This window comes from Phacochoerus africanus, chromosome X (genome assembly GCF_016906955.1).
Source record: "Phacochoerus africanus isolate WHEZ1 chromosome X, ROS_Pafr_v1, whole genome shotgun sequence".
NCBI classification, from domain to species: Eukaryota; Metazoa; Chordata; class Mammalia; order Artiodactyla; family Suidae; genus Phacochoerus; species Phacochoerus africanus.
In genome coordinates, this window is record NC_062560.1 from 69557997 (window position 1) to 69630085 (window position 72089).

The window sequence follows — 72089 nt, forward strand, 5'->3', positions numbered from 1 at the left end:
CACCACATAAACTAATTAGAAGAAGAAAAACAAGCAAAACCTTAAATTAACAGAAGGAAGGAAATCATAAAGATCAAAGAGGAAATCAATAAAATACAGATTAAAAAACAATAGACAAAATGAATCAAACCAAGAGCTCGTTCCTTGAAAATGTAAACAAAATAGACAAACCTCTGGCTAGACTCACCAAGAAGAGGAGAGAAAAAACCCAAATAAACAAAATAAGAAATGAAAAGAAGTCACAATGGATACTATAGAAATACAAAAAACCATAAGAGAATACTATCAACAACTTTATGCCAAAAAAAAAATGATGGCCAAAAAGAAGTGGATAACTTTCTAGAGACTTACAGCCTGCCAAAACTGAACCAAGAAGAAATAGACCAACTGAACAGACCGATCACTAGAAATGAAATTGAATATGTCATAAAAGAACACCTTACAAATAAAAGCCCAGGACCAGATGGCTTCACAGGCAAATTCTACCAAATATCCAAAGAGGATCTGGTACCCAACCTCTTTAAACTTTTTCAAAAGGTTGAAGAAGAAGGAACACTCCCAAAGATATTCTATGATGCCACCATCACAATAATTCGAAAACCAGAAAAAGATACCAACAAGAAAGAAAACTATAGGCCAAATATTTGATGAATATAGATGAAAATATCCTCAACGAAATTCTAGCCAACTGAATCCAACAACATATAAAAAAGATCAAGAGGAGAGATGATGGCAGAAGAGTAGGGGGACACGCTCACCCTCTCCCATAAACACAACAAAAAAAAAACACATGTACAGGATAAATGACTCGCACAGAACAGCAACCAATCACTGGCAGAAGAACCTAAACTCCAATAACGGCAAGAAGTTTGTGACATTACTAGGTAAAGCAAGAGAAAAGAGGAGAGTGAGAGAAGGTGAATCCGAGCTGGAAGAGCACTCCCAAAAGGGAACTGAGGAGGAGAAAGGGATCCCACACCCTGGAAAGTCACCTACTCGGGGGAAAGATCAAACGAACTGGAGGAATCTCCAGATGCAGAGAAGAGTGTAACAGTAAGTCGGAGTTCTGAAAAGCAGATCGAGAACTGAATGGACCATCTGAACTACGGGCATAGTCACCAAAATTTGAGATGCCTGGGTGGGGGCTGGGCACCAAGACCTAGGCTCTGGAGGTTAGTCCCTGGGAAAGGGCTGGGGGGGCAGGGCAGAGCAGAGACTGCTTGGGAGGTCTAGAAACCGGTCTGTCAAGTTTGACTGGGCAGAGACTGCCTGGGGGACTAGAAAACAAAGCTGTCACAGGGGAAGGGAGCAATACTCTAGGGGCAGGGAAGTGGAAAGCCACATCAGAGGGAACCTGGGAAAAGAGCCTTGCCTGTGCCTGTGCTGGGGAGAAGAGAGAAGAAGGGGTGGGTCCCCATAGAATACCCCCCATGCCACAGCAAGCTTACAGGCCCACTAGCTAGAAGAAAGCTGTGATTCCCACTGCACCCCCTCCCCCCACCCCCACCACCCCCATGCACTTGCCAGACCTGGGGCTGCCTGCCATCTGGGAGGGCTGGCCTCAACAATTGCCTGAAGCCTACCACCACAGGGGCTGTCCCTGCACAGGCCTGCTTACCCTTTGGAGGGGCTACACACCTGCAGAACAGCACCAAACACCACCAGCCCCCGAGAAAAGGCCTGCAGCCCAAAAAAGCTGGAACAAGCTTGGTCAGGCCGTGGAAAGATCTGCCTAATTTTCGGACAATCTTTCCGAGTTGGCCTGCCCTGGAGAAGAGCCTCTTGGGTTCAAAGCAGCCCAGGTAGCTGCTCCAGCTCTTGGGGGTGCTGCACTCCTGTGGAAAAACTGCAAAGGACTGCCAGCTCCTGGCAGGACCCCCTGCACCCCAGAATAGCTACAACAAGCCTGGCTGGGCCGTGAAAAGATCTGTGTAATTCTCGGACAATCCTTCTGAGTCAGGCTGCCCTTGGGAAGAGCCTCTTGGGTTTGCAGCAGCCTGGCTATCTGCTCCAGACATCGGGGGGTGCCGCACTCTCACGGAACAGATGCACAGGACCGCCAGTTCTCTGCAGGACCCCCTGCAGCCCAGAAAAACTATAACAAGCCTGGCCAGGCCATGAAAAGATCTGCCTAATTCTCAGACAGTCCTTCTGAGTCAGGCTGGCTTTGGGAAGAGCCTCATGGGTTTGCAGTGGCCCAGCTAGCCACTTCCAGCTCTCAGGGGGAGGCATACTCCTGTGGAACAATTGCACAGGACTGCCAGCTCCCAGCAGGAGGAAAAGAAAAAGAAAGTCTATTTAGCAAGCATTGCTGGGTAACCTGGACAGCTGCATGCAAAGCAATGAAGTTAGAACACACGCACACACCATGCACAAAAATACACTCCAAATGGCTGAAAGACTTAAATATACGACAGGACACCATCAAACTCCGAGAAGAGAACATAGGCAAAACACTCTCTGACATCAACCTCATGAATATTTTCTCAGGTCAGTCTCCCAAAGCAATAGAAATTAGAGCACAAATAAACCCATGGGACCTCATCAAACTGAAAAGCTTTTGCACAGCAAAGGAAACCCAAAAGAAAACGAAAAGACAACTTTCAGAATGGGAGAAAATAGTTTCAAATGATGCAAAAGACAAGGGCTTAATCTCTAGAATATATAAGCAACTTATACAACCCAACAGCAAAGAAAAAAAAAAAACAATCAATCAATGGAAAAATGGGCAAAAGACCTGAATAGACTGTTCTCCAAAGAAGATATACAGATGGCCAGCAAACACATGAAAAAATGCTCAACATCACTGATTATAAGAGAAATGCAAATCAAAACTACCATGAGATATCACCTCACACCAGTCAGAATGGCCATCATTAATACATCCACAAATAACAAGTGCTGGAGGGGGTGTGAAGAAAACGGAACCCTCCTGCACTGTTGGTGGGAATGTCAACTGGTACAGCCACTATGGGGAACAGTTTGGAGATACCTTAGACATCTATACATAGAACTTCCATATGACCCCACAATCCCACTCTTGGGCATCTATCCGGACAAAACTCTACTTAAAAGAGACACGTGCACCCGCATGTTCATTGCAGCACTATTCACAATAGCCAGGATGTGCAAACAACCCAAATGTCCATCAACAGAGGATTGGATTCGGAAGAGGTGGTATATATACACAATGGAATACTACTCAGCCATCAAAAAGAATGACATCATGCCTTTTGCAGCAACATGGATGGAACTAGAGAATCTCATACTGAGTGAAATGAGCCAGAAAGACAAAGACAAATACATATGATATCACTTATAACTGGAATCTAATATCCAGCACAAATGAACATCTCCTTAGAAAAGAAAATCATGGACTTGGAGAAGAGACTTGTGGCTGCCTGATGGGAGGGGGAGGGGGAGGGAGTGGGAGGGATCGGGAGCTTGGGCTTATCAGACACAACTTGGAATAGATTTACAAAGAGATCCTGCTGAGTAGCATTGAGAACTATGTCTAGATACTCATGTTGCAACAGCAGAAATGGTGGGGGAAAAAATGTAATGTATATATGTAAGGATAACATGATCCCCTTGCTATACAGTGGGAAAATAAAATAAAAAAAAGATCATAAACCATGATCAGCTAGGATTCATCCCTGCTTCACAAGGATGTTTTGACATACACAAATCAATCAACATCATACACCACATTAACAAAAGAAAAGTCAAAAATCATATGATCATCTCAATAGATGCAGCAAAAGCATTTGACAAAGTTCAACATCCCTTCATGATCAAGACCCTCACCAAAGTGGGTATAGAGGGAACATTCCTTAAATAATCAAATCCAATTATGACAAACCCACCGCAAACATAATACTCAATGGAGAAAAATTTTAAACCTCTCACTAAAATCTGGAACAAGACAGGGATTCTCACTCACCACTGCTATTCAACATAGTTTTGGAAGTCCTAGCCATAGTAATTAGACAAACAAAAGAAATAAAAGGCATCCAAATAGGAAGAGAAGAGATAAAACTGTCACTGTATGCTGATGACACGATACTATACATAGAAAACTCTATGGACTCAACCCAAAAACGACTTGAACTGATTAATAAATTCAGCAAAGTAGCAGGATATAAGGTTAACATTCAGAAATCAGTCGCATTTCTGTATACTAACAATGAAATATTAGAAAAGGAATACAAAAAGAAAATACCTTTTATAATTGCACCTCCCCAAAATAAAATACCTGGGAATACACCTGACAAAGGAAGTAAAAGACGTATATGCTGAGAACTATAAAACATTAATCAAGGAATTTAAAGGAGATGTAAAGAAATGGAAAGATATCTTGGGCTCCTGGGTTGGAAAAATTAATATTGCAACAATGGTCATACTTCCCAAAGCAATCTACAGATACAGCACAATCCATATCAAATTACCCATGACATTTCTCACAGAACTACAACAAACACTCCAAACATTTATATGGAACCACAAAAGACCCAGAATTGCCAAAGCAATCCAGAGAAACAAAAACCAAGCGGTAGACATAACTCTACCAGACTTCAAGCAATATTACAAAGCCACAGTCATCAAGACAGTGTGGTGCTGGTACCAAAACAGACATACAGACTTATGGAACAAAATAGAGAGACCAGAAATAAACCCTAACTCCTATGGTCAATTAATCTTTGACAAAGGTGGCAAGAATATAAAATGGGAAAAAGAACGTCTTTTCAGCAAGGATTGCTGGGAAAACTGGACAGCTGCATGTTACTAAAATAAACTCAAAATGGCTGAAAGACTTAAATATAAGACAAGACATCTCAAACTCCTGGAAGAGACCATAGGCAAAACATTCTCTGACATCATCTTCATGAATATTTTCTCAGGTCCTTCTCCCAAGGCAACAGGAATAAGGGCAAAAATAAACCAATAGGACTAATCAAACCACCAAGTTATTGCACAGCAAAAGAAACCAAAAAGAAAACAAAAAGACAACTTACAGAATGGGAGAAAATAGTTTCAAATGATGCAACTGACAAGGGCTTAATCACTAAAATATACAAACAACTTATTCAACTCAACAGAAAAAAAGCCAACAACCCAATGGAAAAATGGGCAGAAGACCTGAATAGACCATTCTCCAAGGAAGATACACAGATTACCAATAAGCACATGAAAAAATGCTCAATATCCCTGATTATTAGAGAAATGCAAATCAAAATTATCACGAGATACCACCTCACACCAGTAAGAATGGCCATCATTAATAAGTCCCCAAATAACAAATGCTGGAGAGGGTGTGGAGAAAAGGGAAACTTCCTGCACTGAACAGTCACCAAAAATTGAGATGCCTGGGTGGGGGCTGGGCACCGAGTCCTCGGCTCCAGAGGTTAGTCCCCGAGAATGGGCTGGGGGGGCAGGGCAGAGCGGAAACTGCTTGGGAGGTCTAGAAACCATTTGATGGGGCAGAGACTGCCTGGGGGACTAGAAAACAAAGCTGTCGCAGAGGAAGGGAGCAATACTCTAGGGGCGGGGAAGTGGAAAGCCACATCAGAGGGAACCTGGGAGAAGAGCCTGGTCTGCGCCCCTGCCGGGGAGGGGAGAGAAGAAGGGGTGGGTCCCCATAGAATAGCCTGCACACCACAGCAAGCTCACAGGCCCGCTAGCTAGCTGAAAGCTGTACTTCCCAGTGCATCCCCTCCCCCACCCCCACCACCCCCATGCTCTCGCCTATCCTGGGGCTGCCTGCCATCCAGGAGGGCTGGCTTCAACAATTGCCTGAAGCCTACCACCACAGGGGCTGTCCCTGCACAGGCCTGCTTGCCCTTTTGAGGGGCTACACTTCCGCAGAGCAGCACCAAACACCACCAGCCCCCAAGAAAAGGCCTGCAGCCCAGAAAAGCTAGAACAAGCCTAGCCAGGTCGTGAATAGATCTGCTTAATTCTCAGATGGTTTTTCTGAGTTGGGCTGCCCTGGGGAGGAACCTCTTGGATTTCCAGCGGCCCTGCTACCCACCCAAGCACCCAGGGGGTGCCAAGCTCTAGAGGATCAGCTGCATAGGACTGCCAGCTCCAGACAGGACCCCCTGCAGCCCAGAAAATCTGCAACAAGCTTTGCTGAGCTGGGAAAAGATCTCAAACAGTCTTTCTGAGTTGGGCTGCCCTGGGGAGGAGCATCTTGGATTTCCAGCGGCCCTGCTACCTGCCCAAGCCCCCAGGGGGTGCCAAGACCTAGTGGATCAGCTGCACAGGACTGCCAGCTCCAGGCCAGACCCCCTGCAGCCTAGAAAACCTGCAACAAGCTTGGCCGAGCTGGGAAAAGATCTCACACAGTCTTTCTGAGTCAGGCTGCCCTGGGAAGGAGCCTCTTGGTTTTCCAATGGCCCTGCTACACGCCCAAGCCCTCAGGGGGTGCTCCACTCCTGCAGAATAACTCCTGAGAACTACCAGCCCCCTGGAGGAGCTCTTGCAGCCAAGAAGAGCTGCAACAAGCTTGGCCAGACTGTGAAAAGATCTGCCTACATTCTCAGGCCGTCCTTCTGAGTTGGGCTGCCCTAGGGAAGAGCCTCGTAGGTTCTCAGTGACCCAGATAGCTGCTCCAGCCCCCAGGGACTGCTGCACTCCTGAGGAACAGCTGCCCAACACCAACAACCCCCTGCAAGAACCCCACAGCCTAAAAACACCACAGCAAGCTCTGCATGACCAAGTGAAATCTGCTACCATCGTGGTGTGGACCTCCCAGTCCTGTCTGCACTCAGCAAGCCCTCCTTTGCTTCAAAGAAACACTGTTAGCTCCATCAACACTCCAGAAAAGCCACACTGCCTCAAAAAAGACTGACCAACAATGCTAGCCCTCAGGAAATATTCCACAGCAGTGACAAAGCAAACACTGCCCGATAACGGAGAGTACAACTCCCTCAGGAGAAAGAAAACAACAAGCAAGATGAAGAAGCTGAGAAACTACCCCCAGTCAAACCAACAGGAGAACTCACCTAAAACAGTCAACAATGAAACAGATCTCTGCAGTCTGACAGACCTGGAGTTCAAAGAGAAAAAGTGAAAATACTGAAGGAATGAAGAGAAGATAGGAACAGTAATGCAGATACCCTCAGAAAGGAACTAGAAAATATAAGGAGGAGCCAAGAAAAACTAGAACATTCATTTGCAGAGATGCAAACTGAACTAAGGGCAGTAAAAACCAGAATGAATAATGCAGAAGAACGAATCAGTGATATGGAAGATAGAATAGTGGAAATCACTCAATCCGGTCAACAGACAGAAAACTGAATCCAAAAACTGGAAAGCAATATAAGAGACCTATGGGATAATATAAAGTGGGCCAATCTACGCATAATAGGAATTCCAGAAGGAGTAGAAAAAGATAAGGGGATGGAAAATATTTTTGAAGAATTATCAATGGAAACTTCCCAAATCTAAAGGATACTGGGTTCAAGATACAAGAAGCATAGAGGGCCCCAAACAAACTGAACCCAAATAGACCCACACCAAGACACATCATAATAAAAATGGCAAAAGTGAGTGATAAAGAGAGGATCCTAAAGGCAGCAAGAGAAAAGAAGAATGTTACCTACAAGGGAACCCCATAAGAATATCAGCTGATTTCTCTACAGAAACACTACAGGCCAGGAGGGAAGGGCAAGAGATATTTAAAGTGCTAAAAGGAAAAAATATGCAACCTAGAATACTCTATCCAGCAAGAATATCATTTAAAATAGAAGGGGAAATAAAAATTTTTTCCAACAAACAAAAACTTAAAGAATACTGCAACACAAAACCCAGGTTAAAGGAAATATTGAAAGGGCATCACTAAATCAAAAAGAAAAAACGGAACGGGAAGAAAAAAGAAAAGAAAAGACAAAAAAAAAGAAGAGGAAGAGCTAGGACTGAGGAAACCACAATCAGAGAGCAGTCACTCAAATAAGCCAGCATACAGATTTAATCATGAACAGGCTTCAAACAAAATAAAATTAAAAAGAAAAAATAAAAAAGAGTCTTCAAAACCATAAAATGTGGGCAAGGGATGTTAGGACGTAAATAACCCTTTTTGTTTGTTTGTTTGTATGTTTCTCTTCTTAATTTTAATAGAGTAATGAAGTGTTTGAACTTACAGGACCATCAGGCTAAAACACACAATTATGGGAAGGGGCTAGCATACTTAAAAAACAGGGCAACCACAAGCCAAAACCAAATATTGCATTCGCAAAAAATGGAAAAAAAAAAAAACACTCAAGCAGATAATAACTGGAGACCATCCAACCAAAAAAAAAAAAGGAAAGAAAAAAAGAAAGGAAGAATGGAGAACCATAGAATCAAATGAAACACAAAGTTCAAATGGCAATAAATAATCATGTATCAATTATCACCTTAAATGTCAATGGACTGAAGGCCCCAATCAAAAGACACAGAGGGGCTGAGTGGATAAAAAAGGCAAAAACCTTCAATATGCTGCCTACAAGAAACTCACCTTAGGACAAAAGATACATACATATAGATTGAAAGTGAAAGGGTGGGGAAAAATATTTCACGCCAATAGACAAGACAGAAAAGCAGGAGTCACAACGCTCATATCAGACAAAATAGACTTTAAAACAAAAGACATAAAGAAAGACAAAGAAGGACACTACTTAATGATTAAGGGATCCATCCAAGGAGAGGATGTTGCTATCGTCAACATATATGCCCCAAATACAGGAGCACCCAGATACATACAACAAATATTAACAGACATAAAGGGGGATATTGATGGGAATACAATCATAGTAGGAGCCCTTAATACCCCCCTCACATCAATGGACAGATCCTCTAGACAGAAAACCAATAAAGCAACAGAGAGCCTAAAGGAAACAATAGAAAAGTGAGACTTCATTGATATCTTCAGGACACTACATCCAAAAAAAGCAGAATACACATTCTTCTCAAATGGTCATGGAACATTCTCAGGAATCGACCACATATTGGGACACAAAGCTAACCTCAATAAATTTAGGAGCATAGAAATTATCTCAAGTCTCTTCTCTGACCACAATGCCATGAAATTAGAAATCAACCATGGGAAAAGGAAAGAGAAAATACCGACTGCATGGAGATTAAACAACATGCTACTCAAAAACCAATGGGTCAATGAGGAAATCAAGAAGGAAATTAAAAAATACCTTGAAACAAATGATAATGAAGACAGGACCTCTCAAAATCTATGGGATGCCACGAAAGCAGTGCTCAGTGGGAAATTTATAGCAATACAGGCCTTTCTCAAAAAAGAAGAAAGATCCCAAATGGACAACTTAACCCTCCACCTAAACGAACTAGAAAAAGAAGAACAAAAAAACCTAAAGTCAGCAGAAGGAAGGAAATTATAAAGATCAAAAAGAAATCAATAAAATAGAGACTCAAAAAACAATAGAGAAAATTAATAAAACCAAAAGCTGGTTCTTTGAAAAGGTAAACAAAATTGACAAACCCCCGGCCAGACTCACTAAAAAGAGGAAAGAAAGAACCCAAATAACCAAAATTATAAATGAAAAAGGAGAAATCACAGTGGATACAGCAGAAATACAAAAAACCATAAAAGAACACTATTAACAACTATATGCCAACAAATTTCACAATCTGGAAGAAATGGACAGTTTTCTAGAATCTTACAGCCTGCCAAAACTGAATCAAGTAGAAACAGACCAACTGTACAGACCAATCGCTAGAAATGAAATTGAAGAGGTCCTAAAATCACTCCCTACAAATAAAAATCCAGGACCAGATGGCTTCACAGGTGAATTTTACCAAACATATAAAGAGGAATTGGTGCCCATCCTCCTTAAACTCTTTCAAAAGGTTGAAGAAGAAGGAATTCTCCCAAAGACATTCTATGATGCCACCATCACCGTAATAACAAAACCAGACAGAGATACCACCAAAAAAGAAAACTATCGCCCAATATCATTGATGAATATAGATGCAAAAATTCTCAACAAAATCTTGGCCAACCGAATCCAACAACATATCAAAAAAATTATACACCATGACCAGGTTGGGTTCATCCCAGGTTCACAAGGATGGTTCAACATATGCAAATCAATCAGCATCAAAACAACAAAAGAAAAGTCAAAAATAATATGATCATCTCAATAGACACAGAAAAAGCATTTGACAAAGTCCAACATCCATTCATGATCAAGACCCTCGCCAAAGTGGGTATAGAGAGAACATTCCTGAATATAATCAAAGCCATTTATGAGAAACCCACAGCAAATATAATCCTCAATGGGGAAAAACTGAAAGCCTTCTCACTCCAATCTGGAACAAGACAGGGATGCCCACTCTCACCACTGCTCTTCAACATCGTTTTGGAAGTCCTAGCCACAGCAATTAGACAAACAAAAGAAATAAAAGGCATCCATATAGGAAGAGAAGAGATACAACTGTCACTGTATGCAGATGACATGATACTATACCTAGAAAACCCGAAGGACTCAAGCCAAAAACTACTTGAACTGATTAATAAATTCAGCAAAATAGCAGGATATAAGATGAACATTCAGAAGTCAGTTGCATTTCTGTACACCAGCAATGAAATATTGGAAAAGGAATACAAACATACGATACCTTTTAAAACTGCACCTCACAAAATCAAATACCTCGGAATACACCTGACCAAGGAGGTAAAGGACCTATATGCCGAGAACTATAAAACTTTAATCAAAGAAATCAAAGAAGATGTAAAGAAATGGAAAGATACTCCATGTTCATGCAGTGGAAAAATCAATATTGTAAAAATGGCCAGACTCCCCAAAGCAATCGACAGATTCAATGCAATCCCTATCAAATTACCCAGGACATTTTTCACAGAACTAGAACAAACAATCCAAACATTTAGATGGACCCACAAAAGACCCAGAATCGCCAAAGCAATCCTGAGAAACAAAAACCAAGCAGGAGGCATCACTCTCCCAGACTTCAAGAAATACTACAAAGCCACAGTCATCAAAACAGCGTGGTACTTGTATCAAAACAGACAGACAGACCAATGGAACAGAATAGAGAACCCGGAAATAAACCCTGACACCTATGGTCAATTAATCTTTGACAAGGGAGGCAAGACCATAAAATGGGAAAAAGACAGTCTATTCAGCAAGCATTGCTGGGAAACCTGGACAGCTGCATGCAAAGCAATGAAGTTAGAACACACGCACACACCATGCACAAAAATACACTCCAAATGGCTGAAAGACTTAAATATACGACAGGACACCATCAAACTCCGAGAAGAAAACATAGGCAAAACACTCTCTGACATCAACCTCATGAATATTTTCTCAGGTCAGTCTCCCAAGGCAACAGAAATTAGAGCACAAATAAACCCATGGGACCTCATCAAACTGAAAAGCTTTTGCACAGCAAAGGAAACCCAAAAGAAAACGAAAAGACAACTTTCAGAATGGGAGAAAATAGTTTCAAATGATGCAAAAGACAAGGGCTTAATCTCTAGAATATATAAGCAACTTATACAACCCAACAGCAAAGAAAAAAACAATCAATCAATGGAAAAATGGGCAAAAGACCTGAATAGACTGTTCTCCAAAGAAGATATACAGATGGCCAACAAACACATGAAAAAATGCTCAACATCGCTGATTATAAGAGAAATGCAAATCAAAACCACCATGAGATATCACCTCACATCAGTCAGAATGGCCATCATTAATACATCCACAAATAACAAGTGCTGGAGGGGGTGTGAAGAAAACGGAACCCTCCTGCACTGTTGGTGGGAATGTCAACTGGTACAGCCACTATGGGGAACAGTTTGGAGATACCTTAGACATCTATACATAGAACTTCCATATGACCCCACAATCCCACTCTTGGGCATCTATCCGGACAAAACTCTACTTAAAAGAGACACGTGCACCCGCATGTTCATTGCAGCACTATTCACAATAGCCAGGATATGCAAACAACCCAAATGTCCATCAACAGAGGATTGGATTCGGAAGAGGTGGTATATATACACAATGGAATACTACTCAGCCATAAGAAAGTATGACATAATGCCTTTTGCAGCAACATGAATGGAACTAGAGAATCTCATACTGAGTGAAATGAGCCAGAAAGACAAAGACAAATACATATGATATCACTTATAACTGGAATCTAATATCCAGCACAAATGAACATCTCCTTAGAAAAGAAAATCATGGACTTGGAGAAGAGACTTGTGGCTGCCTGATGGGAGGGGGAGGGGGAGGGAGTGGGAGGGATGGGGAGCTTGGGCTTATCAGACACAACTTGGAATAGATTTACAAAGAGATCCTGCTGAGTAGCATTGAGAACTATGTCTAGATACTCATGTTGCAACAGCAGAAATGGTGGGGGAAAAAATGTAATTGTAATGTATACATGTAAGGATAACCTGACCCCCTTGCTGTACAGTTGGAAAAAAAAAAGAAAAACAATTAATTAATTTCTCTTCTCTTGGCAACAGAAAGTAAGCTCTTTGGGGGCAACATTCATGCCCACTTTCCCTTTATTTTTAATGTAGTAAAATATACATAAACATAAAATATATAATTTAATAATATTTGTGTACAGTCTAGTGGCATGAAGTATATTTGCATTGTTGTGCAACCATCACCATCATCCATCATTAGAATTTTTTATTTTTCCCAAATTGAAAATTTTTATCTGTAATAGAGCAGGACCCTATAGGGCCTTCCTGGGACAGACCCCTCCCTCGGTGGTTCTCTGCTTTATTTCTTTTCTTAAGTACCTAGCTAACAGTATCTGATGTGCATTTTCTGAATTATTTTATAGGTAGAAAAACCCTGAAGTCCAAGTTTTCTTTTTTTTGGAAATATTAATTTGTGCCATTTATAGATTCCAGATATCTGATATAATATGGTATTTGTATTTCTTTTTCTGTCTTACTTCACTTAGTATGAGAGACTCTATTCCATCCATGTTGCTGCAAATAACATGATATTATTTTTTTATAGCTGAGTAGTATTCCATTGTGTATATATGCCACATCTTCCTAGTCAATTCATCTGTTGATGGACATTTAGGTTGTTTGCATATCTTGGCTATCGTGAATAATGATAGAGTAAACATACAGGTGCATGAATCTTTATCAATGAAAGTTTTGTTCAGATATATGCTTAGGAATGGGATTGCTTGGTCATATGTTAGTTCTACATTTAGTTTTTTGAGGTAACTTCATACTGTTTTCCATAGTCACTTTGCTGTACAGTAGAAATTGACATAACACTGTAAATCAACTATAATGGAAAAATACAAATCATAAAAAATAAATAAATAAAAGACAAAAATTTCAAAACCCCTAACAAAATGAATGAAATTAACCTCTTGATGACCACAAGCACTTAGCCCCCTCGCCTTCTGGAACCTGATGATTGATAATATTGATCTTTCTAACACCATCATGCTACCTCACCATCAACCAATCAGGAGCCAATCACATATGTTGCAACTACCCTGCACCATCTTGCTTTTAAAAATGCCTCCCTGCTAGGAGAGATAATAATCTCTCCTAGCTAGAAACTTCTGAAATTTGAATTCAAACCTCATTTGCTTCTCTGCTGGAGCAGACTCATTCTGATAGCAAAATAGTTGTCATTGCTACAAAAGCATCCAAGTTTTTAAATGTCTACTTCCTCCTGAAGTTACTCAGTTTGAAGTGATTTAAATCACTATACTCATCCTCTTCTGAACAACTACCAAACCTACATCTTTAGTATTGATGAAAATAATTATTTTATTCTTCACATCCTCCACCTCACACTACATTCAGCTCATGAAGTGCATCAGTGATCCTCTCCCAAGCTTGGCAGCATCTTCTCACTGGAGCTGGACTCCTAGGTTGCCTCATGAGAACAGAGTGGCAGGAAGGAAGTCTGGTCCTTGCAGCTTCCCCTGTGGAGCAGAATCAGGAGAGCATTACATGTGGATGGATTTTTTTTCCCTCAGCTCCTATAGAGTGGGTTTTCTCCTAAGGCTTTTTGGGGGGATATTGTCATCCTCTTGGGGTTTGTCAGCCAGGAGGTCAGAGTAACCCATTATCCTGACTTCTCTGAGATCATGGCAGGAAAGGAGCTGTCACAAGCCCCGTTTCCTGCTGAATGATATTTGGGCTGTTCCATGCATTAGACATTCCTGATCATTTAGAGCTGGATAGCTACTGCATGAGACTTTCATCAGCTGTGGCCAGTTAGCTGTCAGCTGAGCTTCCCAGGGCTAGTGCAGCAGGGCCAGAGGTTGCTTTACTATAAACTGAAAAAAAAAAAAAAGAATAGGTAATTACTTTGTACACAGACACAAAAGTAATGATGGTACTAATTTCCTGGTGTAAATAAGCACTGCCAAGGGTTGAGGGACTGGTGACTTGAGAAACCCAGGTTCCTGTTTAAGAGGAAATCATATGTAGGACAGTTTCCTTGAGGTTGTCTTAGAGGAGGGGAAGGTAGAGCCTTGGTGTATCCTGCACCCAACCCTGAAGTGGCACAGCACAGTCCAGAGGTGGAAGAGAGATGCTGTTTCCAGATGAGGATGGCCATTGAGTTTCTCAGGGCTGGTGTCACCTTGTTCACAGCCTCTGTACACATTGCCTGAACAAGTTTGTAGGGAGCTCCAGGTGTGGTGTCTCCTAGGCTACCTTCTGCCCCTCTTTACTCTTCCACCCTCATGGGAGCACCTCTGTTGCTTATGAAGATTAAGGGTAATGTTTCTTAAAGAAGTGGAAAGAATTCATTTTAATCAGAAATCCATAGCCTGGGAAGAAATGTTTCCTATCAACATAAGCAAAAACAGCACAGGTTAAACTTGTATGTGTACCTTCTCTAGAGCTACTTTCCCATGACTCAATACATCAGGCTATTGAGGCTTCAGGTCTAACACCCTGGAAATCTGGCAAAGCTTTGCAGAAAAGAGGTGAGCCCAGGGAGTAGGAACAGAAATAAATGGTTCTGGTGCTTTATACTTCCAGGGTATGGGCAGCAAACTGGTGGTCTCCAGGTCTGAGGTGGGTGCTGTGCCTGTGTGTGCATGGTAGGTGAGAGTGTATAAGATGGGAGAGTTCAGCACATAGGAGCTCATGGAAGAGCAGATTTTTAAGTCTTGTCAAGGAAACAAGCTGACAATAGAGAGCTATCTTTATATTTTTCAGAAAGGGGCAGAGGGGGTTAGAGCTGAGGTCCATCACTTTTGTCCCCCCACCATCCCCATAGATTATCAGCTGTAAAGTGAAACTCTTAGTGAAAAAGAGGGGAGCCCTGCACTAGGAGTCCTCATAAACATGTACTGTAATTCTTTGTATATAGAAAAAAATACTGTAAAGTTTAACTTTACTATTAAAAATAAAAGTAAAAATGCCTCCCTGAAAACCATCAGGGATTTCAGTATTTTTTGAGAATTAGCTGCTCTGGACTCCTTGTCTGGCTCCTTATAATAAATGCTCCACTTCCCTTCACCACAACTTGATGTCAGTAGTTTTACTTTACTGCACTTGGGTGAGCTGAACCAAGTTTAATTTTGTAATGTCCATCAAAAAATAATTCATTTACCTCCTCTACCTCCCAACTCAGGGAAACAAACTTTTTGCTTTCTGTTTCTGTGAATGTGACTACTGAAGTTACCTCATGTAAATGAAACCATACAATATGTTTTCTTTTGTGATTGACTTACTTCATTTAGCATAATGTCTTTGAGGTTTGTCCATGTTGTAGCATGTGACAAAATTTCATTCCTTTTTAAAGCTGAAGAATATTCCATTGTACATGATACGACATTTTTCTTCTCCTTAGGTCAATGGACATTTGAGTTTATTTCCACCTTTTGACTATTGTGAGTATGCTGCTTTAGAACATTGGTGTGTATCTGTTGGTGTCTCCCTGTTTTCAATTCTTTTGAATAAATCCCCAAAGTGGAATGATTAGATCATATGGCAATTTTATTTTTTGAGGAACTGTCAAAGAATCTGCACCATTTTACACTTCCACCAACCATGCATAAGTGTTTTAATTTCTCTACATCCTTTTGTTGTTTTTTAAAATAGCCATCACAATGAGTGTAAAGCGATATCTCCTTGTCATTTTGATTTGCACTTCCCTACATATTAGTGACATCAAGCATTGTTTTATGAGATTATTGATCATCTGCATATCATCTTTGGAGAAATATATTTTCAAGTTCTTTACCCATTCTTAAATAGGGTTTTTCCCTTTGTCATTGGGTTGTAATACTTCATTATATATCCTTATCAGATAGATAGTTTTAAAATATTTAATCCACTTTGTGTGTTGTTTTTTCACTCATTTGATATTATCCTTTGATGGACTTTTAAAAATTTGATAATGTCTTAATTTGTTTCTTTTGTTGTTCCACACTATTTTTTCGTCCCTGAAAACAGTTCACATAATTTGGTTCATTCTTGGAACTCAATACATGCTTGAATTAAGTTCAAATAACTATTTTTGCTATTTTCATACTGAATTATATCTTTAGCACCCAAAGCATCATTGCCAAATCCAACATAAAAATTAAGAACATCTTTTCTACCCTAATGTTCATATATTAAAGCATTTGTACTCACTCTATATCATTGTTTATATCAAACACAGATATTTCTAGTTGCATTATGCTTTATTCACACAGTGTGCAATTCATTCCATATGATGAGGTTAGGGATAATTTAGAAATAAAAATAAAAATTTTGAGGGGAAATATGTGCCTCATCCCTACTAATAGCAATAATATTAATCTAGCAACATGAGTGTAGATGTTTTATACTAAAATTGACTGCAATATGAAAACTAAAAACACAGTATTTAACTCAAGAAGCTAATTTTGCTAGCTATTACAATTTATGTGATTCAATACATTTAGAAGATTATCTTATATATTATATAGTTGTCTGTTTTCTAATCATGTCAATAATCATTCATTTAGAAATATAATGGGCAGAATGTTTCCATGTCAGGCAACTTGTAAGATACTATTGAATAGAGGGAGTTTTATAGATTAAAAAAAACAAAAGATACAAGAAAACCCAGTGTATCTTTTCTGGAAGATATTTTATTTGCTTTTTCAAAAGACTCATTTTTGTCTTCTTACACTATTATGTACTCAGAATATCACACAATGCCAGGTACATATTATTAACTTAATAAATACTTGAACAAATGCATAATTAAGAAGATTAAAAGCATAATGGAATGAGTATAGTGCCTCAGTTTGAAAATATCAATTCCTCACAGCCTCTCTTACCTTTGTATTAAGAAGAGTGGTATGAATTTGTTGCAAGTACATTGAAAACTCTGAACAACTAGTCATGAAACAAAGTAACTTTGATACTTCAAGTCCACCTCAGGAAACAAGAAAAAGCTCAAATAAACAAGCTAACTTTACATCTAAAGCAGCTCAAGAGAGAAGAACAGACAAGACCTAAAGTTAGTAGAAGGAAAGAAATCATAAAGATCAGAGCAGAAATCAATGAAATAGAAATGAAGAAGACCATAGAAAAGATCAATGAAATGAAAAGCTGGTTCTTGGAAAAGATCAACAAAATTGATAAACCCTTATATAGACTTATGAAAAAAAAAGGAGTGGACTCAAATCAATAAAATTAGAAATGAAAAAGGAGAAGTAACAATGGACATCACAGAAATACAAAGGATCCTAAGAGACTACTGTATGCAACTATATGCCAATAAAATGGAAAAGCTAGAAGAAATGGACAAATTTGTAGAAAAATACAATCTTCCAAGACTAAACCAAGAAGAAATAGAAAAGATGAATGGGCCAATCACAGGAACTGAAATTGAAACTGTGATTAAAAAACTTCCAACAAACAAAAGTCCAGGACCAGATGGCTTCACAGGCAAATTCAATCCAACATTTAGAAAAGAGCTATCACCCATCCTTCTGAAACTATTCCAAACAATTGCAGAGGAAGGGATACTCCCAAACTCATTCTATGAGGCCACCATCACCCTGATACCAAAACCAGACAGATACCACAACAAAAGAAAATTACAGGCCTATTTCACTGATGAACATAGATGCAAAAATCCTCAACAAAATACTAGCAAACCACATCCAACAATACATTAAAAGGATTGTACATCTTGATCAAGTGGGATTTATCCCAGTGATGCAAGGATTCTTCAATATCCATAAATCCATCAGTGTGATACACCACATTAACAAACTGAAGAATAAAAACCATTTGATCCTCTCAATAGACGTGGAAAAAGACTTTGACAAAATTCAACACCTATTTCTTATAAAAACCCATCTGAAAGTGGGCATAGAGGGAACCTACTTCAACATAATAAAGACCATATACAAAAAACCCACAGCGAACATCATTCTCAATGGTAAAAAGCTTAAAAAAATCCTGCTGAGATCAGGAACAAGATAAGGATGTCTTCTCTCGCCACTACTCTTCAACATAATTTTGGAAGTCCTAGCCACAGCAATCAGAGAAGTAAAAGAGATAAAAGGAATCCAAATTAGAAAGGAAGAAGTAAAAGTATCACTATTTACAGATGATATGATACTATACCTAGAGAATCCTAACGACTCTACCAGAAAACAGTTAAGAGCTCATTTATGAATTTGGCAATGTCTCAGGATACAAAATTGATAAAAATAAATTGACGGCATTTCTATACACTAACAATAAAAGAGCAGAAAGAGAAATTAGGGAAGCAATCCTGTTTACCATCACAATCAAAAGAATAAAATACCTAGGAGTTAACCTACCTAAAGAGACAAAAGACCTGTACTCTGAAAACTATAAGACACTGATGAAAGAAATCAAAGATGACACTAACAGATGGAAAGATATACCAATCTTGTATTGGAAGAGTCAATATTATAAAAATGACTCTACTACCTAAGGCAATCTACAGATTCAATGCAATCCCTATCAAACTCCCAAGGACATTTTTCACAGAACACAAACAAAATATTTTAAAGTTTGTTTGGAAGTACAAAAGACCCGGAATAGCCAGAGACATACTGAAAAAGAAAAATGGAGCTGGAGGAATCAGGCTCCTGGGCTTCAGACTATACTACTAAGCAACAAGCATCAAAACCACATAGTACTGGCACAAAGACAGTCATATAGATCAGTGGAACAGGATAGAAAGCCCAGAATTCAACCCATGCACCTACAGCCAACTCATCTATGACAAAGGAGGCAAGAGTATACAATGGAAAAAGGACAGATTGTTCAATAAGTGGTGCTTGGAAAACTGGACAGCCACATGGAAAAGAATGAAATCAGAACACTCCCTAACACCATACACAAACATAAACTCCAAATGGATGAAAGACCTAGATAGAAGACCAGACACTATAAAACTCTTAGAGGAAAACAGAGGCCAAACACTCTCTGACAGAAATGACAGCAACATCTTCTCAGATCCACCTCTTAAAGTAATGACAATAAAAACAAAAATAAACACATGGGACCTAATCAAACTTCAAAGTTTCTGCACAGCCAAGGAAACCGTAAACAACACAAAAAGACAACCCACAGAATGGGAGAAAATCTTTGCAAGTGAATCCACTGACAAGGGATTAATCTCCAAAATTTACAAACACCTTCTGCAGCTCCATACCAAAAAAAAAAAAAACCCATAAAAAAATGGGCAGAAGATCTAAACCGACAGTTCTCCAAAGAAGGCATACAGATGGCCAAAAAACACCTGAAAAGATGTTCAACATCACTCCTCATTAGAGACATGCAAATCAAAACCACTCTGAGGTACCACCTTACCCCAGCCAGAATGGCCATCATTAAAAAGTCTACAAACAATAAATGCTGGAGAGGGGGTGGAGAAAAAGGAACACTAGTGCACTTTTGGTGGGATTGTAAATTGGTGCAACCACTGTGGAAAGCAGTGTGGAGATTCCTCAGAAAACTAAACATAGAACTATGATTTGATCCAGCAATCCCACTCCTGGGCATCTATCTAGAGAAAACCACAACTCACAAAGACATATGTACTCCAATGTTCCTTACAGCTCTCTTTTCAATAGCCAAGACATGGAAACAACCTAAATGTCCATCGACAGAGGAGTGGATCCAGAAGAGGTGGTACATATACACAATGGAATATTACTCAGCCATTAAAAAGAATGCAATACCAGCATTGTTAACAACATGAATGGACCTAGAAACTATCATGCTAAGTGAAGTCAGCCATACAATGAGACACCAACATCAAATGCTTTCACCGACATGTGTAATCTGAAAAAGGACAGACGGAACTTCTTTGCAGAACAGATGCTGACTCACAGACATTGAAAAACCTATGGTCTCCAGAGGAGACAGTTTGGGTGGTGGGAGGATGTGCTTGGGCTGTGGGATGGAAATCCTGTGAAATCAGATTGTTATGATCATTATACAACTATATATGTGATAAATTCATTTGAGCAATAAACAAAAAAATGAAAAAAAACAATAAAAATGTCAATATATACATTGTTTTCCTGGGGAAGAAATCCAAAAAATCAAGAGAAAATACTCTTAACAGTGAAGTAAAATGGTAATTTTGCATAAGTTATTTAAGGTATTAATTATTAATTCTTTTTCTCGTGAAAGCTAAAGGTGCTAAGTAATATGCAATGGATGTGCATGTGTATATGTGTAAATAGATATATAAATATTTTAATACATTAATTTTATAAACAAATATGTGAATGTGTAACAAACATAGGCACGAGCATGTATGTCTTCATGCACACCTGATCTGGAAAACCACCTCTGTAATTTTAACAACAAAAAGAATGTGTTAAGTCATTATAATACTAAATAGAAAAAAATGTTAATATGAAATGTTAATGAGGGTGAGGGCTCAAGAATCAATTAACACCATTTATAGCCCAGAGAAGGGCAACTAAAATAATTGAAGATTTAAGGGCAACTAATAGGACATTGAGTCTACTGTATCAAAACATACTTAAATATATAAGGTTTATTTGATCTATTGAGATCAAAGAGTCTATAATTTATGAAAAAAGTGGTAAAGGAGAAGAGAGGACTTGCTGACTGAGTTCTTCAGATAATAGCCAGTATTTATTGAATGTTGATTATGTACCAGGCACCATGTTAAATATTTAACATGAATTTTCTCATTTAATATTTATAATATACAAATAGTACAATTACTATTATTTACCCATTTTGATAGTAGGGTATTTAAGTTCAGTGATATTAAATAATTTTTGCATTATCTTACAGCCCTATGGAAAAGATGAATTTGAATGTGGATCTGATTGATGTCATACTCCATGTTCTTAATTACGTGTCACCAGGGCAAATGTGTGTCAAAGGCTCTGGGTGCTATCTACACTTACCTGAGAATCACTGTTACTACCAAGGGCCCAGCAACTAGGAGCAGCCTGCACAACCTCCCAAGGGGTCCTCACCAGGGTCAAGTGCCCAGCAACCAGACACTGGCTACAGGTCCTACCCACTGCATCCACCTCCTTGGAAGAACTTGCAGGCCATACACCATCATGCTCCCTATAAAAGTGATAATACCTTGCACACACTGAGGAAAGAGACATTAAATATCCAAACCAAAAGCAGCCATCATGCCAAAAAATAGTAAGGCCTCAAAAACTACCCAGAGGCCCTCTCATATATAAATAGCCCGCAAAGACTACAGTAGCTATTTTCCCTAAACAAACAGAATAAGAAAAATCTAAGCAAAATGAAGCAGCTCAGGAACCATTTTCAGTTAAAAGTAAAGGAGCATTCTCCTGAAGGAGGAAACAATGAAACAGACATCTACATTCTTTAACAGATAGTGAGTTCAAAAAGGTGATACTGAAATTTCAGAAGGGATTAAGAGCAGATATGAAGAAATTAAAAACAGATACAAACAGTAATGCCAATTACTTTAGAAAGGAAATAGAACATATAAGGAGGAGCTAAGAAAAATTAGAAAATTCACTTGTAGAGACACAAGAGGAGTTAACAGCATTGAAGAGCAGAATGAATAATTAAGAAGAATAAAGTAGTCACTTGGATGATAGAAAAATGGAAATCAATCAGGATGGGGAGAGAAAACTGATGAAAAAATATGAAAGTGAAGTTTAAGACATCTATGGGATAATATAAAGTGGGCCAATCTACACATAATAGGGATTCCAGAAGGAAGAGAAAAAGAAAAGGGGATTGAAAATATATTTGAAGAAATTATGGCTGAAAACTTTCCAAGTCTAATGGAAACAGATATCAAGATACAGGATACACAGAGGGCCCCAAACGAGTTGATCCCAAACAGACACACACCAAAATACATTATAATAAATATAGCAGAATTAAAGATGAAGAGAGGATTATAAAGGTAGTGAGAGAAAAACAAAGAGTTAAGTATAAGGGAACCCCTATAATGTGATCAACTGATTTCTCTGAAGAAACACTACAGGCCAGAAGAGAGAGGCAATACATACTCAGTTTTAAAGGGAAAAATTTGCAGCATTGGATACTTAAAACAGCAAGAATATCATTTAAAATGGAGAAATAAAGAATTTCTCCAATGAAAAAAATTAAAAGAATACAGCAATACTAAACACATTCTAAAAGATATATTGAAAGTTCTCCTCAAATAGGAAAGAAGAAAGAATATATAGGATTGAGGAAATCACAGTTGGAAAGTAATCACTTAAATGAGCAAGTACACAGATCTAAAAGGAAAATAAGTAACTGTAAAACTGATGATAAACACAAGGAACAGTAAGTAGATGAACAAGAATATTTATAAAATAGACATTGAAATCATAAAATGTGTGTTGGAGACCACTGAACTGCTGAACTCTGCAGAAGGCAAACTTGGCACACATACAAAAGCACAACAAGCTAAGCAATGCTGACAGAGTTCTAAGATACAGGGTCTCCTTCAAAGATAAGATAAGGGAATTATGCATTAATGATGCTATTCTATAAGCAACTGCATTATGCCCTAGAGGTATGCACCAGTAACTAGTTGCTAGTAATTTCCTTTGTTATTCACTAAGTGATAGCTTTGTCATTGCTTATGCCTGATTTTGCTACATTAACCTACATACATCACCTTCCCTAATAAAAGTCAGGTGGGCTAAAGCCTAGGTGGCTTTGTTCTGTAGAACAGAGTGCCTCCTGGTCCCCCACTTTCTAACTGTAAAAGAGTCTTGTGTGTTTTGTTATACTGCACCATCCCTCTTTTGGGATCTCCTGTTGCCCTGCAGCGCTGGACGTGGAAATTATGGGGAAAGAAAGTAAGAAAATATAGTCTTTTTTGTTTGTTTTGAGAATGTGTTTGAGTCTATATGGCTATAAGGCCATAACAAGCAAATATAGAACAGTTAAACATATTTGAAAAACGGGGCAACCAGAAATCAAAACCAAACAACACATTCACAAGAACTAAAAAGAAGGGGACACAAGCATAAAATAAAAGGAATTCATCAACCAAAAAAAAAAGAAAGGAACAAAGGGAAAACAGATAATCAGCTGGAAAACAAGGTTTAAAATGGTAATAAATACATATTTATCAATAACTACCTTAAATGTAGTCAATATTCTTAATGCTTCAATCAAAGACATTCAGTGGCAGACTCAAAAAAAGAGCCTACAATATGTTGCCTAAAAGATACTCACTTTGAGGCAAAGGACAAAGATAATTTGAAAGTGATAAGAACTCATGCAAATGCAAAAGGTAGGAAAGCAGAAGTTACAATACTCACATCAGAAAAATAAGCTTTAAGATGAAAAAAAAAAACATTCAAAATCTATGGGATGCTGCAAAAGCATTTCTTAGAGGGAAGTTCATAGCGATACAGGCCTTCCTCAAAATGAAGACAAATATCAAAGAAAGAACTTAACCTACACCCTAAAACAATTAGAAAAATAAGAGCAAACAAAACCTAAAGTCAGCAGAAGGAAGGGAATCAAAGAACAGAGAGTAAATAAATAAAATAGAGCTTCAAATAACAATGGTTCTTTGAAAGGGTAAACAAGTTTGACAAACCTCTGACCTGAATCATCAAGAGAGAAAGAATCCAAATGAATAAAACAAGAAAAGAGAAAAGAGAAATCTCAAGGGATACTACATAAATAAAAAAAACATAAAAGAATACTATGAACAATTTTATGCCAACAAATTTGACAACCTAGAAAATATAGACAGCTTTATAGAGACTTACAGCCCACCAAAACTGAATAAAGAAAAAAGAGATCATTTGAACATGACAATCACTGAAATGAAATTCAATACATATTAAAAACACTCCCTACAAACAAACAAACGTGCAACATCAGATGGTTTCATGGGTGAAAACATACAAAGTAGAACTTTTTCCCAACCTTCTAAACTTTTTCAAAATATACAAATAACACAGACAGGTCAACAGCAAAAAAAAAAAAAAAAAAAAAAAAAAAAAAAATGAAAACAATTCAAAAATGGGCAGAAGAACTGAATAGATATTTATCCAAAGAAGACATAAGGATAGCCAACACACACCTGAAAAAAATGCTCAACATCACTCATTATTATAGAAATGCCAATAAAACTACAATGAGTTACCACCTCACACCAGTCAAAATAGCTGTCATTAACAATTATACAGATTACAAATGCTAGAGAGGAGGTGGAGAAAAAGAATACTCTTACTCTGTTGGCGGGAATGTAGATTGGTAAAACCATTATGGAAAACAGTATGGTGTTTCCTTAGAAAACTAAATATATAACTACCATATGATCCAGCAATCCAACTTCTGGTCATATATCCAGACAAATTTTCATTCAAAAAATACATGCACCCCTATATTTACTGTAGCACTATTCACAATATCTAAGATGTAGAAACAACTTAACTGTCCATCAACAGATGAGTGGTTTAAGAAGAAGTGGCACATATACACAATGGACTAATACTCAGCCACAGGAAAAAAAATAAAGCCATTTGCAGGAACATGGATGGAAATAGTGATTCTTATACTAAGTCAAGTAGATCAGAAAGAGGAAGACAAATACCATATGATATTGCTTATATGTGGAATCTAAAATATGGTACAAATGAATCCATCTGTAAAATAGAAACAGACTCACAGACATAGAGAACAGACTTGTGGTTGCCAAAGGAGAGGGGGAGGACGTGGGATGGATTTCGAGTTTGAGGTTAGTAGATGTGAACTATTGCATTTATAATGGATAAGAAATTAGGTCCTGTTGTATAGAGCAGGGAAATGGATCCAATCACTTGTGACAGAACCTAATAAACATTACTATGAGAAAAATAATGTGTGTGTGTGTGTGTGTGTGTGTTGTGTGTGTGTGTGTGTGTGTGTGTGTATCTGGGTCACTTTGGTATAAAGAGAAATTGAGAGAACATTGTAAATCAAAGTAAAAAAAATTTAAATATCTTATCAAACTCATTTGTCTTACCAATTTCATTTGCTAAAAAAATTGTAGACGAACTGCCATGATTGATTCTTCTTTTATAACAAAGCAAAAAAAAATAGATATAATATGTAAACTACTCTCTGGGACCCTTGATATATCTCAGTTGACAGCGGTAGATAATAGAACTTTGCTCCTGAAGAAGAGACTATTAATATATTTGTCTATTTGCTTTAAAATGACATAAATGCTATTAAAGTACTTTAAAATTTCTCTTTAGTCCTTAAATCTAGATTTTCAAGTGTGTATCCATTTATTCTTTTCGTAGATGGTTGGTGGTTCTGAGAAATTCCAAACATCAGTTCTCCTGGTAGCCTAAGAAAGTGTTTCACATGTGGGAAATCATAATTTCTAACAGGAACTTATCCAGGAGTTAGAACTTTAACAATTTTTCCAGGGGTTTCCTATAGTCACCCAAAATTAGGAAACACTGTTCTAACGATTATAAGATATACAATGCAAATAAACCAGATTTGGCTTATCTTATTTAGGGAAAAACTTGCTGTAAAAAGAACTTTCACGGGAAAGATTGTTTTATGTTACTATTTCAACAACCAGAATTTCATTTTCTATAAAACAAATTTAAAATTTGGTAAATACAATAAAATATTTTCAAGCATATGTTACTGTGTATTTTTTTTTCTTTTTAAAGAAGATTTTTAGAGATGGGAGAGAAGATGGCAGAGAATGGGATACAGATCTCACCTCCACCCACAAAAACTTTAAATGTACATCTATAAGTGGACAATCCATGCAGAACATCTACTGAATACCAATGGATGATATCAGACTTATGAAAATGCAAGAAACTCCACACAATTTTGAGTAGGACAAAGGGAAAAATTAAAGAAAATAGAAAAGGGAGAGACAGAGAGAGAGGGAGAAAGGGAGAGGGAGAGAGAGAGAGAGGTACAAGGACAGGACTTGTGCCCCAGGGAGGAAGTAGAGAGAAAGAAAATGTTTGGTAGGGAGATATGCCTGAAAAGAAGGCAACTTTGGTGCCTAGGAGGAAAGAGCAGCAGATGGTTTACAGGGGGCAAAAGGAAGAGTAAGCTGCACAAAAGGTCAGCACTGTAGCATTGCACTCCTCAGCCTCAGAAGAAACCAGGCCCCACCAGAGCAAAAACCACCATTGTTGGGACATTTGAGGAGAGAGGGAGGGCTGCCATTAGAGCTTCCTCCTCTGTGAGCACTCTCAGGAAACAAAACCTCCAAGATTATGGGCCAGGTGTGAGCCTATGGCACCGTTTTGAGATCAAGAGGCCAGTCCTGCCTCTGGGATTAATGAAGTGTGTGAACACATGATATCTCAGAAAAAACTGCCAGCAGGTGCCAGGCCCTATTCCAACGATCAAAGGTTTTCTCTAGCACCAGTTATCCCTGAAAAAACCACCATAAGGTGTCTGACTCCACTCCAGCTGTCCCAGGAGCACAGGGAGTTGCAGATAATTTGTGTAATTTGTCAGTATCCACCAGACTCAGCCCCACCTGTCCGAGGAGTGCAGAGAACTCCATGTACCACATGAAACCTGAAAGTGGGCACTGGAAGCTTCCCCCACTCTCCTGGGAGTGCAGAGAACAAAAAACATACCATGAAACCACTGAGTGATCACTGAACCCTTCCACCACTCTACTGAGAGTGCAGAATGAAACCCATGTGCCTGATCACTGCCCTACCCATCTCCTTTCTGGATAGACTTTTCTGATTCTGCTACCTTAAAAAGAGACCTTGGTGGGTTGCATACACTCCAAGATGGGGGTTGTAAAACCACAGGTGAACCCCAGGGAAATAAAGGAGAAAGAGTTAAAATCTCTCTTTCCAGCTGTGGGAACCATAGATTTACACCTCTGCTGCCAACTTTATGAATACAGACCCTATGAAATACCCCAATAGGCAATTAGTGGTCCTGAAGCTGAGATAGGTCTGACTCTAACATTAGTGGGCTCTGTGTACAAAAGCACACGGGTACTGGACCATGACAGAATCTAAGCTGTCTTCATATCTCCCACAGTGGGCACAGAGACATGACTACTGCAGTTCTAGGACCTGATTTAATCAGATCTGTGTTGCTGGCCTGGTTTAAAGGACCCCTGAGAGACACCAGACATAGGAGTGCCAATAATAGTATACTTTGTGAACCTGCACAACATGTGAGAAACAACACAACAGAGCACGCTAACAGGTGAACAGCCCTAGCAGAGGAATACACATGTGCTCCTCTCCTACTGGGAGTGATCCAATCCTGCCTACCTCACACCACAGAGCAGAAACACAGCTGAAAAAACAGATCTACTGGCTTCTACCCCAACAACTAGGAAAAAGACCTGGCTCCTGACAGGGCAGTGACAACCATGGAACCAAAAAGAGGACCTACTCAATATCCAGTGCATGTACTCATCACCACAACATTCAGCTTACCTCCTATAAAGTGGATAATGGCCAGCATATGCTAAAGAAAGAGATGGAAAACATTCATATTAAAAACAAAAGTTGAATTCCCATCATGGTGCAGTGGAAATGAATCTGACTAGGAACTTGAAATTGTGGGTGTGATCCCTGGCCTTGCTCAGTGGGTTAAGGATCTTGCACTGCCATGAGCTTTGGTGTAGTTTCAGACACATCTTGGATCTGACATGGCTGTAGCTGTGGCATAGGATGGTGGCTACAGCTCCAATTAGACCCCTAGCCTGGGAACCTCCATACGCCATGGGTGCAGCCCTAAAAGTACAAAAGACAAAAAAAAAAAGAAAAAAAACCTTGCACCAAAAACATTACATCAAGGTAGGCAGCCTAGAGTTGTCCTGAACTCACAGCCACATCTGAACACACTTTTTGACATGTACCTGACCATCAGAGAGACAAGATTCAGTTCCAATCACCAGTGGACAAGAGCCAGCCTCTCCCACCAGGAATCATATACAAGTACCTGGATCAGCTCCATCTGCCAGGGAGCAGACACCAGAAGCAAGAGGAAGTATAATCCTGCACCCTGTAGAAAGGAGACCTCAAACACAGAAAGTTAGAAAAATTGAGAAAATAGAAAAAACACCAAATGAAGATGAGATGAGAAATCTACCTGAAAAATGAACTCATAATAATGATAGTAAGGATGATCCAGGATCTCAGAAAAATAATAAAAACACATATTGAGACACTATGAGAAGTTTTTAATAAAAGCTAGAATATGTAAAGAACGATCAGATACAGATGAATAACTCAACATTTGAAATGGTAAATACACTAGACAGAATCAGTAGCAGATATTTGAGGTAGAAAAACAAATAAGGGAGGTGAAAGACAGAGTGGTGGAAATCAGTTCCACAAAAAAAGAAAAAAAAATGAACACAATAGGGAACAGTCTAAGAGAACTCTGGAACATTAAACATACCAACTTTTGCATCCCTGGGGTCTCAGAAGGAGAACAGTGAGAGAAAGGACCAGAGAAAATATATGAAGAAATTATAGCCCAACACTTCCATAATATGGAAAGGGAAACAATCAAGTTGATGAAGTACAGAGAATCCCACACAGGATGAAGCTAAGAAGGAACACAGCAAAACACATACCATTAAAACTGACAAAAATTAAGTACAAAGAAAAAAATAAAAATCAATAATGAGGGAATTCCTGTTGTGCCTCAGTGGGTCACAAACCTGAGTAGTATCCATGAGGATGCAGGTTCAATCCCTGGCCTTGCTCAGTGGGTTAAGGATCTGGCAGTGCCATGAGCTATTGTGCAGGTTGCAGATGCTGCTCAGTTCCTGCTTTGCTGTGACTGTGGTGCAGGACTGTAGCTGCAGCTCTGATTTGACCCCTGGCATTATGAGAACTCCCATTTGCTGCAGGTGTGGCACTAAAAAGTAAATAAATAAATAAATAAGCAACAAACACAAGGGAAGCCCCATATGGTTACGGCTGACTTTTCAGAAGAAACACTGCAAGCCAGAAAGGAGTGGAAAGATATATTTAAGGTGGTGAAGAAGATGACGAGGAGGAACCTAGAACCAAGAATACTCTACCCAGCAAGGCTCTCATTCAGATTTGATGGAAAGATAAAAAGTTTTTCAGACAAGCAAAATTAAGAGAATTCAGCACTATCAAACCAGCTTTACAACAACTACTAAAGGAAGTTCTCTAGGCTGAAAATAAAAGGCCATAAGAAAGAAGAAAATTACAAATGAGAAGGCTCACTAGTAAAAGTAAAAGCAGAAAATTACCCATTGATAAATATGATCTCAAAGTAGCCATCATGAGGACAGGAAAGAGGAAATGCAGGCTATTGAAAATTGTTTTGAAATTAAGAGACCAGCAATCTAAAACAATTATGTACATATGTAGACTGCTAATATCAAAATCTAATATGACCCACACACCAAAAAACTGCAATAGAAATGCACATAAAAAAGAAAAAGCAAAGCAAACCAAATAAATAACAAAGATATACTTTGAATCACAAGAGAGGAGAACAAAAGAGATAAAGGAAGAAAAAAAGACCTAAATTAATTCAAAACAAGAAAGTGGGCCATAAGTACATACATGTTACACTGAATATAAGTAAATTAATATTCTAATCAAAATACATAGACTGGCCAAATGCATATAAAAACAAGACCTGAATATATGCTGTCTACAAGAGACCCACTTCAGACCTAAGAACACATACAGACTGAGAGTGAGGCAATGGAAGAAGGTGTTGTATGCAAATGGAAATCAAAAGAAAGCTGGAGTAGCAATATTCATGCCAAAATAATAGTCTTAAATAATGGTTATAAGAGACAAATATCAACATTAGTGATCAAAGAATCAATTCAAAAAGAGGATATAACAATTGTAAATATGAATTGCACATGGAAGCACCATGGTGTATATGGGAACTGCTAACACCCATAAAAGGAGAAATTGGCAGCAACAGGATAATATTGCAGGATTTTAACATCACACTTACATTGATGGCTGATCATTCAGACAGAAAAGCAACAAGGAAACACAGGCCTTGAATGACATGCTAGGGCAGATAAACTTAATTTATAGTTATAGAAAATTCTATCCAAAAGTAGAAGAATATATATTATTCTCATGTGCACATGGGACATTCTCCAGATTAAGTGATATCCTGGGTCACAAATCAAGCTTTGGTAAATTTAAGAAAATTAAAATTATTTCAGGCATCTCATCAGACAATTATGCTTTGAAACTAGAAATCAACTACAAGATAAAAAGAGTTTACTACTAAACAACCAACTGATCACTGAAGAAATTAAAGAGGAAATAAAAAATAATACATAGAGACAAATGACAATGAAAATTCAATGATCCAAAATCTATATGACACAGCAAAAACATTTCTGAGAGGGAAATTTATAGCAATACAGTCTTTTCTCTGGAAACAACAAAATTCTCAAATAAATGCCCTAATCTTACACTTAAAGCAACTAGATTAAATAGAAAAAACAAAATCCAAAGTTAACACAAGGAAAGAAATGATAGATATTAGAGCACAAATAAATGAAATAGAGACAAAGAAAATGATAGGGAAGATCAATGAAACCAAAAGTTGTTCTTTGAAAAGATAAGTATAATTCATAAATCTTTAGCAAGACTCATCAAAAAAAAAAAGGAAAGAGTTCAATAAAATTAGACATGAAAAAGAAGTTACAACTGACACTACAGAAATGCAAAGGATCATAAGCAACAAGTACAAGCAACTATATGCCATAAAATGCACAACCTAGAAGATATGAACAAATTCTTAAAAAGTTACAATCTTCCAAGACTGAAACAGAAGAAATAGAAAATATGAATCAAAAATTTACAAGTACTGAAATTGAAATTGTGACTCAAAAACTTCCCTCAAAATAGAATAATTTGCCACACTATAACTTAATAAAAATAAATTAAAAATACTAAAAAATAAAAACCTCCAAAAAACAAAACTCTAGGAGCAGATGGCTTCATAGGCGAATTCTATCAGACATTCAGAGCATAGTTAAACTCTATTCTTCTGAAACTCTTCCAAAATTTTGCAGAGAAAGAAATACTCCCAAATTCATTCTAGAAGGCCAGCAGCACCTTGACACAAAAGCCACAAAAAAAAGGAAATGAAAAGAAAATTATAGGCCAATATCACTGATGAACTTAGATTTAAAAATCCTAAACAAACTATTAATAAATTGAATCCCACAATATCAAGGGGCATTTATCCAATAATCAATCAGCGTGATACACCACATCAACAAACTGAAGAATTAAACCCATATGTTCACCCTAGTAGATAAAGCTTTCACAAAAATCAACATTTCATGATAAAAAAAAAAACTTACAGAAAGTGGGCATAGATGGAAACTACCCTAACATATCAAAGTCCATATATGACAAGCCCACAGCTAACATCTTTTGGAATGTTGAAGATATGAAAGTGTTCCTGAGATAGAATTAATATATTTTGCATTTGTGAAAAATATAATTTGTGGGGCCAAGTGTGAAATTATTTTGGCTAAATCTTATGTTCCTCCAAAGTTCTTATTCTGAAGTCTTAAACTCTGATGTAACAGTATTTGGAGGTGGGGCCTTTGGGAGATAATTAAACTTAGATGAAATCACAAGGATAGGCCTCCATGATGGTATTGGTGACTTTATTATAAGTAAAGGAGACCAGTGCTCTCTTTTGTCTGCCATGTAAGTATACAGAAAAAAGGTGGTTGTACATAAAACAAGACATGGTTTTTCACCAGATGCCAAATCTGGCAGCACTTTAAACTTGGACTTATAAGCTTCCTTTCTCTCTCCTTTTTCTTTGCTCTTTCTTTTTCCTTTTTCATACCCAACTTCATGGGCATTTTCTTGCCTTTTGGGAAGTCAGAGGTCTTCTGCCATTGTTTAGTAGATATTCTTTGTGAATCGTTCCACTCATAGATGTATTATTTAATGTTTTGTAGGAGGACATAAGCTCCACTTCCTACTCCTCTGCCATCTTGACCCAGCTCCAATGCTGACACTTTTACATAAATGTTCAAAACAGCACTATGTACAAAAGTTAAAAACTGGAAAAAATGCAATGCACCATCAATTGATGAATAAATAAAATGGCTTATATTCATATAATGGAATATCATTTAACCATAAAAACAAATAAAATACTAATATGTGCTAAATATGTATGCATATTGGACATATTATGCAAAGGAAAAGGAGTCAGTCAGAAACAACCAGATATTGTCTGATTCCTTTTATATGAAATATCCAGAACGGGTCAATCTGTAGAGACAGAAAGATTAGTAGTTGCCTAAGGCTAGGGGAAGAGTCTGGGTTGAAATGGCAAATGACCTCTAATGATTATGGAGTTTTCCTTTTGGGTGATAAAAGCTTTCTTTCTTTCTTTTTTTTTTTTTTTTTTTTTTTTTTTTTTGCTATTTCTTTGGGCCGCTTCTGCGGCATATGGAGGTTCCCAGGCTAGGGGTCGAATTGGAGCTGTAGCCGCCGGCCTACGCCAGAGCCACAGCAACGCGAGATCCGAGCCACGTCTGCAACCTACACCACAGCTCACGGCAACACCAGATACTTAACCCACTGAGCAAGGGCAGGGACCGAACCTGCAACCTCATGGTTCCTAGTCGGATTCGTTAACCACTGCACCAAGACGGGAACTCTGATAAAAGCTTTCTAACATCGATCATGGTGATGATTTTGTAACTCTGTAAATATGCCAAAATCTATTGAATTTATTTTAAATGTGTGAATAGTGTGCTATGTGTATTGTTTCTGAAAATAATGACTAACTAAGAATTTAATGCAGATGTTGGTATATGAAAATGGGATACTGCTGTACTAAACATGTAAAAAATGTAAAAATGTAAAAGTACATAGATAGTGGGAAGATCTTGGAGGAATTTGAAAGAGCCTGATAGAAGAAAATATAAATTGCCTTGAACAACCTGTTAATAGAAATATTAATATCAATGATTCTACTTGTGAGGGCTCAGGCAGAAAATGAAAGAAAAGGTATTTGTTTTATATAATTAGAGACAGCTTAGTGAAGTTGTGTCCTTTAACTTTAAGGGAAAAAATTTATATGATGAGTTTTCATATTAGCTGAGAAGGGCATTCATCTTTTTTCCATAAAATCCAATCTCTAATGCTAGCCAGAGTTATCCTTTTAAAGTGGGTCATATTGTCAGTTCTTAATTATACTCCTCCAATATCTTACCATCTCACTCAAAGTAAAATATGAAGTTATAAAATGGCATGTTACACAGTCTGGCATAGATGCATTTCTGAACTTATCTCCCATACAGCTGTCCCCTTTACTTACTCTGCTCTAGACAATTCTGGACTAAATCTCTTTGCTCTTTCTGCAATATGCTGAGTAGGGTTCTACCTCACAACCTTAATACTTGATGTTTTCTTTCCCTGGAACCCTCTTCTTCCAGAGAACTATAATCCTTACTCGCTCCTTTCTCTGAGCTCTCTACTCAATTCTGACCTTATCAGAGAAATTTTCCCTAATCACTGTGTCAATTATTATCATTTCAATATGCAATTAATGTAAATGGGTTACTAATTAACTGTTTTATATTAATTTTTGTATTGTATCTAAAAATCCAGTACACATTTTGCACGTATAATGCATCTCAATTCAAACATTAAATTTCCATGGGAAACATTTGCTTTGTATTTACACTTTATAGAATGTACTCAAAAAGTAAACTGTGACATACCCACATTGTTTCAAATATACATAAAATATTTTTAATAAATTAAAAAAAGGTTGAAAGTGTGGCTTACTTTATTTTGTTCCTTATCACAAAATGTGGGAAGAGAGACATGAAGTGAATGAATAACTGTTAAATAAAAGGTAATTAATACTTGGAAAATCATCATTCTATTTTGACTGTAAATATTCTAAAATTAAGAGATATAGTGCCAGGAAAGAGTGCCTTAGAGAAATAGCTGAGGGTGTGGTTCTACAACTTTGTGTTAATTTCTTAGAAAGAGAAAAATTCAGAATATTTAGTTAAAAAGTTTCTTTGAAGAGATCAAGGATGTGACTCAAATATTTCCCCCATCCCAGAAAGCTTGTCAAATGTTACAGTCATGTTCTCTCAGCCATCTCTGAAAATGTGTATGTGTTTGTGTGTGTGTGAAAGAGAGAACATGTGGACAAATGATGTGCTCTCTAGGAGTGTGAAAGTATGAGATTTATAAGTTTCATGAAAATGGCGTACCTTCAGAAATACTTCCAACTTAGAAGAGATAATGTGAAAAAGAAATAAAGGGTGTCGAACTCCAAAAATTCTATTGGAAAGAAAGAGGCTGATACAACTATTCTGTTTCAACATGTGCTATATTTAATAAACTAGGATGTATGACTGAGAGGTTGGAACTACCAGCCTGGATAAGAGAGCTACAAGCCCAGAGAATGGAGTTATGGAAAAGAAAGGATTTTTTCCATACTTTGAAACCTAAAGGAATTTGCCTGGATGGATTTCAAAGCTGCTTTTCATGTGTGACTTATTTTTTCCTTTTTTCCCCTTTGGAACCAGTTTATAACTGTTATCTTATGTTGTCTCAGCATTGCATCTTGGGAGCAGATAATTTCTTTCCATAGTTTAGAAGTCCACAGATGGAAAGGGGATGTACTCCATGATGGATTATATACAGACTCTTGCCCATATCTAATTTATATAATTTAGATGCTTGGAACTTTTGAGATAATATTTGAATGATATTTTGAATGTTGAGTTGATGCTATAAAGGGATGAAACTCTTGCAAGCATCAAAATGTGGTGAATATATTTTGTAAGTGTGAATGCATGTAGATGGCAAAGAATGGACAATGGTACATAGAAAAATGACCACCAAGGTAGTCACTTCCTATCCCTACAATCTCTGAATTTCTCTATAATTAGCAAAAATACCTTTTACGCTATGATCAAAATTAAGGTCTTTGAGATGACATAATTATCTTGAATTATTTGGGTGGTCCTAATTTATTCACATGAATTTGTGAAAGTGGAGATGATATGCCATTGTTCAATTTCATAAGATTTTAGATTGAAGAAAATATTACATACAATTAAATGCATATATTATAACTACAATTTCATGAGCTGTTTCTGAGATATAATTTTAAAATAACATTGTGTAAATTTAAGGTGAACATTTACACACATTTATAATAATATGACTACCACTTTACCAATTTAGCACTAGTTAACACGTCTATCACATAACAAATTTGTCATTTATTTATGGTGAGAAAAATTAGCTACATGTCTCTTAGGAACTTTTATGGTCATAATACAGCATTGTTGACTACAGTTACTATAACATATGTTGGATCTCCAGAACTTATTTATCTTTTAGTTCCAAGTTGTATCCTTAAACATCTTCCCAGTTCCTGCACCCAATCCCAGGATCTGCTAAAAACCATTCTACTCTCAGGTTTTATAAATTTGGATTTTTTTAGACTCCACAAATGAGTGACATTGCAAAATATCTGACATCTCAATTAGCATAATGCTCTTAAGATCCATTGATGTTGTTGCAAATGGCAGGATTTTGTTCTTTATTATGGATAAATAAAATCCAGCTGTGTATACATGACAAACCTGCTTTACTTATTCATTTACTGAAGGATACATATGTTGTTCCCATACCTTGTCTATTGTGAATAACGGTGCAATAAACATAAAAATTCAGAAATATATAGTCAAAATTCTGTGTTTGTTTCCTTTTATCCAAGAGTGGGATTGTTGATGACTCATATGGTAGTTTCTTTTCTTTCTTCCTTTCTTCCTTTCTTTCATTCGTTCGTTCTTTCTTTTTCCTTCCTTCCTTCCTTTCTTTCTTTTTCTTCCTTCCTTCCTTCCTTTCTTCCTTCTTTATTTCTTAACTCATTCATTCCTTTACTTTTTTTCTTTCCTTCTTTCTTTCTTTTCAGGAAGTGCTATAGTTTTCAATAGTGGAAAAACCAATTTACTTTTTGCAAGTGTTTACTTTTACCCACATCCTCATCAACACTTTTTGTATTGTCATTCATTCTAGTAGGTTTGAAGAAATATCACATCATTTTTTAATTCATGTATAGTTGACTTAAAATATATTAATTTCAAATGTAAAATATTTGACATTTTTATAGATTATATGCTGTATAAAGTTGTTATAAATTTTTCTATAGTCCCTGTACTGTATCTTATGTATTGTATACCTAGTATTTTGTACATATTAATTCCATTCACCTACATTTTCTTCTTGCCTGACAATGTTTCTCTCAGTTAACCAGTAATTTGTTCTCTGTATCTGTTAGTCTGTGTCTTTTTTGTCATATTTATTAGTTTGAATTATTTTGTTTTGGATTTGCATTTCCATGGTGAATAGTGACATTGAGCATTTTCTCTTTTAGGTGTTGGTCATCTAGATATCTTCTTTGGAAAAATGCTTCTCTATTTTCTATTTTTAATTATTTTTGTATTATTAAATTTTATGTGTTTTTTAATATTTTTATATTAACCCATTATCTGAAATAAGATTTGCAAATACTTTCTCCCATTCTATAGATTGTCTTTTCATTTTGTTGTTTCTTTTGGAGTGCAGGCACTTATGGATGAAGCAATTGTATACAGTCCCACTTGATATTTGCTATTAGTGCTTATACTTTTGGTGTCATATCTAGAAAGTCATTGCCATGATGAGTATCAGTGATCTTATTTCCTAGCTTTATTTCAAGGAGATTTATTTTTTATTTTTATTTTTGTCTTTTGTCTTTATAGGGCCACACCCATGGCATATGGAAGTTCCCAGGATAGGGGTCGATTCAGAGCTGTAACTGCTGGGCTACACCACAGCAATGCCAGATATGAGCCATGTCTGCAACCTACATCAGAGCTCACTGCAACACCAGATCCTTAACTCACTAAGTGAGGCCAGGGATCGAACCTGCAACCTCATAGTTCCTAGTGGGATTTGTTTCTGCTGTGCCATGATAGGAACTCCCTGTTTCAAGGAGTTTTATACTGCAGGTCTTATGATTAAATCTTTAATACATTTGAAGTTATTTCTAAATTTCAAAAATAATTTTATTGGAATTCTATTAATTTTTTCTTCCAGTTTTATTGAGATATAATTGACATAAATACCATAGAGTGATTTAACTTACATACATCATGATATGATTAACACAGTAAATTTAGTGAACATTCAACATTTTGAATGGGTAAAACATGAATGTAATGGGAAAAACAATTCCCTGTGATGAAAGGAAAGTCTTAATATGCTCTATTAAACATTTTCATACATAATGTATAGCTGTATTAATTATTTTTACCATGTTATATACTACATATCTTCTATTTATTTATCTTACAACTGGAAGCTTGTATTTTTTGACTACCCTACTTTCATCCAATTTCCCCTCCACTCATTCCCCTCTTTGGGTAACCACAAATTTGATCTCATTTTCTATGAGTTTGTTAGTTGGTTGGTTTGTTTTCAAAGCATAACGGACCTACAACACTATTCTCATTCCAACATAATGATTGGATATTTCTATACATTTCAGAATGATTACCATAAATCTAGTTATCATCTGTCACATACAAGGATTATATGTAATTATTGATTATATTCCTCACACTTTACCTGTGACCGATTTATTTTGTAACTGCAAGTTTGTACCTCTTCATCTTCTTCACATATTTATTTCTGCTCCCAATCCCCAACAATATGACAACTTGCTTATTATCTTTATCTATGACTCTATTTTTTAATGGTTTACTCACTTATTTTTTATAGATTCCATATATCCAGGAAATCATACAGTATTCATCTTTCTCTTCCTTACCTCACTTAGCTTAGTACCCTCTAGTATCCCTTATGTCCATCAATGTTGTTGCAAAGGGGAAGATTAGGTTTTTTTTTTTTTTTTGGCTTCAACTTCCAGCTTTATTTTTTATTTTATTTTATTTTTAAATGATTTTTATTTTTCCATTATAGCTGGTTTACAGTGTTCTGTAAATTGTTTACTGTACAGCAAAGTGACCAGTCACACATACATATATACATTATTTTTCTCACATTATCATGATCCATCATATGTGACTAGATATAGTTCCCAGTACTAAACAGCAGGATCTCATTGCTTACCCATTCCAAATGCAATAGTTTGCATCTATTAACCCCAAATTCCCAGTCCATCCCTGTCCCTCCCCCTTGGCAACCACAAGTCCATTCTCCAAGTCCATGATTTTCTTTTCTGTGGAAAGGATCGTTTTTGCTGTGTGTTAGTTTCCAGATATAAGTGATATCATATGTCTTGTCTTTCTCTTTCTGACTTACGTCACTTAGTATGAGAGTCTCTAGTTGCATCCATGTTTCTGCAAATGGAAATATTTTGGTCTTTTTTATGGCTGAATAGTATTTCATTATGTACGTATACCACATCTTCTTAGTCCATTCATCTGTAAATGGACGTTTAGGTTGTTTCCATGTCTTGACTATTGTAAATAGTGCTGCAATGAACATATGGATGCATATGTCTATTGCAATGAAAGTTTTGGGAAGATTTTATTCTTAATTAAAACTGAATAATATTGCATAGTGTATATATATATATATATATATATATATATAATCTTTAATCATTCATCTATTAATGGTGACTTAGGTAGCTTCCATATATTGACTATTTTGAATAATACAGTGAACATAGGGATACACATATCATTTTAAATTAGTACTTTTTTCTTATAAAAAATACCCAGAAGTGGAATTTCTGGATTCTATGGTAGTTCTAACTGTAATTTTAAGGAACCAGTTTTCCATAGTGGTTGTACCAAATTATATTCCCATCAATAGTGCACAAGGCCTTTTATCCGCATCATTGCCAACACTTGCTATTTGTTTGGTTTTTTTTTTTGATAATAGCCATTCTGACAGGTGTGAGGGTATATCTCATTGTCGTTTTGATGTCCATTTCCATGGTAATCATTATGCTGAGCATCTTTTAATGTGTTTCTTGGCCAACTGTATGTTTACTTTGGAAAAGTAAAAGTTACCATTCCATGGTAACAGTTTATCTTTCCATCTTAGTGTCCTCTTCAATTTATTTCATCAGATTCTTATAGTTTTCTGAATACACGTCTTTTACCTCCTTTTTTTATTACTTTGTTGTGATTGTAAATGAGAATGTTTCCTTAATTTCTCTTTCTTTGCTGTATTTTTTTTTGCTGACCCTATGACATTTGGAGGTGCCAGGGCCAGGTATTAAACCAGTGCCACAGCAGGAACCTGGGCCACAGCAATGACAATGCCAGATTCTTAACATTCTGAGCCACCAGAGAACTCCTAATTTCTCTCTGATAGATAGTTGTTAGTATTTAGAAATTCAAGTAATTTTCGTATATTAATTTTGATATGATTTCTAGTATATTGAATTACTGGTGAGGATGGGCATCCTGAACTAAAAGTTTTCCATTTTTCAACATTGACTGTAATGCAAGCTGTGTGTTTTGTTGTATATGGCCTTTATGTGTTGGGGTATGTTCCTTCTATATACAATTTATTGAGAGTTTTTATCATGAATGAATGTTGTTTTTTCAAATGCTTTTTCTCAATCTATTGAGATTATAATATATTTATCCTTCACTCTATTAATGTAGGATATCACACTTATTGATTGGCATATATTTGAACTGTCTTCCATTGAAGACATTAATCCAGATTGATCATGGTTTATGGTGCTTTTACTATATTCTTGAATTAAGGTAGCTAATATTTTGTGGAGAATTTTTATGTCTACACCTATCAGAGACATTGGTCTATTGTTTCTTGTAGAGTCAAATTCTTTCTTTGGTAACAGGGTGATACTGGCCCTGTAAAATGAGTATAGAAATGTTTTGTTCCTCTTTATATTTTTAGAAGAAATTGAGTGATATCAGTGTTAGTTCTTTTTAAAATGTCGGGTAGAATTTTTGGGTGAAACCATCCGTTCCTGGGGTTTTCTGTGTTGGGATTTTTTGGATACTGATTCAGTCCCCTTACTCATTATTAGACTGTTCCGATTTTTCTATTTCTCTGTAACTCAGTCTTGGTAATTTTTAGGTTCCTAGGTATTTATGCATTTTTTTTCTAGATTATCGAATTTGTTGCCATGAAACTGTTAATTGTAGTCTCTTATGATTCCTTGTATTTTTGTGATATCCGTTGCAATGTCTCCTATTATATTTCTGATTTTATTTGTCTTTTATCCCTTTTATTAGATCATCTAGGTAAATGTAAATTGTTTATCTTTTAAAACAATGAGCTATTAGTTTTATTATTTTAATTGTTTTCCTTTTTTTTCTCCTTTTTTTTTAGCTGCACCCCAGGCATGTGCAAGTTCCTGCACTAGGAATCAAACATGTGCCACAGCAGCAAGCCAAGCCACTGCAATGACAACACCAGATGATCAACCCACTGAACCACATGAGAACTTCTCTTGTCTTTCTTTTATTTCTGCTATGATTTTTTCTTATTTTCCTGCTTTTGTTAACTTTGGGTTTATTGTGCTCTCTACTTGTTTCTTCAAGTGTAAAGTTAGGCTTTTTTAAGGTATTTCTATTGCTGAAAGTGGATATTTAAAGTCCTTACTATATTTTTATTGTTGTCTATTTCTCCCCTAATGTATGTCAAAAATTGTTTTATATATGGCATATATATGGCATGTATGTGGCGCTGATGTATAACTAAATATTTATGATTTTTATAGCTTCTTGATGAATTGACTTGACCCAATTATCACTCTATAATGATCTTCTTTGTCTCGTGCCGGGGCCAGCTCAGCAGGATGGAGCTGGAGAACGGGTGCTGTGGACCTTAAGGAAAAATAGTTAACACAAAACAAGACACAGAGACATTTATCTTAAGTCGAGGTGGGAGCCAGGGAACTCAAGGTCTCAGGGACCAAGCGCCCGCTCTCAAGAATCCACACTGCTTTTATTGTGCTCTTTAGATGAGATCAAGTGAGGAGTGGCTATGGGTGGATGATACAGGGTTTGTTTGCTATTATATAAGTTCTTTTACTATTTAGAAAGCCACTTAGGTGGTAAAGGGTTAAGCTCTTACTCTGACCTCTAGGCACATAACAGTTCTTAAGCTTAAGTCACTTATGCCTTTAGGTCTTTGCTCTTAAGCTTAAGTCATTTGCCAGCACTGTGACTGTTTTTCAAAGCAGGAAGATGGGATAAAGTAAGACAAGAAGATGGGATAAAGTAAAGAAGGACAAGATGGAGTTTTCAAGGAAACATGTCTTGCAACAGTCTCGGTTTACAACTTTTAGTTTAAGTCTACTTTTTTTTATGATTCAAATAGAGTTACCACCATTTTCTTTTGGTTTCAACATTCATGGAATATCTTTTTCCAGCCCTTAACTTTGAACTTATGTGTGTACTTATATCTACATTCGGTCTTTTTTAGATATAATAGGATTGGGTCTTTTAAAATGTATATCTAGAAACTCTGAATTTTGATTGATGAATTTAGTCCACATACATATAGAAAAATTGATGATACATAGGAACCTACTAATGCCATCTTATCTACAGAAATCTTTACAAATTGAAGGTTTGTGTCAACCATACATGGAACACATTTATTGGTGCCATTTTTCAACATAATTTGTTCATTTCATGTCCCTGTCTCTTATTTTGTATTTTGCACAATATATCAAAATTTTATTTTTATTATTTTTATTATTGTACTCATTTTGTTGTGGTGGTTGGTGTTTTGTATGTTTAAAATAAATTTTGTACTTTTTTTTGGACATAATGTTATTACAATCAGTAGACTATAGTTTAGTGTAAATATAACTTTATATACCTGAGAAACCAAAATAATTCATGTAATTTGCTTTATTATAATACTTTACTTTCATGGTCTGCAGTTGAATACATAGTATCTCTAAGTTATGCCTAAAATAGCTTTATTTTTTTGTTCTAATTCCATTTTTCCCACTGTTTCTGCATAAATTTGGAAATTCATGATTTTCTACAGTAGTATGCTCTGTTTTTACTCTTTAATCTTTTTAAATCTACTCTGATGTTTTGCTTTGTGTTAACATGGAACTTACATAAAACAACTCATAGATAAAATAGCCTATTTTAAGATGGAGACAGCACAATTTCCATCACATACAAATTCTCCACAATTTTACTACTTCTTTTATATTTTAATATAATGATTCACCTATTTCTATATTATGTATTTGTTAACAAATTATAGTAGCTATTGTTATCTTTAATACTATTTTTCTTTAACATTTATACTATAGATAATTAGCTATAAGATAGTGTTTCTAATTATGACTATATGTTTAAATATACTGGTGTGTTTCATACTTGCATAAGCTTTTCTATCAATAATTAGGATATTTTTTCAGCTTAAGAAAACTTTCAGCATTTCTTGCAAGGAAGGAGCAGTAGTGATTCATTGGGTTTTATATTTCTAGAAAAATCTTTATTACTACCTTATATCTTACGAATAGTTTTTTCATTGTTTAACCCCTTAAGGTTATAGCAATTTGTTATAACTATAATAGAATACTGATACAAATATATAAGAATCACTTTACATGTAAATGATCTAAAAACACCACTTAAAAGCAGATTTTCAAGTTGGATACAAACACAGGACCCAAGCATATGGTTTGTATAAAAAAATCTACTATAAATATGAATAAAATAGACTTGTGATTTCTCATTCAACACTTAAGGAAGAGGCCAGTGTTTCCCAACAACAGAAAAAGATGAACATACTAGAAATCCAACTTGTATTGGATGCATAAGAGGGAAGACATGGCACAATTGCCATCCTTAAGATTGGAGACAGACAGGTGAATACAAGGAATTGCAGCTTACTAAGCAGAGCTCTACAAGTTAAAACCACTGTGAGAACCAGTGCCTAAGTAGGGAAACCTGAACTTTAATTGGAAAACTCCTAGAGGCTCAGTAAAGACAACTCTAAAAGTTAAAAACATAAGAAATTTAGTCATAAGAAGGCCCCCATAGTGTAATGAGATATGTGACCAGGAGATTGGCAAAATTCCCACAATAAATATAGGAGAAAAAAACCCTTCTGATTTTGGCAGGAGGTATAGAAAGTAAATTACTTTGAAACAGGACAGAATATTCCATTCTAAACATGGTTTGTCTTCACTGGAAACTAGTTTATCAGAACATAAGTTGCTGGGGTATTATTATCACAGCCAAACTGACTTGAGGGAATAATATACCCAATTACAGTCAGCACTAACCTTCCACATGGGACAATGGCAATACCCAATTCCTTCCAATTCCAGCCATCCTGTTCTGAGGGAGAGAAAAAAACTCATAAACACTTTCAAACTTAAAGGATCAGAAATATAGGATCACTGAAAGACTAAAACTTATTTGTAAGATTATAGATTAATTCACCTCCCAACATGCCTGGCCACATTATTAAGGCCCATTTCAGCAATCTCTTTCTGGTGGTACACATTATGTATGGCTCTCAAGAGCTAATTACAAGGCATACCAAAGGGCAAAACAACACAATTTGAAGAGAGAGAGTAAGCATCAGACTCAGATATGGTAGAGATTCTTGGATTTAGATTGAGAATCTTTTTTGTTCTACATGTTTTACTTTTATAGTTTCACTTAATTATTACAACAAGCCTAAATTTTATGATCTCCATTTTATAGTTGAGGAACCTGAGGCACAGAGAGATGATATGATTTTCCCAAGATACACAGCATGTAAAGAACAGAACCAGGATCTGAGTAATCAAACCCACTGTACTTTACCATACTTGTAATAAAAAAGAACCTCTCAGGAACTGTTAACATACTTTCTACTTGGTATAACCTTGCTAAAGATCTTAAGAGCCACATTTAAAACTACTATCATTAATACCTTAAGAAGTCCAATGATCATACAGACATCATGCAATAAACAGATGGCAACGTAAGCAAGACATGGAATTCCATTAAAAAATAGCAAAAATGAAATGTTAGAGATAAAAAGATGTAAAGAATGCCCTGATGGTCATATTGACAGACTGGACACAACTGAGGAAAGAATCTCTGAGCTAAAATATATATCAAGATAATCCCCAAAATAATAGAACAAAGACTGATAGAAGAGTATAAGCATGGACTGTGGAGACACAAAAACATGTGTAATATACATGTATTGGGAATACCAGAAAGAAAAGAAACGGAGGAAGAATGCAAAATAAATATTTAAAACAATAATTACTGAGAAGTTCCGGGCATTAATGTAAGAAACCAAATTATAGGTCCAGGTAGCTCAAAGAGCACAAAACAGAATGAATGCCCCCAACTACATATATCTAGGCCTATTATTTATTTCATTTTTTGGCCATTGCTTCAGCATATGGAAATTCTAGGAGCAGGGATTGAATCCACACCACAGCTTTAGCCAAAGTCACAGAAGTGACAATGCTGGTTCCTTAAACAATTGAGCCCCCAGAGAACTCCTAGACCTAATATTTTTAAATTACAGAAAATCAGTGATAAATAAACAATGCTTAGATATTAACATTATTGCTCAGTAAGAACAAAACGACTTATTATTAATGAGGATGGGGTTTGAACCCTGGTATCACTCAATGGGATAAGGATTCAGCATTGTTGTGAGCTGTGGTGGAGGTTGCAGTTGTGTCTTGAGCCCTGCATTGCAGTGGCTTTGGCATAGGGTTGGCTGCTGCAGTTCTGATCTACCCCTAGCCGAGTAACTTCTATATACCACAGGTGTGGCCCTAAAAAGAAAAAAAAGGAAATGATGCTGAAATAAGCCAGAAATAAGAAAAAAATCTTACCTATAGAGGAATAAACACAAGAATTCCATCCTTCTCTTCAGAAAACATGTAATCAAGAAGAAAGTAGAGTAAGATATTTAAAGCATTGAGAAATTAAAAAAAAAATACCTATAAGGCTGTATCTTGTGATGTTATGCTTCATAAGAAAATAAAAGATAAAGATATTTTCAGGCAAACAACAATTTGAGGGCTTTGTTGCCAGTAGACCTGCTTTGAATAAAATGTTTAAAAAGTATTTAGAGAGAAGGAAAATATTATAGTTCATAAACTTGAATTTACATTAAGAAGAGCATTAAAGAAAGAATAAGTAAAAGTAAAATACAAGCTTAAAATTGTCTTGTCCTTCACACTCAAACTCATTCTATGAGGCCACTATCACCCTGATACCAAAATGGACAAGGATACTACAAAAAAAGAGAAAATTGCAGGCCAATATCACTGATGAACATGGATGCAAAAGTCCTCAATAAAATATTAGAAAACCAATGCAAATAAATACAAAAGGAAACATATACCATGATCAAATGGGATTTATCCCAAGGATATAAGGATTCTTCAATATCTGGCAATCAATCAGTGTGATACATCACATTAACCAACTAAAAAGTATAAACCATATGATCATCTCAATAGATGCAGAAAAAAGCTTTTGACAAAATTCAACACCCTTTTCTGATAAGCATTCTCCAAAAAGTGAGCAAAGAGGGAACCTAATTCAACATAATTAAAGTGATATATGAAAAGCCCACAGCTAACATTATTCTCAATGGTGAAAATCTGAAAACATTTCCACTAAGATCAGGTACAACACAAGGATGTCCACTTTCAAAAATGCCATTAAACATAGTTTTGGAAGTCCTAGCCACAGCAATTAGAGAAGAAAAAGAAATAAAATGAATCTGAATTTAAAAAGAAGTAAAACTTTCACTGTTTGCAGATGACATGACTTTATACCTAGAAAATCCTAAAGACACTACCAGAAAACTGTTAGAACTCATCAACAAATTTATCACAGGTGCAGAATACACAATTAATACACAGAAATTGATTGCTTTTCTATATACCAATAATGAAAGATCAGAAAGAGAAATTAGGGAAACTGTCCCATTTACCATCATATCAAAAAGAACAAAATACATAAGAATGAACCTACCTAAAGGCAAATGACCTATAGTCTAAAAACTATAAGATGCTGATGAATGAAATCAAAGATGACATAAACAGATGAAAAGATATACCATGCTCTTGAATTAGAAGAATTAATATTGTGCAAATGAATATACTACCCAAGGCAATCTACAGATTCAACGAAATCCCTATCAAATGCCCAAGGACATTCTTCACATAACTAGAACTAAATATTTTAAAAATTGTGTGGAAACAAAAAAGATCCAAAATAACCAAAAGCAGTATTGAAAAAGAGAAATAGAAATGGACGAACAGGCTCCCTGACTTCAGAGAATTCTAAAAATCAACAGTTAATAAAATAATATGGCACTGGAACAAAAACAGAAACAGATCAATGGAACAGGATAGAAATCCCAGAAATAAACCCAAGCACTTATGGTCAACTAATCTATGACAAAAGAGGCAAGAACATACAGTGGAAGGAAGATAGTCTCTTCAGTAAGTGGTGCTGGGAAAATTGGAAGCTACCTTAAAATAATGAAATTAAAACAGTTTCTAACACCATACATAAAAATAAACTCAAAATTGATTAAAGACATAAAAAATAACCATATACTATAAAACTCTAGAGTAAAACATAGGCAGAACACTCTGACATAAATCACAGGAAAGTCTTGTTTGACTCACCACCTAGAATTGAGGCAATAAAAACAAAAATCAACCATTGGAACCAATTAAACTCAAAAGATTCTGAACAGCAAAGAAAACCATTATAAATGATGTAATTGGAAAGGGCCTAATTGCCAAAATATACAAACATCTCACACAACTCAACAAAAAAACACAAACAGTCCAAGCAAAAAATGGGCAGAAGACCTAAATAGACATTTTTCCAAAAAAGACATAAGGATGCCCAACACACAAATGAAAAATGCTCAACTTCACTAATTATTAGAACAACGTGAATGAAAATTACAATGAGGTACCAACTCACACTAGTCAGAATGGCCATCATTAACAAGTCAACAAATAGCAAATGCTAGAGGGGTGTGGAGAAAAGGGAACCCTCCTTCACTTTTGGTGAAAATGTAAATTGGTAAAACCACTGTGGAAAACAGTATGGAGGTACCTCCGAAAACTAAATATAGAACTACCATATGATGAAGCAATCACACTCCTGGGCATATATTTGGAGAAAACTTTCATTGAAAAAGAGTACATGCACCCCTTTGTTCATCATAGCAGTATTCACAACAGCAAAGACATTGAAACATCCTAAATGTTCATCAAAAATGAATAGATTAAGAAAATGTGGTACACAATGGGATGCTACTCAGCCATAAAAAAAGAACAAAATAATGCCATTTGCAACAATATGGATGCAACTAGAGAATTCTCATACTACATGAAGTAAGAATGAGAAAGAAAAATAGCATATGATATCACATATATGGAATCTAAAATATAGCAAAAATAATCCTATATGCTAAAGAGACAGATCATGTCCATGGAGAGCAGATTTGTGGTTGACAGGAGGAGTAGGGGAGGGAGTGGGATGGACAGGGATTTGGGGATTGGTGGATGCAATATGTTACATTTGGAATCAATGGGAATGGAATCCTGATGTACAGCACAGGGAACACTGCATGACTCAGTCATTTTGCTATGCAACAGAAATAGAAGAAACATTGTACTATACCTTAATAATAAATAAACAAATATGCAAAAATTTTCCTGTTCTTAATTTACCTAACCTAATTGTTCAAAATAATAATAGCAAAATGTAATTGATTATGTTTGCTTAAGCATATATCAAACACACATGCACACACACATATATATAATCATGTATGCTTATATATAAGTGAAAAAATGGCGGTAATGATTCAAGTGACTAGAAGAAGATGTTAGGATTATTTTGTTATATGGTACTCATTCTTTCCATGAAATGATATAGCATTATTTTGGAACTAGTTAATTGTAAATATTCATTGCAAACTCTAGGACAACCCCATTAAAAAGTAAACATTTATATCCAATATATTAAAAAAGGAAATTATATGGACACAATTAAAAGCACAAAAGGAAGAAAAAACTCTAGGACAACCACATTAAAAAGTAAACATTTATATCCAATATATTAAAAAAAGGAAATTATATGGACACAATTAAAAGCACAAAAGGAAGAAAAAAGTAGAGTACAAAAACAAAAAAAGAACAATATAAAAAGCAGTAATCAATGTGATATATAATAATCTATTTAAATAAAAAATCACTTAGAATGTCGGTGATCTAAATTCACTAAATAAAAAGCACAGATCATGAGAGCCTTCAAAAAACAAGATGTAATTATATGCTATCTATAAGAAGCCCACTTTAAGTATAAAAACTCACACTGATGAAAAGTAAATTGATGGAGTTCCCATCATGGCTCAGTGGTTAACGAACCCAACTAGGATCCATGAGGACATGAGTTTGATCCCTGGTCTCAATCAATAGTTTAAGGATTTGGTGTTGCCATGAGCTGTGGTGTGGGTCATAGATGCAGCTTGGATCTTGTGTTGCTGTGGCCACAGCAGGCAGTTGCTACAGCTCCGATTGGACCCCTAGCCTGGGGATTCACCATATGCTATGGGTGCGGCCCTAAGCAGACAAAAAAAAAAGTAAATTGATAAAGAAAGGATAACTAATTGGAGGAACAATCAGGAATTGTCACAGGACATGTTTTTCCAATTTTCTTGCTTGATTATCCACCCATAGCCCCTCCTTATGTGATCTCATCAAAAGAGTAAAATGAAAGTGGTGTGGTTTCTTGAGGTGGGGCTCTTGGTCCTAGAGACCTTGAGTCCCCCTTGTTCCCACCTTTACTATCTCTGTGTTTTGTTTTGTGTTGGCTTTTTCTTTAAGTTCTACAGCACCCATTCTTCAGCCCCATCTTGCTGAGCTGGCCTCGGCAAGTGGTGTCCAACATGGGGCGGGCAAACAGGCAGGTATGAAGAACTAATGACCCCGACTACAGCAGGAATTTTTATTCATTGTAAGTGCTGTGGAGTCCTGAGAAGAAGGGAGGAATTTTGCATGGCCACGCTGAAGAAATCCTGTGGATACATTCCCTCTCTCAGGTATTTATGGAGTAAAATGGGAAATAAGGTAATTGCAAGAAATTATAGTCCTTACATTTGTTTGTTAGGACAACTCCTTAAAAATAGGGGTGCAAAAATAAGTGAAAGTAAGCTTTTGGAACTTTTTCAGACTATTGAGTAACATTGTGACTGGTTTCTTACATTAGAAATGTTAGATTTAACGATAGAGGAAAGCATAGGTATGGAACTTAAGATATTGCATGGTGAGGGTGTTCCAAGTCCTGTGTCTATTTGGAGTACTTGGAGCTTAATTAAATCAGTTTTAGAACCTCTACAGACCACGGAGGACTTAGAGGAGGAAGAAGAAGGGGAGTTTACATCTTTGTTGGGGGAACCTAAATATGCAGTCCCTGAACAAAATTATCATAGAGAATATTTGGCTCCTGAGCCTTTGGCTCCAATTGTTGATCCTGATATTCCTCAACTGCCTCCTATTAGGAGTGAGGTGATGAGGACTCTTCAAGCCTTTACTTCTAGGGTTGCAAAGAAAATAAGCATTATCCCTGAACACCATCTATCATCCATTCAACAGGGAATTTTACAGGCTCGAAGGGAAGGTGATTTGGATGTCATACATTTATCCTTTCCAGTAACTGTCAGGGAGACAGCAGCTCCAGGCATTGATCCCACCAACCCTAATGGGGTTTATGAGTTCATTCATGAGCCCTTTCCTTTTAAAATTCTTAAAGAATTAAAACAGGCCATTCAAAACTATGGTGTTAATTCTCCCTTTACAAAAGGAATCATGCAGGGAGTAGATGAAGGAACTTATATGATTCCTGCTGATTGGCATAACTTAACCCATGCTGTGCTATCACCTAGTGAATATTTACAATTTAAATCTTGGTGGCAAGATCATGCCCAAATTACTGCTAATCATAATCAGGCTCAAAATCTTCTAATTATGATGGAACAATTGCTAGGGATTGGTCCTTGGAATAATCCTCAAGATCAAATGAGTATGAATGATTTGGCTATTGAACAGATTAGACAATGTTGCTTAATGGCATGGGATAAAATTGAATCTAAGGGCCAAATAAATACTTTTTTACAAAAGATCCTACAAGGCCCTAAGGAAGTTTATACTGAATTTCTAGCTCATTTATAAGAGGCATTAAAATGACAAATTACCAACTCTGAGGTGTCTGATACTATTTTTCAATTGTTAGCATATAAAAATGCAAATACTGATTGCAAAAAGGCCATAGGATTTTTAAAAGGAAAAGCTAACATTGCTGAGTATATTAAAGCCTGAAGAGAGTGGGGATGGGGTCCTTTAAGGCCTCAATGTTAGCCTAAGCAATGGCTAATTTAAAGAAGGCCTCTCACTCCAAATAGTTACAGTCTGGAATTTCGCTTACCATCAGGTAGAACCAGTTAATATGGGGATGCCTGACAGGACTTTATGTACTTTCAAGAGAATGAAAAATCAAATTCATCAGAATATATGCAAGGCTATGGAGGGGGTCATACTGCTTAATGGTTCCTATGGAACCGTATGGGATTGGTCCCCTAAGGGGAAGATGATTCCTGTCTGTATGAGCCATTAACCTCTGTGTTCCGTTAATGAATTACTCTCTTGGACAGTCTCCTGACAATCAGGCCAATCTCCCACCAATCAGGCCAACAACAAAAATAATAATATGAAGAAGAATAACTAAAGCCAAAAGCCCAGTAAGTTGGAAAGATTCAGGCCTTATTCCTCCCTATCCTGAATTTGATAATAGCAAGCTTCAAATTGACTTGTGAAAAAATATATATATATACATAAAGCCTTCAAAACTGTTCAAATCAAAGCTGGGGCAGATGAAGGGAATGATGCTATAAATGCCAGGGGCCATTTATAAGTGATAGAACAAGATTCCCCACAGGGTGTCAGGTGGTTTCTATGAGTGATCACAGTTGGTCTGTTGATGAGGGAGATAACCACAATTGGCATAGAAATCATTTTGTTACTTGTATAGTAGAAGGATTAAAAGCCTCACAAGTAAAGCCCATTAAAAACTATTAGAGGTTTCCTAGGGGAACAAGAGAGTCCATCAACTTTTTTAGAAAGACTCAGAAAGGCATTGAGAAAACATATACCAAGGAACCCAGAAACAATGGAGGACCAAATAATTCTTAAGGATAAATTCATAGCTCAATTGGTGCCAGATATATGGAGAAAGCTCCAAAAAAATAGCTTTTGGCCCTGATCAGGACCTGGAGCACCTCCTCAGAGTAGCAACTCAAATATGTTATAATCGAGACCAGGAAGAATGAAAGGAGAACAAGAAGAGAAACAGAGAAAAGGCTGAGGCTCTAGTTATGGTGCTACAGGGAGTCAACCTGGGAGTTTCCAAGGTGAGAGGACTAGGGCAGAGACCTATGCCTGGTGCCTATTTCCTCTGTGGAAAAGAGGGATCCTTTAAATGGAAATTCCCTTAGACTCAGCTGTGCCCCATAGGTTGGGGAGATCACTGGAAGAGGGACTGCCCCTGAAGATGAAGGTCTCTGTGTTGGACCCCTCAGGCCTGGGATCAAGACTGATGGGACATTTCCATAATGGCTCCTCTCCTTGTCACCACTCAGGAGCCCTGAGTGACTCTAAATGTAGGAAGACAGCCTATTGAATTCCTCCTGAATACAGAGCCAATTTTCAGTCCTTCTCTCCAATCCTGGGCCCCTCCCTCATGAATCTGCCACATACATGTTTCTGGCAAGCCGGTTACAAAATTTTTACTCAACCTTTGAGTTGTGACTGGGAATCCATTTTCTTTTCTCAATGCCTTTCTGATTTTTCCAGAGTCCAACTCCTCTTTTAGAAAGAGATATTTTGTAAGAGGTTAAAGCCTCAATTCACATGGCAATGGAGGACTCCCCATGGCAATGGAGGACTTCCCATGTGGCTCACAACATAACTACTTGGCAATCCCTCACATTTTATTTTTATGTTAATTATGAGCAAAATGATGGTGTATGTCAGTCAAGTGTAAAGTTTTTCTTTTATTAGTATTAAAACCTGGTGATTAATGAAGAAGCTCCTGAAAAGTATCAGGTTAATCTGAACAAGATATTATTTCTTTCAGTTCACAATCTGTTATTTAACAGACCATGGTTAACAGAATGCCCCCCCCAAAAAAAGTGGGGGGAATATATGGCAATGGAGCCTAACCAAGGTTTCTGCACTTCCTTAACTAAGGCCTTGTTATTATAAAATCTAAGTTTTGTATTCCTAATTGTTCACAGAATGTGTCTCATTCCCTGTTAGATCTTTAACAGTAGATTAATGAGCTGTCCTATCCAGCTCCAGCTTTTGGAGCTGCCCTGTGGAACCAGCTGACCTCCTCTTCCTGGTGAAAATGTTTCCTTTGCTGTATTCATTGTGATCTTGATCCTTTTATTCAGACCCTGTATAATTAATTGTATTTCTTGCTTCATTACATCTTGATTAAGAGCTATAAATGTTCAAATGTTGATAGAAGGGGTATCCAAAGCAATGTATCAAGGCTCACTTGACCATCCCATGAGTGGAGACCTAACTGCTTTCCCTAACAATGCCCCTTTTCAGCAGGAAGAAGAGCAGTCATCGCCCCTTTTCCCACAGTTAGACTCTCCAACTCAGGGATGGGGATTGAGAATACGGGCTTTGATACATTCTTTGATGTGGCTATTGATTAACATTTGTAAATTAAGGGTCACATAGATCCCCACCTTCTATAAAGGTTACAGTTATTACCCCGTGGAACCATCCTCTGCTACCACATCATAGTCAAGAAGTCTGCATCCGTGGCTGACATGGACACCTGGGAGGCTGTGCAGCACCTCGAGAATCTCCTCATGGTCAAGTTCCAGAGACTCCCTTCACCATCGTCAGAGAACACTAAGCCCTGCTCTGGCCACCCCTGGAAGCTGGTCAGTCTATGCACGGCAGAAGCCTGAGGAGTTCTACATGAGACTTAACTTGGACTCGTGTTCTGTCTATAGATGTGGGAAGCAAGCGATTTGGGAAGTAGTGAAGAAAGGAAGTTGCAGGATCTGTGTTTGTCCTCCTGTAAAAGCAAAGAGGGGGAGATGTTGTGAGACATGTTTTTCCAATCTTCTTGCTTGATTATCCACCCATAGTCCCTCCTCATGTGACCTCATCAAAAGAGTGAAATAAAAGCGGTGTGGTTTCTTGAGGCAGGGCTCTTGGTCCTAGAGACCTTGAGTCCCCCAGGTTCCCACATTTACTATCTCTGTGTTTTGTTTTGTGTTGGCATTTTGTTTTGTGTTGGCTTTTACCTTAAGTTCCACAGCACCCATTCTTCAGCCCCATCCTGCTGAGCTGGTCTTGGCAAGGAATGGCTATGTTAATTTCAGACATGACAGACTTCAACATAAGGATAGTTATCAGGGATAAAGAAGGACATTATGCAATAATAAAGAGATCCATTTTCTGAAAAATAACAATTCTTAGTGTATTTGCCTAACAATAGAGCATCAAACTGCATGAGGCAAATTTGATAGAACTGCAAAGACAGATTAATGAATCCACTACAATAGTTGGAAACCTCAACACTTCTCTCTCAGAAATGGACAGATCCAGCAGACATAAAATCAGCAAGAACTTGAACTCAATAGCACCATTAATCAATTGAATATAATTGACCTCTAGACATGGAGGAAATTAAATCCATATTATTAAGCAAAATAAACCAATCTGAAAAGATTATATACTGTATGATTACAGCTATATGAAAAAGGCAAAACTATGTGGACAGTTAAATGTTTAATGGTTATGAGAGATTGGGAGGGGATTAATAGGCACAACACAGAGCATTATAAGGGCAGCAAAAATACTATGTATGATATTACAATTCTGAAAATTGTCACTTTACCCTTCTCCAAATCCATAGAATATATGAAACTGAGTGAATACTAAAGTAAACTACAGGATTTAGGTGATTTTGATGTGCCAATGTAGGTTCACTTTTCATTAAAAAATGTATCTTTCTGGTCAGTGATGTTGATAATAATGGAGTCTATGCATGTCTGAGGAAAGTTGGTATGTGGGAATATATTTCTCTCAGTTTTGTTACAAAATTTAAAACTACTTTTAAAAATAAAGCCTTAAAATATTATCTTAAAATATGAAGATGTGTAAAAACTCAAAGTATGTTAAGATAATGCACCATTAATTAAAAGAAATCTGAAATAGATAATTTCAGATAAAGCAGGCTTCATAACAATAAATAATATGGCAATAAAGAAAACATATTTTATAGTAATAACAGGACCGATTCTCTAAGAATACTTATATCTAAATGTGTATAAACCTTTAGACAAAAAAATATATATATATGTTCAAAAAGAAAGAAAAATTCGCAATTACATATGGGAACTTTAAAATTCAGCCCAGCTGGAAAGGCTTTTTGCCACCCCTCTGATGAATGTATCCTCAAAATGGCAAGGGTGATGTTGAAATAGAATATTAGAATGATAATTATAGATAAAAACAAGTTGGTCCCCAAAAAGGTTAACACTTTGGTTTCTGGAATGTAGGTAGCAGAACAGGACAAGACTAACAAAGGGAATTATCAGAGTAAAAATGGTTGATCACATTGGATGAGCAATACCACACAGAGAACACACAGGAAGAGACTGTCAGGGTGGTGGCCAGACTGTAGAGGTGATAAGAGAAACTAGGAGAAGGCAAACCTGTGGGGAAACCACCACCAAGTAGAGCAGGGGGTTGCAAATTGCCATGTAGTGCTCATAGGCCATGGCAGCCAGCATGAAAATCTCAGCCATGATAAACACTAAGAATCCACCCAGCTGGGTTGCACACCCATAGTAAGATATGGTTTTCTTTGTAACCAAGGTGTTAACCAGCATTTTAGGGGCAATGACAGTAGAATTGCCAAGGTTGATGATAACTAAATGCTTGAGGAAAAAGTTCATGGGGCTTTGAAGTTGAGAATCAACACTGGTGGGGGTGATGGTGCCCAAGATTTCTCTCAAGATCAGAGCATAGATCACCAGGAAAATGCCAAAAAGAGGGATATGGAGCTCTGGATGGTCTGAGACCCCCTTTGAATGAATTCAGTCCCTCGAGTGAGATTTTCTGGAGCCATTTATTTTGCTGATTTTATCTTTCAATGGAGGAAATGGAAAGAAATTAATAGATGGTAAAATGTTTTTGTTTTTGTTGTTTCCTATTAGATACCAGATTCTTAAGGGTTTCTTTTAAAATCAGTTTACTTATGTTCACAAACAATTAAGAGTTTCAAATCTTTAAGAAAATAATAAAATTCTGCAAATGATTGATAAGACCAGTAGGTAAAATATCAGGTGAAATGAATAACTGAATCAACCAACTTTTCTAATTTATAGAATAATCCATTTAGAAAGAGTAGAATGTATGTTTCTATAAACTGTATATGAAATACCAAAATACACACCATACTTTAATCTACAAAACAACCTTTAAAAATAAAAAAATGAAATCATAAAACTTGCTTTTTCAGACTACAAATATATTTAAACTAAGTAACATACTTTTATTTGAAAACATGTAAATATTTAAAAAATTAAACACTGCATTTCCAAATAAGCTGTGGGTTAAAAATAAAGTCTAAGGACAATTTTTAAAAATACATTTTTACTAAAAGAAAACAAAAATACATTATATCAAAGTCATGTGAAAAAATTAACACACTTATAACAAAAGAAGATCTAAATTTAAAAACTCATTCCACATTTAGCTAAAAACTACAAATCAAGAGCAATTTAAACCTAATATAAGTAGAAGTGAGAAAATGGTAAAAATTAGAGTGGAAGTAAAAGTGAAATCAGAAAACCAATAGAATTAATGAAACCAAAAAAAGTATTAAATTGATCAATCTCTAGCCAGGTTAAGCAAAAAAGAAAAAAAAAGGAAGAATACACAACTTACCTATAACAGAATAAAAGAGAAAACATAACACAGATATTTCATGGAAACTTGAGAGTAACACAAAGAACTCTATGTCCATAAATTTTAAAATATAGATAAAATTATGAGTCATTTCAATGAAAAATCTACCATAATGCTCCTATTTGAAGAAGATGATATTAATGACCATACACCTATAAAAAGAATTTGAATTTATAGTTTAAAATTTAAAAAAATCCTCCAGGCTCATATGGCTTAATGGTGAATTCCATGAAACACTTGAGGACTAAATATCATTAACTCTTAAATAGACTCATCCATAAACTAGAATAAAAAAAGACACATTCAAATTTATTTTTGTTTAAGACCTATACTGCCCTAACACTAAATCTAAATGAAGACATAACAAGAAAAGAAAACTATAGACTAATACCTCTCATGAACATTGATATTAAAATTTCTTGACAAATATTAGCAAATAGAAATTAGCATTATATAAAATGGGGAATATGTCATAAACATATGGGAGTTTTCCCAAGAATTAAAACTTTGTTCAAAATTCAAAAAAATTTACTTATTAGCAGACTACATGATTTTCTATATAGAAAATCTCGGAGAATCTTCAAGGGAGAGAAACTTGGAGTTACTAAGGGATTTGGGCAAGTTTACAGTACACAAGGTCAATATAATCAGAATTCACTTATTTATATGTTGCCAATTGATAATTGGAATCTGATACTCTAAAAAAAATTATAATAGCAACACACCCCTGAAGTACTTAGATTTACATCTAGCAAGATATAAAGCTATCAAGAAGACATGGTGTTGGTGAAAGGATGAAGTAATGAATCATGAAGTAATGAATCAGAATGTAGTGGTTAAGCCAACACAAATGTAGTTAACATTTTTTTATAAAAAATGAAAAGGGGGAGAGGACAAGATGGCGGAGGAGTAGGGGGACACGCTCGCCCTCTCCCACAAACACAACAAAAAAAAAGCACATCTACAGAATAAATGACTCGCACAGAACAGCAACCAATCGCTGGCAGAAGAATCTAAACTCCAATAATGGCAAGAAGTTCGTGACATTACGGGGCAGAATGGGAGAAAAGAGGAGTGTGAGAGAAGGTGAATCTGAGCAGGACGGGCGCTCCCGAAAGGGAACTGAGGAGGAGAAAGGGATCCCGCACCCTGGAAAGTCACCTACACGGGAGAAAGATCAAATGAACCGGAGGAATCTCCAGATGCAGAGAAGAGTGTAGCAGTAAGTTGGAGTACAGAAAAGCCGATCAAGAACCGAACAGACCATCTGAACTACGGGCACAGTCACCAAAAATTGAGACACTGGGGTGGGGGCTGGGCACCGAGTCCTCGCCTCCGAAGGTTAGTCCCCGAGAAAGGGCCGGGGGACGCCTGGGTGGGGGCTGGGGACTGAGACCTCACCTCTGAGGGTTGGTCACCGAGAAAGGGCCGGGGGATGCCTGGGTGGGGGCTGGGCACCGAGACCTCGGCTCCAGAGGATAGTCCCCGGGCTGGGGGGGGAGGGGCAGAGCAGAAACTGCTTGGGAGGTCTAGAAACCATTTGACGGGGCAGAGACTGCCTGGGGGACTAGAAAACAAAGCTGTCACAGAGGAAGGGAGCATACTCTAGGGGTGGGGAAGTGGAAAGCCACATCAGAGGGAACCTGGGAGAAGAGCCTGGTCTGCGCCCCTGCTGGGGAGGGGAGAGAAGAAGGGGTGGGTCCCCATAGAATACCCCCCACGCCACAGCAAGCTTACAGGCCCACTAGCTAGCTGAAAGCTGTGCTTCCCAGTGCATCCCCTCCCCCCACCCCCGCCACCCCCACCACCCCCTATGCTCTTGCCAAACCTGGGGCTGCCTGCCATCCAGGACGGCTGGCCTCAACAATTGCCTGAAGCCTACCACCACTGGGACTGTCCCTGCACAGGCCTGCTTGCCCTTTGGAGGGGCTACACCTCCGCAGAGCAGCACCAAACACCACCAGCCCCTGAAAAAAGGCCTGCAGCCCAGAAAAGCTAGAACAAGCCTAGCCAGGCCGTGAATAGATCTGCCTAATTTCCAGACGGTTTTTCTGAGATGGGCTGCCCGGGGAGGAGCCTCTTGGATTTCCAATGGCCCTGCTACCTGCCCAAGCCCCCAGGGGGTGCCCAAGTGGATCAGCTGCATAGGACTGCCAGCTCCAGTCAGGAACCCCTACAGCCCAGAAAAGCTGCAACAAGCCTGGCCGAGTTGGGAAAAGATATCAGACAGTCTTTCTGAGTCAGGCTGCCCCGGGTAGGAGCCTCTTCGGTTTCCAACGGCCCTGCTACCGGCCCTAGCCCCCAGGGGGTGCCCTAGTGGATCAGCTACATAGGACAGCCAGCTCCAGGCAGGACCCCCTGCAGCCCAGAAAAGCTGAAACAAGCTCGGCCAAGCCGGGAAATATCTCAGACGGTTTTTCTGAGTTAGGCTGCCCCGGGGAGGAGCCTCTTCGGTTTCCAATGGCCCTGCTACACGCCCTAGCCCCCAGGGGGTGCCCCACTCCCGTGGAATAGCTGCTCAGCACCACCAGCCCCCTAGAAGTGCCCCTGCAGCCCAGAAAAGTTGCAACAAGCTTGGCCAGACTGTGAAAAGATCTGCCTACATTCGCAGGCCGTCCTTCTGAGTTGGGCTGCCCTAGGGAAGAGCCTCTTAGGTTCTCAGTGACCCAGATAGCTGCTCCAGCCCCCAGGGACTGCTGCACTCCTGAGGAACAGCTGCCCAACACCAACAACCCCCTGCAAGAACCCCACAGCCTAAAAACACCATAGCAAGCTCTGCATGACCAAGTGAAATCTGCTACCATCGTGGTATGGACTTACCAGTCCTGTCTGCCCTCAGGAAGCCCTCCTTTGCTTCAAAGAGACCCTGTTAGCATGATCAACACTCCAGAAAAGTCACACTGCCTCAGAATAGACTGACCAACAACGCCAGCCCTCATGAAATATTCCACGGCAGTGACAAGGCAAACATGGCCCAGTCACAGACAGTACAACTACCTCAGGATAAAAAAAAAAAAACAAGCAAGATGAAGAAGATGAGAAACCACCCCCAGTCAAACCAACAGGAGAACTCACCTAAAACAGTCAACAATGAAACAGATCTCTGCAGTCTGACAGACCTGGAGTTCAAAAGGGAAATAGTGAAAACACTGAAGGAATAAAGAGAAGATAGGAACAGTAATGCAGATACCCTCAGAAGGGAACTAGAAAATATAAGGAGGAGCCAAGAAAAACTAGAACATTCATTTGCAGAGATGCAAACTGAACTAAGGGCAGTAAAAACCAGAATGAATAATGCAGAAGAACGAATCAGTGATATGGAAGATAGAAGAATGGAAATCACTCAATCCAGTCAGCAGACAGAAAACCGAATCCAAAAACTGGAAAGCAATATAAGAGACCTATGGGATAATATAAAGTGGGCCAATCTACGCATAATAGGAATTCCAGAAGGAGTAGAAAAAGATAAGGGGATGGAAAATATTTTTGAAGAATTATCAATGGAAACTTCCCAAATCTAAAGGATACTGGGTTCAAGATACAAGAAGAACAGAGGTCCCCAAACAAACTGAACCCAAATAGACCCACACCAAGACACATCATAATAAAAATGGCAAAAGTGAGTGATAAAGAGAGGATCCTAAAGGCAGCAAGAGAAAAGCAGAATGTTACCTACAAGGGAACCCCCATAAGAATATCAGCTGACTTCTCTACAGAAACACTACAGGCCAGGAGGGAAGGGCAAGAGATATTTAAAGTGCTAAAAGGAAAAAATATGCAACCTAGGATACTCTATCCAGCAAGAATATCCTTTAAAATAGAAAGGGAAATAAAAATTTTTTCCAACAAACAAAAACTTAAAGAATACTGCAACACAAAACCCAGGTTAAAAGAAATACTGAAAGGGCTTCTCTAAACCAAAAAGAAAGGAAGGAAAGGGAAGAAAAAAGAAAAGAAAAAAAAAAAAGAAGAAGAGGAAGAACGAGGACTGAGGAAACTGCAATCAGAGAGCAGCCACTCAAAAAAGCCAGCATACAGATTTAATCATGAACAGGCTTCAAACAAAATAAAATTAAAAAGAAAAAAATAAAAAAGAGTCATCAAAACCATAAAATGTGGGCAAGGGATGTTAGGACGTAAATAACCCTTTTTGTTTGTTTGTTTGTATGTTTCTCTTCTTAATTTTAATAGAGTAATGAAGTGTTTGAACTTACAGGACCATCAGGCTAAAACACACAATTATGGGAAGGGGCTAGCATACTTAAAAAACAGGGCAACCACAAGCCAAAACCAAATATTGCATTCGCAAAAAATGAAAAAAAAATACACTCAAGCAGATAATAACTGGAGACCATCCAACCAAAAAAAAAAAAAAAGGAAAGAAAAAAAGAAAGGAAGAATGGAGAACCATAGAATCAAATGAAACACAAAGTTCAAATGGCAATAAATAATCATGTATCAATTATCACCTTAAATGTCAATGGACTGAAGGCCCCAATCAAAAGACACAGAGGGGCTGAGTGGATAAAAAAGGCAAAAACCTTCAATATGCTGCCTACAAGAAACTCACCTTAGGACAAAAGATACATACATATAGATTGAAAGTGAAAGGGTGGGGAAAAATATTTCACGCCAATAGACAAGACAGAAAAGCAGGAGTCACAACGCTCATATCAGACAAAATAGACTTTAAAACAAAAGACATAAAGAAAGACAAAGAAGGACACTACTTAATGATTAAGGGATCCATCCAAGGAGAGGATGTTGCTATCGTCAACATATATGCCCCAAATACAGGAGCACCCAGATACATACAACAAATATTAACAGACATAAAGGGGGATATTGATGGGAATACAATCATAGTAGGAGCCCTTAATACCCCCCTCACATCAATGGACAGATCCTCTAGACAGAAAACCAATAAAGCAACAGAGAGCCTAAAGGAAACAATAGAAAAGTGAGACTTCATTGATATCTTCAGGACACTACATCCAAAAAAAGCAGAATACACATTCTTCTCAAATGGTCATGGAACATTCTCAGGAATCGACCACATATTGGGACACAAAGCTAACCTCAATAAATTTAGGAGCATAGAAATTATCTCAAGTCTCTTCTCTGACCACAATGCCATGAAATTAGAAATCAACCATGGGAAAAGGAAAGAGAAAATACCGACTGCATGGAGATTAAACAACATGCTACTCAAAAACCAATGGGTCAATGAGGAAATCAAGAAGGAAATTAAAAAATACCTTGAAACAAATGATAATGAAGACAGGACCTCTCAAAATCTATGGGATGCCACGAAAGCAGTGCTCAGTGGGAAATTTATAGCAATACAGGCCTTTCTCAAAAAAGAAGAAAGATCCCAAATGGACAACTTAACCCTCCACCTAAACGAACTAGAAAAAGAAGAACAAAAAAACCTAAAGTCAGCAGAAGGAAGGAAATTATAAAGATCAAAGAAGAAATCAATAAAATAGAGACTCAAAAAATCAATATAGAAAATTAATAAAACCAAGAGCTGGTTCTTTGAAAAGGTAAACAAAATTGACAAACCCTTAGCCAGACTCACTAAAAAGAGGAAAGAAAGAACCCAAATAACCAAAATTATAAATGAAAAAGGAGAAATCACAACAGATACTGCAGAAATACAAAAAAAAATTCATAAGAGAATACTATGAACAACTATACGGCAACAAGTTTGACAATCTGGAGGAAATGGACGATTTTCGAGAATCTTACAGCCTGCCAAAACTGAATCAAAAAGAAACAGACCAACTGAACAAACCAATCACTAGAAATGCAATTGAAGAGGTCAAAAAATCATTCCCTACAAATAAAAGTCCAGGACCAGAAAGCTTCGCAGGCGAATTCTATCAAACATATAAAGACGAACTGGTGCCCATCCTCCTAAAACACTTTCAAAAGGTTGAAGAAGAAGGAATACTCCCAAGGACATTCTATGATGCCACCATCACCCTCATTCCAAAACCAGACAGAGATACCACCAAAAAAGAAAACTATCGCCCAATATCATTGATGAATATAGATGCAAGAATTCTCAACAAAATCTTAGCCAACCCAATCCAACAACATATCAAAAAAATTATACACCATGACCAGATAGCATTCATCCCAGGTTCACAAGGATGGTTCAACATACACAAATCAATCAGCATCATACACCACAGTAACAAAAAAAAAAGGCAATAACAATATGATCATCTCAATAGATGCAGAAAAAGCATTTGACAAAGTCCAACATCCATTCATGATCAAGACCCTCGCCAAAGTGGGTATAGAGGGAACATTCCTTAACATAATTAAAGCCATTTATGATAAACCCACAGCAAATATAATCCTCAATGTAGAAAAACTGAAAGCTTTCTCACTCAAATCTGGAACGAGACAGGGATGCCCACTCTCACCACTGCTCTTCACCATCGTTTTGGAAGTCCTAGCCACAGCAATTAGACACACAAAAGACATAAAAGGCATCCATATAGGAAGAGAAGAGATACAACTGTCACTGTATGCAGATGACATGATACTATACATAGAAAACCCTAAGGACTCAACCCAAAACTACTTGAACTGATTCATAAATTCAGCGAAGTAGCAGGATATAAGATTAACATTCAGAAGTCAGTTGCATTTCTGTATACCAGCAATGAAATATTAGAAAAGGAATACAAAAATATAATACCTTTTAAAATTGCACCTCACAAAATCAAATACCTCGGAATACACCTGACCAAGGAGGTAAAGGACCTATATGCCGAGAACTATAAAACTTTAATCAAAGAAATCAAAGAAGATGTAAAGAAATGGAAAGATACTCCATGTTCATGCAGTGGAAAAATCAATATTGTAAAAATGGCCAGACTCCCCAAAGCAATCTACAGATTCAATGCAATCCCTATCAAATGACCCATGACATTTTTCACAGCACTAGACCAAACAATCCAAATATTTAGATGGAACCACAAAAGACCCAGAATCACCAAAGCAATCCTGAGAAAAAAAAAACCCAAGCAGGAGGCATAACTCTCCCAGACTTCAAGAAATACTACAAAGCCACAGTCATCAAAACAGTGTGGTACTGGTATCAAAACAGACAGACAGACCAATGGAACAGAATGGAGAACCCAGAAATAAACCCTGACACCTATGGTCCATTAATCTTTGACAAGGGAGGCAAGAACATACAATGGGAAAAAGACAGTCTATTCAGCAAGCATTGCTGGGAAACCTGGACAGCTGCATGCAAAGCAATGAAGTTAGAACACACGCACACACCATGCACAAAAATACACTCCAAATGGCTGAAAGACTTAAATATACGACAGGACACCATCAAACTCCCAGAGGAAAACATAGGCAAAATACTCTCTGACATCAACCTCATGTATATTTTCTCAGGTCAGTCTCCCAAAGCAATAGAAATAAGAGCACAAATAAACCCATGGGACCTAATCAAACGGACAAGCTTTTGCACAGCAAAGGAAACCCAAAAGAAACCAAAAAGACAACTTACAGAATGGGAGATAATAGGTTCAAATGATGCAACCGACAAGGGCTTAATCTCTAGAATATATAAACAACTTATACAACCCAACAGCAAAAAAGCCAATCAAGCAAAGGAAAAATGGGCAAAAGACCTGAATAGACTGTTCTCCAAGGAAGATATACAGATGGCCAGCAAACACATGAAAAAATGCTCAACATCACTGATCATAAGAGAAATGCAAATCCAAACTACCATGAGATACCACCTCACACCAGTCAGAATGGCCATCATTAATACATCCACAAATAACAAGTGCTGGAGGGGGTGTGAAGAAAACGGAACCCTCCTGCACTGTTGGTGGGCATGTCAACTGGTACAGCCACTATGGGGAACAGTTTGGAGATACCTTAGACATCTATACATAGAACTTCCATATGACCCCACAATCCCACTCTTGGGCATCTATCCGGACAAGACTCTACTTAAAAGAGACACATGCACCCGCATGTTCATTGCAGCCCTATTCACAATAGCCAGGACATGGAAACAACCCAAATGTCCATCGACAGAGGATTGGATTCGGAAGAAGTGGTATATATACACAATAGAATACTACTCAGCCATAAAAAAGAACGATATAATGCCATTTGCAGCAACATGGATGGAGCTAGAGAATCTCATACTGAGTGAAATGAGCCAGAAAGACAAAGACAAATACCACATGATATCACTTATAACTGGAATCTAATATCCAGCACAAATGAACATCTCCTCAGAGAAGAAAATCTTGGACTTGGAGAATAGACTTGTGGCTGCCTGATGGGACGGGGAGTGGGAGGGAGTGGGAGGGATCGGGAGCTTGGGCTTATCAGACACAACTTAGAATAGATGTACAAGGAGATCCTGCCGAATAGCATTGAGAACTTTGTCTAGATGCTCCTGGTGCAACAGAACAAATGGAGGGGAAAAATGTAATTGTAATGTGTAAATATAAGGATAACTTGATCCCCTTGCTGTACAGTGGGAAAAAAAAATGAAAAGGAAATTCAGTCGCAAAAGAATAATCTTAAGAATTTCAACATGCATCTAATACCTCACAAAATATAAAACTTTAAACTGTGAAACTTTAAAAATAAAATATGGAGGGAGAATCTACAGTATTTAGTTTAATGATAAGATTTTACATATAACACCAAAAGCATGATCCATGAAAGAAATTTGACAAATTGGACTTAGTCAAAATTAGAAACAAATTTTGCTTGAAAATATCATGAAATTAATGAAAGAACAAGCCATAGCCTGAAAGAATATAACTTTAAATCATATATCTGATAAAGCATTTTTATCCTGAACATTAAGAACACTTAAAAACCAACAAGAAGGCAACTAACTCATAGTAATTTTGATTTGCATTTCTCTAATTATTAAGATATTGAACTATTTTCATTTGATTGTTAGTCATGTTTATGTCTTCTTTGGAGAAATATCTAGATATTCTGCACATTTTTAATTGGGTTGTTTGTTTTTTGATATTGAGCTGCATGAGTTGTTTGTATATTTTGGAGATTAATCCCTTGTCTGTAGGGTCATTTGGAAATATTTTTTTCCTATTCTGTGGGTTGATTTTTTGTTTTGTTTATAGATTCCTTTGCTGTGAAAAAACTTTTTAAGTTTAAGTAGGTCACATTTGTTTATTTTTGTTTTTATTTTAATTACTCTGAGGTGGATCTAAAAAGATCTTCCTGCATTTTGTATCAGAGAGGGTTCTTCCTTGGTTTTTCTCTAAGGGTTTTATAGAATCTGGTCTTAAATTTAGGTCTTTAATCCATTTGAGTTTATTTTTATGTATGGTGTTAGAGTGTTCTAATTTCATTTTTTAACATATAGCTGTCCATTTTTCGCACCATTATTGAAGAAACTTTCTTTTCTTCATTGTAAAATACTATGAGTTACACCAGCCAGAATAGCCATCATAAAAAAAGTCTACATAATTAATTCTGGAAAGGGTGTGGAGAAAAGGGAAACCACCGTCACTCTTTGTGGGAATGTAATTTGGTACAACTATTATGGAAAAATCTATGGAAGTTTCTTTGGAAAACTAAAAATAAAACTACTGTATGATCCAACAATCCTTCTCCTGGGTATCTATTGGTAGAAAAACAATTTGAAAAGATACGTGTACCCCAATGTTCATTTCAGCACTGTTCACAATAGCCAGGACATGGAAGCAACATAAATGTCCATAGACAGAGGAATAGATAAAGAAGATGTGGTAATTATATACAATGAAATATTTTTTAGCCATAAAAATTAATGAAATAATGCAATTTGCTGCAATTTAGATGAAACTAGATATTATCATATGATGTGAAGTTAGATAGTGTAAGAGAAAGATTCCTAATATAACATATGTGGAATATTAAAAAATGCAAATGTACTTATTTGCAGAATGTAAACAGACTCACAGATTCTGAAAACAAACCCATGTCTACCAAAGGGGACAGGTTGTGCAGGAGGGATGGACTAGACATTTGGAATTGGCCTATGCACACTGTGGTATAGGGATTGACTGGGCAATGGGGACCTGCTGTATAGCACAATATTATCAATATTCTGTGATAATCTATATGGGACAATCATCTGAAAAAGAATGGATGTTTGGGAGTTCCCATCATGGTGCAGTAGAAACAAATCTGACTAGGTACCATGAGGTTGTGGGTTCAATCCCTGGCCTTGCTCAATGGGTTAAGGATCCAGCATTGCCATGAACTGTGGTGTAGGTCTTAGACACAGCTCAGATCCTGTGTTGCTGTGGCTGTGGTGTGGGCTGGCATCTGTACCTCCAATCGGTATCCCCAGCCTGGAAACCTCCATATGCTGCAAGTGTAGGCCTAAAAAGACAAAAAAATAAAGAATAAAATAAAAAAAAGAATTGATGTTTGTATATGTAAAATTGAATCACTTTTTTGTACAGCAGAAATTATCACAACAATGTAAATCAACTATACATCAATAAACCTTTAAAAATGAAAAAGGGCAAGAAAAAAACAAGATAATTTTTTAAATTAGCAAGATTTAAACAAATATTTTTCCACAGAATATATGTGGTTGACAAATAACCATATGTAATGATTTACAACATTATTTATCATTACAGAAATACATATTAAAACACAATCAAATATCACTACATATCTAAAAGAGTTAAAATTAAATAAAAAATTCTTGCAAGCTGTTGTGTAGTGTAGATCACAGATGCTGCTCAGACCAAGCATTGCTGTGACTGTCATGTATGCTGGCAGCTGCAGCTCTGATTAAAACCCTAGCCCCAGAAACTTCCATATGCCTCAGGTGTGGCCATAAGGAAAGGAAAAAGACAATAACCACCCAAAACAAAAAACCTGACCATACCAATTTCTGGCAAGGACATGAGGCACCGGGACCTCTCATTCACTCCTGATCAAAATGCAAAATAAAAATAATCTGGCCACTATTGAAGATTGGCAGTTTTTTTTTTTAAATAAAGTTTGACATACCAAACAACCCAGTGGATGCACTGTTAGATATCCTATAAAAAGGAAAATTTGTGTTCACTCAGAAACCTGTACACTGAGATTTATAGCAGTTTTGTTTAAAATGCCTAAAAACTGAAAACAACCAGTATATCTATATACAGGTTAATATTGACTACATACAATAGAATACTATTCAGTGATAAAAGAAAAAGTTTCACACAGCAACATGGATGAATCTCAAATGCATTTTGCTAAGTGGAAAAATCTTGACCCAAAATGGTATGAAATGTATCATTTCATTCTTAAGACACTCTAGAAAGAGTAAATCTATATGGACAAATAGAACATCAGTGAATGGCTGGATTGTGTTGAGGAGGGACAGATGACTTGAACAGAGAATGTTTTACAGTGATAGAACCCAACCACAAGGTATTAGGGTGGTGGATACATGACTTCATGCATTCGTCAAAGCCTTTAGAATGGTACACCCTAAATATTAAACTTTAATATATATAAATTTAATAAAAATTCAATTATATAAGGTTTTTTATATAAAATTATATTAAATTAATTAAAAGTAATGCATATAAATTCAATATATGAAAATCATATATATATATTATTGATGCATAATGCAGATACATAATATAGACCAGGGACAAGAGAGAAGGCCAAAGGACAGAGAAAAAGTTACTTTAATATTCTTTGACTTGCCTTAGGATGCAAATTTTTATTTCACCAATGCCAATCTCTGATGGCAAAGGATTGGGACTCCTTGAAAAATGAGTGATAAGTATACCACAGTAACATAATATGATAAAATTGAGGGAAACAAATTAGGCAAGAGTATATGGGAATTTTTCATACTATATTTGCATGTATTTGGTAAATCTAAATTTATTCCAAAGTGAAAATGTATTCTTATAAACTCCATTTAAAAAAGATCAATACATATATATGTATAAATTTTCTAGGAATAAATCTAATAAACATAGGCTATAATATTTGGGGATAAAATAGTAAAATTTAAGTGGAATACATTATTGATGATATAATTTAATGGATTTTAAATGTTTCACCATATTTCATAGTCTATTTAATATACCAACTCCACAAGATATGACTCAGATTCAATCAAGCTTTTCATAAAATTTGTCAATTTGATTGTGAAACATATTGAACAAAATTCTGAAAGTAGGCAAGACTCTGGAAGTAAAAGTCAAAAGTAGACTTTTTATTTATTCTCTTTAACTTAAAAAAATGGGGGGTGGGGGCAGTGCCCTCAGGCTGTGGAAGTTCCTGGGCCATGCATTGAACCCATACCACAGGGGTGACTGGAGGCCCAGTAGTGAAAACGTCAAATCTTTAAGCCACTAAGACACCATGGAACTTTATTGAATTTTTAAAAAATAATATAGCTATAATTATTTTAAAAATATGACAGTATAAGGTCTAGAGAAATATGGGTATAACCTGATCTATGTGACTATTTGTAAAGGAACAATTAAGATAACAATATGAAAAAGAGAAATTAGCCTTCTTTCTCCCACATACAAACATATATAAGTTGGATATATAAAAATAAAATTTACAAAGAAACTTAAATGAGTATTGAACCTTTTCCAAAAGTTTTTTCTACATCTATTGAGATCACCATATGGTTTTTATTCTTCAATTTGTTAATGTGGGGTATCATAATGTTTGATTTGTGGATATTGAAGAATCCTTGAATCCCTGTGATAAATCCCAATTGATCATGGTGTATGATCAATTTAATGTATTGTTGAATTTTATTTGCTTTTTTTTTTGCTGAGGATCTTCTGCATCTAAGATGATCAGTGATATTGTCCTCTAATTATCCTTTTTGTGATATATTTGTTTAGTTTTTATATCAGGGTGATGGTGGCCTCATAGAACAAACATGGGAATATTCATGCCTCTGCAATTTTTGGGAAAATTTACAGAAGTATAGCTGTTAATCTCTTCTTGGAATGTTCAGAAGAATTTGCCAGTTAAGCCATCTGGTCCTGGACTTTTGGGTATTGGAAGTTTTTTAATCATAATTTCCTTTTCAGTACTTGTAATTCGTCTCTTCATATTTTCTATTTTTCTTGGTTCAGTCTTGGATGGTTGTATCTTTCTAAGAATTTGTCAGTTTATCCTAAGTTGCCAATTTTATACATTGCATGTAGTAGACTTTATGATCCTTTGTATTTCTGTAACGTCATTTGTAATATTTTTTCAATTGTCATTTTATGGATTTGAGCCCTCTCCTTTTTTTCCTTGATAAATCTGGCTACAGGCTTATCATTTTTTTCTATTTTATTTTATTTTTTTTCCCACTGTACAGCAAGGGGATCAAGTTATCCTTATATTTACACATTACAATTACATTTTTCCCCTCCATTTGTTCTGTTGCACCAGGAGCATCTAGACAAAGTTCTCAATGCTATTCGGCAGGATCTCCTTGTACATCTATTCTAAGTTGTGTCTGATAAGCCCAAGCTCCCGATCCCTCCCACTCCCTCCCACTCCCCGTCCCATCAGGCAGCCACAAGTCTATTCTCCAAGTCCAAGATTTTCTTCTCTGAGGAGATGTTCATTTGTGCTGGATATTAGATTCCAGTTATAAGTGATATCATGTGGTATTTGTCTTTGTCTTTCTGGCTCATTTCACTCAGTATGAGATTCTCTAGCTCCATCCATGTTGCTGCAAATGGCATTATATCGTTCTTTTTTATGGCTGAGTAGTATTCTATTGTGTATATATACCACTTCTTCCGAATCCAATCCTCTGTCGATGGACATTTGGGTTGTTTCCATGTCCTGGCTATTGTGAATAGGGCTGCAATGAACATGCGGGTGCATGTGTCTCTTTTAAGTAGAGTCTTGTCCGGATAGATGCCCAAGAGTGGGATTGTGGGGTCATATGGAAGTTCTATGTATAGATGTCTAAGGTATCTCCAAACTGTTCCCCATAGTGGCTGTACCAGTTGACATGCCCACCAACAGTGCAGGAGGGTTCCGTTTTCTTCACACCCCCTCCAGCACTTGTTATTTGTGGATGTATTAATGATGGCCATTCTGACTGGTGTGAGGTGGTATCTCATGGTAGTTTGGATTTGCATTTCTCTTATGATCAGTGATGTTGAGCATTTTTTCATGTGTTTGCTGGCCATCTGTATATCTTCCTTGGAGAACAGTCTATTCAGGTCTTTTGCCCATTTTTCCTTTGCTTGATTGGCTTTTTTGCTGTTGGGTTGTATAAGTTGTTTATATATTCTAGAGATTAAGCCCTTGTCGGTTGCATCATTTGAACCTATTATCTCCCATTCTGTAAGTTGTCTTTTTGGTTTCTTTTGGGTTTCCTTTGCTGTGCAAAAGCTTGTCCGTTTGATTAGGTCCCATGGGTTTATTTGTGCTCTTATTTCTATTGCTTTGGGAGACTGACCTGAGAAAATATACATGAGGTTGATGTCAGAGAGTATTTTGCCTATGTTTTCCTCTGGGAGTTTGATGGTGTCCTGTCGTATATTTAAGTCTTTCAGCCATTTGGAGTGTATTTTTGTGCATGGTGTGTGCGTGTGTTCTAACTTCATTGCTTTGCATGCAGCTGTCCAGGTTTCCCAGCAATGCTTGCTGAATAGACTGTCTTTTTCCCATTGTATGTTCTTGCCTCCCTTGTCAAAGATTAATGGACCATAGGTGTCAGGGTTTATTTCTGGGTTCTCCATTCTGTTCCATTGGTCTGTCTGTCTGTTTTGATACCAGTACCACACTGTTTTGATGACTGTGGCTTTGTAGTATTTCTTGAAGTCTGGGAGAGTTATGCCTCCTGCTTGGGTTTTTTTTTTCTCAGGATTGCTTTGGTGATTCTGGGTCTTTTGTGGTTCCATCTAAATATTTGGATTGTTTGGTCTAGTGCTGTGAAAAATGTCATGGGTCATTTGATAGGGATTGCATTGAATCTGTAGATTGCTTTGGGGAGTCTGGCCATTTTTACAATATTGATTTTTCCACTGCATGAACATGGAGTATCTTTCCATTTCTTTACATCTTCTTTGATTTCTTTGATTAAAGTTTTATAGTTCTCGGCATATAGGTCCTTTACCTCCTTGGTCAGGTGTATTCCGAGGTATTTGATTTTGTGAGGTGCAATTTTAAAAGGTATTATATTTTTGTATTCCTTTTCTAATATTTCATTGCTGGTATACAGAAATGCAACTGACTTCTGAATGTTAATCTTATATCCTGCTACTTCGCTGAATTTATGAATCAGTTCAAGTAGTTTTGGGTTGAGTCCTTAGGGTTTTCTATGTATAGTATCATGTCATCTGCATACAGTGACAGTTGTATCTCTTCTCTTCCTATATGGATGCCTTTTATGTCTTTTGTGTGTCTAATTGCTGTGGCTAGGACTTCCAAAACGATGGTGAAGAGCAGTGGTGAGAGTGGGCATCCCTGTCTCGTTCCAGATTTGAGTGAGAAAGCTTTC

The 72089-nt window shown here is 37.0% G+C and overlaps 1 pseudogene; it reads right to left on the bottom strand.

Annotated features, from left to right (window-relative positions):
• Nucleotides 1-43402: 43402 nt before the first annotated feature.
• Nucleotides 43403-55718, bottom strand: LOC125118059 (olfactory receptor 8J2-like; annotated as a pseudogene).
• Between the last annotated feature and the right edge of the window lie 16371 nt (nt 55719-72089).